This window comes from Primulina eburnea, chromosome 15 (genome assembly GCF_022965805.1).
Source record: "Primulina eburnea isolate SZY01 chromosome 15, ASM2296580v1, whole genome shotgun sequence".
In the NCBI taxonomy this organism is placed as follows: Eukaryota; Viridiplantae; Streptophyta; class Magnoliopsida; order Lamiales; family Gesneriaceae; genus Primulina; species Primulina eburnea.
The window spans coordinates 27,724,514-27,795,095 of NC_133115.1; the positions used below are offsets into that span (position 1 = coordinate 27,724,514).

Sequence of the window (70,582 nt, forward strand, 5' to 3'; positions counted from 1 at the left end):
AATGGGTGGTTGAGTGGTCCATCTTTCTACTAGTTATGGAATTGTCTTTTGTTGGTGGTTCATTCTCCACTAGTAAAGCGGTTGGATCACATGTCTACTTGTTTTTGTGTGGTCCTTCACCACTTGATCATGTTTCTGCAAGATGTTATTAATCCAATCTAGGTTTGAAGCCCTTGCCAAACTCTGGCTCTTTTTGGTTCGGCCATTCTGGGAGATTTTTGCTGGCCATCTTCCCACATGATCTGTGTTACAAAATTTCCGACGGGTTTCTTTACTCTCCGGCAGCTTGTAATACCACAGAAGATTTCTTTTCTTTTCAAATAAGTCTTCTGCAAAACTTGTTGTTTTTCCTGTCATAGTGTTTAACATGAATGATCCATTAACAGAATTATGATAAAACTTAATTTTGTCCATCTCCGCTATACAGACACATAGACAACATGTTTTTCTGGTAGAGATATCATCTTCAGTTATTGAAGCAACAAGAGGTGTTTCTTTTGTTGGAGGATCCTTGATAAATTTTTGAACTTTAGGTTGATAAAGTGAAAGGCTTCGTGTAAGTTTTTTTCTGCTGGTTCTGGTGCTGTACTGAAAAAGTATAACTCCAGAATGTCTCCTTTGGATAAATAGTCGTTTTGAAGCATTTCAAGGTGTTCTCTCAAATGCCTCTGCATTTTTATGATGGCATCGATATCATCGATGTCCATCTCTTGTAAAAAAATTTGCAAGAATATTTTCATGATATTTAATTATCACAATACCAAAAATATAATTTTGACATAAACCTTGTCATATCAATAATCTAGCTTTCTCAGGTATAGATATATTTTATTTTTTAAGAAAGCTTGTACCCGTGTTTTATCAACTTTTATAGTAAATTTATTTGCCAGTGAAAATAATGACTATTTTTCAAAAGCCCTTTTTACTGCATAAAATTCATTTTTTCGCTGATATGTTATCTTAGACTTTTGCTTCTAAGAATAGTCCATTGCAATACCTTCATGGTTGTTCTCCTTCTGGTGTGAGCTTTGTTAAAAGTGCTGCTCACCAATGACCACTGATATCTATGTATAATATCAGATCGTCTTCATCCTGAGTAATAGCCATTTTGGGAAGATTTTTGCATATCTCTTTTAGTTGGCTAAGTCTTTCTGTATGTTCTTCCGTCCATATAAATTTTGCATCTTTTTTCAGCAATGGACTAAATACTTTTCTATGTTTTGCTAAGTTTTTAATGAACATTTCAGCAAAATTAACAACTCCTAAAAAAATTTTAATTTGTCTCTGTTCTTTTAGCTTGTTTAGAAACTTTTGCACTTTTTTTACTATATCTTCTTGCAAAATTATATCAGATTCATCGATTTTTATTCCGAGGATTTCAATCTTTCTTGTGGCAACAACTGTTTTCTATTCAGATAAAACCAATCATTCTTTCCTACAAACTTTAGTGAAAATATCTAAATACTTGATATGTTCTTCCATATTTTTAAGATGTTATTAAAACATCATCAATATAGACAAATATAAATTTGAAATAGTATTTAAATATATTATCCATTTTTGTTTGAAATATCGAGAAAGAATTAGATAATCTCATGGGTAAGACTTCCCAAATATAGTGTCTTTGTAGTATGGAGAAAGCTGTAAATTTCTTTCTTTTTGCATCTGAATCTGATAAAATCCAGACTTGCAATTAAATTTAAAGAATATTTTAGTGTTGCATATGCAATTAATTAAATGTTCTCTACTCAGTATGAAATACCCACCAACCTCCATAATTTTTTTAATTTCTTGGTAATTAATAACTAATCTGGGTTTGTTCAATTTCATCTCACATGATTTCTTACAAGATATCCTAGACTGCTGTATGGTGAAATTCCTGATTTCATTAAACCAAGGTCCAGATGTTCCTTGATAATAATCTGCCCAGATGTTCCTTGATAATAATCTGCATATCCCTTTTATCAACTATGTTCATCGGGATTGGCTTACATATGATAAAAAAAAACTCATATTCCTTGTCTTCCTTAATTTTTAGGCTGGCTTGGAGTTGGTTCTTATTCCATCATGCCAAAGGATCTTCATTTTAATTTTCTTTGATCTTTTTCTTGACATCTTCTATGGATATTTTTTATTCAAACTCTACCTCATTCTGGTGTAGAGATATATTGAGGAATTCTATTTCTTCGGCTTCGAGGTCCTTATCTGCTCTTAGTTGGAGCATTGTTTTCCCAAACCTTCTAGAATCCTTCATTTTTGAGTTCAGAAGTTTTCCTTCATCACTGTATTTGTTGCGAAACTGAATTGACAATTTCTATAAATTATGTCTCTCTTAGTCTCTGGACTATAAATTTATGATCATATTGTGAACACTAATCTTCTAGTCTTATTTTCTTGTGTATATGATTTAAACATTTGTAGGAAATTGTTTTCGAACAGAATGTCAGCTCTTGTATTATGAAAATAAATCGGTGTTGTTTTTACCTTATACCAAAATTTTTTGTCCAGTACCTCTAATTAATATTTATGTTATCTTAATCCCTTTCATAAGATTAAAATTCGTTTAGAGAAATCGCGTCCAACAATATGAAGTAATTCTTCTTCCGATTTTCTTGGAAAAATCTTTTTTTTGTTGTACAAATTCCAGCTCCTGAATCAATATGAGCAGCAAAATAGTTTGCCTTATATTGTTCATATAACATCCCTACTAAGATTTATATCGAGAATGAGCTTGTGGTCATTGGATTTTCCACATTCTATCATATGCCATGAACTTCATTCCATTTTCTAGACGTTTCCAAAGTTTAAGCTCTTCAAGAAACTCTATCCCAAGAACCAATTTATCTGGTTCTTTTCCGCGGATTCCCTTGATATGAACTTCCAATTCTCCGATGTTAATAATTCCTTGGTAAGTTCCTATTATAAATTGTTTCTAAATAGTATATGGTATTACAAAGAAATTAATTCCTTTGTTTCGTAATGTTAAATACTATGTTGACTTCCTTCCACCATTCTGGACATTTAAGCTTTCTTATTTTTGAAAAGCTTTTTCGTAGTTGTTGGTTTCTAGACAGGGTTTTCCTCACCTCTGTTGGTTGTTGGAAGAACATTTTCTTTACAACACAAAAGAGTACATTTGTTAATACCTCTTAATCTTTTGTAATTCTTTTGCAATGCTGCCATATGATATCATTCTGTCAATTTTTATTTGAAACAAGAGGCGCTTTGTGCCAACGTATTTGGATTGCCAGAGACATATTCTCTTATTAGCATTTTTATTCAGGGACTTGGTATTTTGGCGAAGAAAAGTTGATTTGCTAGATTTTATTCGACCCCTGAATTTCATCTGTATTTAGTGAATAACATAATATATCTATCCACTAAACATATGTCATGTAATTCTAAACTATACAGAGCTTGAGTGTATTTCTTTCTCTTCTCCGTGTCTTGACTATTAAAATAGTCTACCCCTATAAATTGTGCTTTAAATAGGATATGCATTCTTCCATCTCACTAAGATATTATGTAACTCTGACTGACTCTTTGGTTTCCACAGAAGTCATGTCATATCAATGCAATTTTAACTGATCTCATAAGACTCATTTCTAAAAATTTAATGAATCATTTTCTGATGTGATTTTCATAGCTGATGTTCAATCATCTATGAGATCTTCTCTGTTTTTAAAGTCCAGTACATCAAGGTTAAGCATAACGACATAAGAATGTATATGTTCTAAAACATATTTCCCGTAAGGTATTTAGTACAAGGGAATTTGATTTCTCCTTGTCTTTGTTCTGTCCTTGTTCTTGTTGGGTGTGGGTGTTATTCTCCACAAATATGAAAATCTGGTTAGGTTTCTCTCATATTTATATTCTGAGATCCCACATTTTTCTGTTGGTGGTTCCTGAGAAGATGACCATGTTATGGTGGGTGATTCTCCCCAGATGTGTTCATCTTTAGATCTACGACCTTGAGGTTCACAAAAGATTTTGTAAGGTCTTGTAGATCCTCTAATCCAATACTCTATAAAGTTGTCATCAGATTAATTTATTTTTTGAGACAATTCGATCATTTTTTCTTCATCAGTTAAAGGTTTTGGAAATACTTTGGTATTCCTTCTTTGGTGTAAGAAGGGTTCAGTATCGAAGGATGGTGGTAACTTTGTTTCTGAAGTTATTTTGCTAGAACTTGGTTGTTGTTCTAGAGTTTGAATTATTGTTTGAATCTCTTTTAATATTCCAAGAATTTCTTCTTGTTTATCAAATATCTTCTCCTTATTTGTGGTACATAATACAACATATTACCATAATTTTGTAATGTCTTTTGAATTTCTCTAAGGTCTCGAGAAAATTTATAGAAATCTGGTACTATTTCTAAGAACCTATTATTTTGAATCATAAGTTTACCTTAGGACTCTTATAAGTTCCACTTTGTTCTTGATATAACTTTCGTTAAATCTTATTGTTTCAAATATTCCAAAGTTTTGAAATAAATCATGTAAATAATTAATCTCAAACCTGGGTTTGGATCCATGTTATTTGCTCTTCCTCAAACATTTAATTATACAATAATAATAAATTTGTATGTTTGAAATAATTTAACCTAGGTTCTGATACCATTTTAGATTCAGAAAAATCAATCATTATAATTAACACATATAAGGGTATTTTTGCCATTTTATTATTTTAGGAAGTTTAAACAAAATTTTCGGGTGTAGAGAGTTAAGATAAATTTATGTATGAGTTTAGAAATTTATCTCCAATTTACCCTATTTTTTATATAATCAAGTATCACAATTTTTTTGTAAAAAAAAACCTGATTTCAATTCTAATAAAAATGAAAATTTTGAATTCAAACATGTGTGTGTTTATATATATATATATATATATATATATATATATATATATATATATATATATATATATACACATATATACATACATATATATATATATTACTTTTTTATGCTAAGAATATTACTTTTTATTGTGAATATCGGTAGGATTGACCGTCTCACCGATAAAAATTCGTAAAGCCGTCTCACAAGATACCTACTCTTATATAAATTAGGGCAATACCAAATTCTTTTTTTTTTTTTTGGGAATTGAGATGCCATAGTTTTTTATGTATATATGTATTTTATGTTTTAGAAATAAAAACTAATTTAGTTAAAATTTTGATTTGTAATTTTTTTTCCTTATATTATATATATTAAATAGATTGTTCTTTAAAAAGGTATTAGTATCTAAATAATTTTAAATAATAAATATATAATATAGAAAATAATTATATATTTTTATTTATCTAAAATTTTTCTGTATATACAAATATTTTTCTCATTGTGTAAATAGAAAAATAATCAATTAAAAAATTATTGTGATAAAAAGAAAAAAAATTAATTATGTACATTTTACTGAATTTTTAAATTTCAGTAAAAATGTTAATTTGACTTGAAAATTAATTTTCAAAAATATATTTTATTGACATATAACAATTATACCATTAATAAAATTCCATACATCAATTTGTCATTTATTCAATAGTTTGGTATCAAATTACTTTTTGCTCTCATAATATTCTTATTTTATAAAAATAATTATTATACTATCTTACATCTTAAAATAAATTTTAACGACAAAAATTTTAATAACTTTATGAAAAATGTTAATTTTTTTAATTCAATTTCTATTTTTTCGATATCATCACTTTGTTGTCCCCATTATTGTTCGCTTGATTAAAATTAAATTGATTCAGATCGAAAAATATTGATTCATAATCGAATTTATCGAATTTGAGTCGAACTCGAGCGCAAATCATATTGGTCATAGTTTGCGACTTAATCAAGAGCCTTGATAATTTATTCATATAATATAAATATTAATTAAATAAATAGATTTCGAGTCTTTCGAGTATTTATTTTCGAGCAACGATTCGTATAGCTCTCGAATATGTTCGAATTTTTTCGAGCCAAACTCGACCCCAATGCTTCGAACCAACTCGAGCTATTATAAATTTTTTAACCATGAACACATTTATTTTCAAACTTTAAATTTTTCATTAAATTCAGCTCGATTCGATTAGTTCAGACAAAGTTTAAACCTCAACAACAATCCCAAATTCCCAATGTCATATCGGGCTTTGTCTTTTGGGCAATTAAGGTGGATGCAATATTGGGCCAAATTTCTTGAAAATCTATTAATCAAACTGTCCGAAAAACTAATAACAAACACGACCTTCTTTAAAAAGAAATGTAATGATTAAGAAAGAATAGAAAATTAAATAATTTAAATCGAGTGATTATTAACATGCAAAACAAAATATATAAATTATTAATAATGAATAAAAAAGTATTACATTGTGTTTACGTTAACATGTTTAATCTGGATTGATCAATTTGAGATTTTGATGAAGTGGGAGATATTTTTCTCCTACGTCGAATAAGATTGGTTTTCAAATTAACGAATTTTGGACGATTGTATGATTTGGACAAAAAAAATATTTCTTTGTTTAGGACACCATATTCATGTTTTTGTCATTTTTGGTAACATATTTTTTAGAAATAAATGGACGGACGAAATCTAAATTCGATTTGATTTGATTTGTGTATTCGTTATGTGTGAGTATCTTTCAATTTATTTAGTTACATGATTGCAATTTTTTGGAAATATTTCCCTGTTTTTAATATTATGAGTCTGTAATATACATACCAGCATGGTTTCAATGTATAAGACAATATATTGAAATAAAATTCATCGCGAATTTTTTTAGATGTTATAGTATTATATGTCAAGTTAATCTTGTCATGAAATCAGTTTTTTCGTGTCCAAAAAAGCAACGAAAATTTAAAAAATTTATTTTACATTCAAATAATGTCTTTGGACATTCGTATGATTTAAACAAAATTTAATCATTCATAGGATGTTCATTAACATACTGTTGGGTGCAATAATTGTCCTTGCTTGGTAGAGCGATCGAACCGTGGTGCTTGAGCTGCTGTGCGGTTTAAAAGATTTGAGTTGCACCATTACTACTAGCTATAGTTTTTGATAAAGCGGTAAGCACTCGGTCCTACAATTGATATCAGAGTCAGGGTCATGGGTTCGATTCCCATTGATTGCAAGGAGTGCAATTATTGGGAGGGAGATTGTTGGGTGCAATAATTATCCTTGCTTGGTAGAGCGATCGAACCGTGGTGCTTGAGCTGCTGTGCGGTTTAAAATATTTGAGTTGAACCATTACTACTAGCTATAGCTTTTGGTAAAGAGGTAAGTACTCGGTCCTATACATACCTTTGTTGACTTAATCACGTGGCACCAACTATTGTGAGATTGGCATAAATAGCTTTTAATTTGTAGTATTCCTTACGAACAATCTTCTTGAGATCTTCTTTCTCCAATCGAGTCCATGATTGGAATATTTGTTCATATTCTAAATTGCGCTAGAAATTTTAGAGAAATTTAACGTTTGAGAGGAAGAAGAAAAAAAAAACAAAAGGCGGCAGGGGCGGATTTAGTGTAGGGCGAACGGGGGCCACGGCCCCCCCAAAAAATTTAAAAAAAGTTTTTAGTATATATTAATTTTTTTTAAACTAAATATATAAACAGATATATATACATATGGCCCCCCCAAAATGAACGATACGTCCATGTATCTCAGTGGCTAAAGCCAATTATAACGTTTGATCCGCCCGAGTTCGAAACCTGAAGAAACCTTTTTTTTTGTTTAGCGACGGTTGTGACGAAAACTGTCGCAAAATTTGCGACGGTTTTTTAAAAACCGTCGCCATATAGCGACGGTAGTTGAAAAACCGTCGCAAAATAAACTAAGCGACCCCCCCAGTTCCCACATCCTAGATCCGCCCCTGAAAGGCGGCTCAAATCCTAAACTTGTTGAAGGTGGTTGAAAATTTTGGAGAGAATGGAATTTTCGAAAATTGCGTATCATATGGAAGCTAGAGTTTGTGGCCTCCATTCTTAATATTGAACAATTAACCTAATTTTTTTAATTATAGATTTAGGTTTCTTAATTAATATTAATTAACATAGTTAATTAATTTGACTAGTCCAACTAGTTTAATTAATTAATATGTCTAAATCCATTAAGAACTTTAATTAATTAGCTTGTTGGAATTGTACTCCTATAAGCTCATTACGCATACCCACATTACATTTTATTAAATTTTTTATAAACTCAACTTTTGAGTTTAATAATTTAAACTCTCAATTTTTATAAATTCCACTCCTTGAATATATTCTCCAAATTTTAATTATCATAAATTCAACTCCTTGAATTTACTATCACATAAGTTTATATAAATTCAACTGTTTGAATTTATTCTCTCAAAAGGAACAAATGATACAGTGATTGTGTGATCCTCAATGACTCGTGGATACAGTCAGTCATGGGTTTACAGCTCTTTGTGATTCAGGACATTCTTTTATTCGGCCTTACTTTAATTTGCCTGATTCCATGCACCAACATTTGATCATGAGAATGTCGGAAATCATTTTCTAATTAAATTCATAGAATCATGGTAAGAGCATCTAGTATCATCGCCTCATGATTCCCTGTGTATCACTGTTAGTACCTGGAAGAACCGATCGATTATGAATAACGTATAGTGTGGTCCCTTCATCTCATATATCCCGATCGAATATGCAATCATTGGTTCATCGAGGGTTTCATATTAGATTCAATATCTATGTGATACAATTATGAAATATTCATAATGTCATCGCATGCACAACTAGAGAACTATTTCCTCAATGATCTCACTCCAGTCAGATATTTAATGCGCCGATATTTCATTATATCACATAGGATATCCACACTAGTATGTGAGAGGTGAATTCCTACATTGCATTGGCTCCTACACATGTTGCAATTGCACCCAATCTCGCCATCTTGTAACCCTAGCGGAGTTGGTAAACGAGTCAAAGCACAATCCTAGTGTGTAGAGCTTCAGTGTTGTCCTAGGTCGTAAATATTAATGATGTACAATCACAACCACATATTTTTCCTCTCGATGAATGATAATCGCTTCCAAAGTTCGAAAGAGAGTTGTTTGGTACGATCATCATATGATTACCCATCTGTATGATTAAACATCCATATTCCATTACCATGAAACACGATACACAACATCACAAATGTTACTCTCAAGTTCAAGCGGCCTTTATCCTTATTTTTAGGCAGCTGAATCGGATCGGAACGATTTAGAATATAAAATGTTTACAAATGAGTTTCAAGATCGAATTACGATTCATTTGTATTATAGTACAATCAAGATTTTTATCTATGTCGATTTCATGAGTATACAGAAAAAACAAAAATGAAACCATGAAATGTAAATTCTATTAAAATAAAGACTGTTAATTAGAAATGAGTCAATAAATTCTTTAGTCAACCTTTGACTTACAACATATCTACTTAAACAAATCTTTCTTACTATACATTTTCACTACATTATATTTGATGGTCATCTTTACTTTTATTTCAAATTCATAACATTTATTATTAGAAAATTACAAAAAATAAAAAGGAAAAAATGTATTTAAAATCCATAATATCAATGAAATGAAAACAAATCAAGTGTGTCACTTGGGATGAAATGAGTTAGATTCAGGTATTGACGTGAATCTTGATACGAATAAATAGCAAACACGATTAAAAGTAAATCGCACCCTCTATTCAATTACGATAAAAAGATTCGTGTGTTTTCTCGATCTTTTGAATCAAGTATTGTGTGATATTCACCTCTAAACTAGCAAGAGTTTAGCAACAAATAAACACGAGGATAAACAATCGAAAACTATACGAACCTTCGAAGAACTTTGCCTACGACAATCCGCACAAGCAACGATCGACAAACGCCACAAAGTTAAAAACTTTGATAAGTTTGATTTTGATTTAACAAAGCTTGGCTTTGAAACGTTGAGAGAAAATTCTCAAAGGGTTTGATAAACTCAAAATATTATGTGTATTGTGTCCTAAAAATTCGTTCAACATAGTCTATATATCAAAAGATATCAAGAAATATAGTTTCCTAACAAAACAAAACTCTAAATAAGGTAATTTTTCTCGGTCAAAACTCTAGGACACGGACCCCGTGTGTGCCTCCGTGTCCGGGTCCGTGTACACTCGGGTAACAACTTCAGCTGGAACAAGGGACACGGACCCCGTGCTCACCTCCGTGTACGGGTTCGTGTAGACACTGTCTTCGCCAAAAACATAGGGCACGGACCCCGTGCTCGCATCCGTCTAAAGGTCCGTGTAGGCACTGGTCTCGCGCATCTCAGGATGTAAAGGGCACGGACCCTGTGTGCAGGTCCGTGTGCTGGTCCGTGCAGACTCGGCCGATGAGAATAATGTCTGAATGAGAATAATGTTTGAATCATGTTACTTTGGACTTCCAACATACTCCCATGCATCACGACCCCTTCATCATTTTGCTCCTCGCACGTAAATCCATCTTCTTTGCTCATACTCCCGTGCAAGGCTACCACAATCGCATCATCCTCCCCTTCTTGAAAAGGATTTGTCCTCAAATCTTGCCCCCTTGCAAAAAAACGAAGCAAGTTAGTAACAACAAGGAGGATATTATCAACATACTTACCTTTAAGCGCAAGTTTGTAGATGCCATTGCCCACACGCGCCATCAACACCTTGATCCCTAACTCCATGGCAGCATTCACTATCAACTCACCAACATCAACATATACCAAATAATAAATGACATAAAATGATAGAATACTGTTAAGTATCACAAAAATCAAGTTCCTCCCCTTCTTAGACCTAGTCAACACAAAAATGAAACCCATACACGTGTATGACCATAGCTCACTAGGAATAAGAAAGTCTTCAAGCAACTTATAGAAATCAAGCTCAGGTGCCCTATCCCTATAGGCAGTGCATTCCTTGCTATTCCATTTAACATACCTCTTCATATGCAACCAACATAGAAATCCATGAATTTTGGCAATGATGAAATCACAACAATACGCCTCACTAACGATTATTTCATAGAATGAGCATAACATGAACAATTTAATCTCCTTAAAATTATATTCATCATGAACAAAGAAATTATTATATTCATTTAACTCACCACATGAATTTAATTCTAATGCACATAGGTCATTGTCATGACAAAGTGTCAATTGGACAAACTTTGAACACTCAAAATCAATAACATTCGAATCTAATTCATGCAATACATCTCCCTCCTCATTTCTATGACACTTAGGCAACAAGATTAAATCACATTCATATCTTCTAAACATCACATTTTCAAGTTGCTCCCATAATTCTTGAAGACAAGACAACAATGAATTAAGGTAAAGAAGAAAATCATACCTCATAGTTGTTGTAGTGGCAACTAACCTTATCTCGCCGTGATTGCACTTGCATTCTCTAGGCTCAAACTTTTGGGTTCTCCCTTCGACAAGACTCACTTGTCTCCTTGTCATGATAACTCCAAGATCCTGCAAATAAGAAATAGCAATGCTCGGGATTGAACCGGCGATTTCATCACAATATGGGTAAACCACTTTGTACAAAGGTACATGTAATGGTTTATGTAATAATAAACAACTCTCAACCTCACTCTTTTCACTCCTTTGGGCCATCAAATGATTTCTCCTTCCTTTTTCTTTGGCCTCTTTTTCTCTCTCTTTTTTCTTTTCTATGGTCATCTCACTATTTTGTTCGCTCTTTCTTTCGACCATATATTTTTCTTTTTCTTTTTCTAAGGCCATCTCACTCTTTTCGACACTCTCTTTTTCGGCCTCATCTCTTTGTTTCTTTTTCAATTGATCTTCAAGTATTTGTTTTGGTGACAAAGGTAGTAATACAATTGGTTCTTTGTTTAGGACAAATGAGTACCTATTCTTGAAACCATCATGCGTTACCTTCCTATCAAATTGCCAAGGCCTACCCAACAAGATATGACAATCATGCATAGGCGCCACGTCACACAAAACCTCATCCACATACTTCCCAATAGAAAAGGACACTAGAACTTGCTTATTTACTTTCACCTCCGCACAATCATTCAACCATTGAAGTCTATATGGTTGAGGGTGCTTTAGAGTAGGCAAACTCAACTTCTCCACCATCTCACAACTAGCTACGTTGGTGCAACTTCCCCCATCTATAATAACGTTGCAAACCTTTTCGTTCACAAAGCACCTAGTATGGAACAAGTTCCCCCTTTGATTGGTCTCCTCCTCCTCGACTTGGCCAATCATGATACGCCTAGTCACTAACGATTCTCCTACAACCGCCTCATATCCCTCATCGGGATCCTCCAATCCAGGCATATCATCATCACTACCCTCGCTTTGGGACTCATACTCACCACAAGCATTCAAAACCATCACTCTCTTATTAGGACAATCACTAGCAATATGACCCAACCCTTGACATCTAAAGCATTTAGTATCCCTAGAACGATTAGAAGGAGTTTCAGATTTACCTTGGACTCCTTGCTTAGGCGCCTCTTGCTTAGTGTCAAATCTTGGCTTGGACTCCACTTTATTCTCCTCACGCTTCACAACATTGGATTGCCAAGAAGATGATGCACCTCCGGTTTGATTGGTGCGGCCAACTCCTCGCCTCTTGAGTTGTTGCTCCACTTTTATGGCCATTTGCACCATCTCGTCTAGATCTAAGTAGTGCCGAAGCTCCACTTGATCTTGGATCTCCCTGTTCAAACCACAAAGAAAACGAGCCATAGTTGCTTTTTGCCCTAATCATGAGTACTTCCATCTCCTTATAGTAGTCCTCAACACTCTTCAACCCTTGCCTCAAAGTTTGTAGCCTCTTAAACATCTCCCTGTAATAGTGGTTAGGCACAAACCTCTTCCTCATTACACTCTTCATCTCATCCCAAGATTCAATAGGTCTCTCATTATACTTTCTTTTAGTGGTCACTAATTGATCCCACCAATGAGAGCATAGTCTAAGAATTCAACCACCGCCAACCTCACATTCTTTTGTTCGGAGTAGTGGTGACATGCAAATACGAACTCTACCCTCTTTTCCCATTCTAGGTACGCCTCTGGGTCCGATTTCCCATGGAATGAAGGGATTTTCATCTTAATGCTACCCATGTGACCATCTTCCCTAGTCTCCTCATATCTACCCCGCATGGCTTCCCTTCTTCCTCTACCAAATCCTCTATCTCTTCCATTCCTACCCCAATTCTCATTTTGACTCTCATCGCCTCCTCCTAGATCATACTCCTCGTCATCTCTACCCAAATCCTTAGGCTTAGGTTTACCCCCACTAACACTAACCTCAAGTTTACCCAACCTCTCATGCAACGACTCCATTTGGGTCGTCATCGCCCTACTAAAATCCCCAAACAACGCCTCCATTTGGGCCTTAGACACCCCCGAATTCGAACTATCTCCTACCTCCCTCTCCATTTAATTTCAAATTTGTACCTGCAAGAAAAGGTTAGTAGAAATAAAATAATCCTCACCCAAATGCTCACGGTCACTCCAAAGAAATTCTCTCGTTTTTTTTTTCCTCACAATTTGGTTTGCTCACAACAAATACTCACCGTTCACTCCAAAGAAAAGTCACTCGCACTCAAGTGTACCACTCGAATTTTGAAAGCTCTATTGGAAGTGCTCAAGCTTTGTATTGCGGATATATCAAACAATCAAGGTTCAAACTTGTGAACAAATGCGACCGACTCACTTGGACTGTGTAGACAAGAAATTCGAATATAGGAAAAAAAAAATTTTTTTTTGACTGCGAGAGGCAATTGAATATGACTCTCTAAAGGGAATAGAACAATATATCAAAAAGAAATAATGGTGAATTTTTGGAACTTTTTTTTTTTTTTTGCTTGAGTACTACTCGAAAATCCCAAAAAAAAATCACCAACAAATTTCGAGAATCACAGATTCACGAAAAAATTTACGAAGAACGATAGAACAAAACAGATCTGAAAATAACGAAGAAATAATACAGATCTGCAATTTAAAAACAAGATAACTAACTTGAATTCAATAAACCTAAAGCTCTGATACCAAATGACGTGAATCTTGATACGAATAAATAGCAAACACGATTAAAAGTAAATCGCACCCTCTATTCAATTACGATAAAAAGATTCGTGTGTTTTCCCGATCTTTTGAATCAAGTATTGTGTGATATTCACCTCTAAACTAGCAAGAGTTTAGCAACAAATAAACACGAGGATAAACAATCGAAAACTATACGAACCTTCGAAGAACTTTGCCTACGACAATCCGCACAAGCAACGATCGACAAACGCCACAAAGTTAAAAACTTTGATAAGTTTGATTTTGATTTAACAAAGCTTGGCTTTGAAACGTTGAGAGAAAATTCTCAAAGGGTTTGATAAACTCAAAATATTATGTGTATTGTGTCCTAAAAATTCGTTCAACATAGTCTATATATCAAAAGATATCAAGAAATCTAGTTTCCTAACAAAACAAAACTCTAAATAAGGTAATTTTTCTCGGTCAAAACTCTAGGACACGGACCCCGTGTGTGCCTCCGTGTCCGGGTCCGTGTATACTCGGGTAACAACTTCAGCTGGAACAAGGGACACGGACCCCGTGCTCACCTCCGTGTACGGGTTCGTGTAGACACTGTCTTCGCCAAAAACATAGGGCACGGACCCCGTGCTCGCATCCGTCTAAAGGTCCGTGTAGGCACTGGTCTCGCACATCTCAGGATGTAAAGGGCACGGACCCCGTGTGCAGGTCCGTGTGCTGGTCCGTGCAGACTCGGCCGATGAGAATAATGTTTGAATGAGAATAATGTTTGAATCATGTTACTTTGGACTTCCAACATACTCCCATGCATCACGACCCCTTCATCATTTTGCTCCTCGCACGTAAATCCATCTTCTTTGCTCATACTCCCGTGCAAGGCTACCACGATCGCATCAGGTATGATTTCACTTCCTCCGTCCACATCCCATTTATTATATTCACCTAAATATTCATCCCCATATCCGCCCAGTTTCAATTTACATCTTTATTCATATATCCGTCGAAGGATCGAATATCTATATCATATCCAAATACCATAGTTCTACTTACAACTTCCTTTTTTCGAATTTGAATTATTTCGATAAATCTACACATATTTACCGAATTATTAAGAGAAGAATAAGGAAAAAATTTAAAGATAAAAAGTTAGGAAATTAAACATTACAGAAGAAATAACAAAATATTAGAAATAATTTATCTCAACCATATTATCCTACAATGTTAAAATATTTCTATTACTCTGGGTTTTGGAGATTGACAAAGTAACAACATTGAGTTGTTTCAGAATTGACAGGATCGGTTGGGGGATCATCGTTGATCTACAATAACTCGGTTCTTGATATATTAAACACTGATGAATTAAATCCAGTTTGATTTTCAAACCAAGTGGAAGATACTCAAAATAATCCTTCGTCGAAATCGATTAAATATTTTGTAAAGAATTTAAAATATATTAAAGTTTGATGAGAAAAAATATTTTGGTTGAAGCATTTTATCAAACACTTGGTATGAAATATTTTGATATTTGAAGAACACATTAAATGCTTCAACAATGCATCTTTAAAACAATAGAAATGATAAATAAATGCAACAAATAAATAGACACAAATTTGTTTATGGATGTTTGGAAACTTCAAATGCTCCTACGTCATCCATTCTTCCATTGGAAATGATCAATTAGAAGATTTTGATTTATACAACTCTTTGTACAAACCCACTCAGCTTAGAACTTACATTACTGCCTAACTGAACTCCTAGAACTCAACTAGAATGAAGGCAGCAACTCTCAGCCAGCACTTGTTTAACGTCTTTGTGAAAAGACTACATACACAAGTTTAACGTTTTTGTGCAAGAATCACGCAACTAATCTTTGAAGTTGAACTCTCTTGTATATATGTGAGTGATGAATTTGTCTTCTACAGTATACATCTCAAATGTATCCTCACATAATGGCTGGTGCTATCAACTAGCTGGTTTCTTCATGTTAACTGCCTATACTTTGAATTCTCTTCAAAATCTCTTGTTTGATCTGCAATATGTTGTATTTATAGGTCCCAACACTGATATATACGTTAGACACAAGAATATGACCGTTTGGAAAGTTTCTGTACTGTTTCTGAAATTACAACTGTCAAATTTGCCTTGCTAGACAATTTCCCAAGCCTAAACTGGTCAGTTGGTTAACTGTTAAACTTTGGTCAACTGCTCAACTGGTTCAACAGTTCAACTGGTCAGCAGCTCAACTGGTTCAGTTTCGGTTTTTGTATGCTCAACTGGTCCAGTTCAGTTTTGGTCTGCTCAACGGGTCAACTGGTTCAGTTCAACGAACAAAACTAATGAGCTATGCTGAAATCAGCCTTATTGATTTCAGCCTGTGTAGAACCAGTAGAGTCATCGTCATTTATCAACATCTTAAGCTTCGATTCAGACTTTGACTTCTGAAGTTGATTTATATATAATCATCTTATCTTTCCAAATCATATTGAATTGCTTCATTCCAATAAGAGCGCTGAGAGATATTAACAAAATAATGCAACTACTCATACCCAACTGATTGATATTTTCCTGCAATCAGTACGGTCATTCAGCAATCGATTAGACCTAGATAACGTCCGATTTTTCCCAACCGATGTGAAATACGACTTGTTCCAAATTGAGTTTTTTGATTAGGTAAGTTCGCAAATTGTCATTTGAATCATCCAGCTGATAGATATTATCAAAATATCAAAGCTCGCTAGAAATTCAGTTTGGCGAAATTCAGTTTCAGTTTCCTTCTTGTGTTTGTAACTTCACACGTGCATAAATATGTTAGAAATACAATAACAAGTTTGTTAGTATCAAATTCAAGATTGCAAACGTGAAATGTTCCGACAAGAATCCAGCCGCTTATTATATGTAATTCAGGTTTTCCAATCGTTGGATCAAGTCTGACCGCTCAAAGAACTCAAGTTGCAGAGCATTTGTCTTTTGATCGGACCATGTATTAAATGTAGTGTACAAACATACCCTTTTATAGTCCAACCATATTGTGAACTCATGCCGTTTCTATAAAAACATTATGGTATAGTACCCTACCAACTCCGAATGACCAAATGTTTCCCAAAGTTTTCAAAGTCAATAACTTTTAAAAGGCCATATAAGATAAAGCTAGACAAATCAGAAGGACATTAAATGATATTTATTGCAGCATATGATACTGATAGCGACAGGGCCATTTTGTCGAGAACAAGTAACAAATGATAATTGAAAAATATTATCTGGCCGTTGAAGCATTTCAAATATACTCAAGATTGAAGAATCAATTAGTTGAACCACGATTATAAGCTTACATATTTTAAGTCTGCATTTTTTTAATATTTTTTAGCACACTTAAAGCGATCATACTTCAAGTTACTCAATTAGCACACACGTATAAAAATATATAAGATATTCAATGATCACTTTGTGATAACCTGAGCAACTCAAGCCGTTCAAACTAACTGTTGGTTTTTGTATTATTTTCTGGTGATTGATGATATGGAAGATGAATTAAATCAGTTCAAGAGGAACAACTTATGGTATTTGGTACCTAGTCCTATTCATCAGTCAATAATTGATAATAGATGTGTATTTAAGAATAAAATTAAATTAAAATGATATAATGATTATAAATAAAACAAGATTAGTAGCACAAAGATTAGACAAAAGAAAGTAAATTATTTTGATGAAACTTTTGCTCCAGTAGCTCTTTAAAAGTCTTTAAAACATTTTTTGTTTATCTTGCTTACAAAAAATTTAAGGTCTTTCATATGGATTTCAAGAGTGCCTTTCTGAATGGTTTATGATAAGAGGAGATATATGTTGAACAAACTCTAGGTTTTCTAGATCATGCTCTACCGAACCATGAATTTAAATTCCATAAAATCTAGTATGGTTTGAAACAATCACCAAGGGCATGGTATGATACTTTGTCTCAATTTTTTTATTGATCATGAATTCACTATCGGATCGGTAGATAAAAATTTTTTAAAATTTGTTAAAATTGATCATATTCTGCTTGCACAAATTTATGTAGAATATCGTTTTTGGATTAAATAACTCAAAATTGTGCGAGAAATTTTTCAAGTCAATGCATGATAAATTCAAGATGAGTTTGATGGGAGAACTGACATTTTTCTTAGGATTACAAGTCAGAAAGATGGATCTAGATTTTTTTATCAATCATGTAAATTACACCAATGAGCTTCTGAAAAAGTTTGGAATGGAAACATGTTTTTCAGTAACGACCACGATGAGTTCATCAAATAAGCTTGAAAAATATAAAGGAAAGATCTCGGTAGAGGTACAATGTATCGAGGTCTTGAAGGATCCCTACTTTATTTAACTACCAATAGATCTGATATAATGTTTTGGGTATGTATTTGTGCTCTCTTTCAATCTGATCCTAAACAGTCTCATTTTCTTGCTGCTAGAAGAATTCTGAAATATTTAAAAGGACCCTAGAATGTCGGATGTGGTATCCAAATGATTCCACATTTAATTTAATTAGGTATTCAGATGCTGACTGTGAGAACCTGAAATTCCAGCAGCAACTCATATTTCAGAAGCTGATATTTTTCCAGCAGACGTGTATTTTCCAGCAGACAGAATCCAGCAGCAGAAGAGCGAGAAATCAGCAGACATATTCCAGCAGCAACTCATATTTCAGAAGCTGGTATTTTTCCAGCAGACATGTATTTTCCAGCAGACAGAATCCAGCAGCAGAAGAGCGAGAAAGCAGCAGACAGTTACTGATTCAGCTTAGACTTGTAACTGAAGCATTAACACGGAATAAAGGCTGTTAATGGCAGATTATGGTCATTAATTGGGAGGCTAACAGTCAGAATTTGGCCTATAAATAACACTCTCAAACCTCTGAATTGGGTTACACAAATCTTGAGACTATCACTTGAATTTTCGAGCTAAAGGAATACTTATTTTCGAGCAGTAGAATCCAGTAGAAAGAGCAACCAGAATTCCAGTAGACTTCAACCGAAATTCTAGCAAATTATGTAAGTGGCTTATGTATAAATATCTTGAAATCCGTTTGATAATTCTTTTTTAAAGTTTAGTTTCTGTATGATTTCTGATATATGATTTTTGAAGCACTGAAACTCCCTAGTGAACTAATTGTAGGAATATATATTCTGAACATTTTTGAATTCTGATTTTGATTCTGATTCTGGCCTCACCTCTTAGAGGAGAGAACATATAGGGGACTGATATCATTTTAGCCATGAAATTCACTAACGTGTTCAGTGCTTACTAATTCTGATTTCTGTTCTGAAACCTGTAAATTCTGAATTCTGTTACGAAAATACGAGTTCTCTGTATATTATTATATTACTGTTTCTGTTGAAAACGATTTCGAAAACTGGGAGTTATTCCCACCCCTGCTTACTGAGTGACAACCATATCACTCACCCAATAAACCCATCTCAGATAAAAGCGAGGAGGAAAAGTTAGAGGAAGAAGAACAGATTCAATTCTGGGGCTGGTGAAAAAGACAGTTGTTTATTAATTCTGGTTTATGTTTATTCCGCTGCATCTATTAAGATACTGTAATATTTGATTTTACATTTCCGCTGTAAAACATTAGTGATTCGAGTTGTATCAGACAATGAATTATTTCGTATTGTGAATAAAAGACTGGTTTCTGAATTTTGTACTTCTGAGGCTTGTTGTTTTCGAATGTAAATTTGAGAGCAACGCCGGTGTCAACCAACCCCCGTCTCGGGGCGTGACACTGACTATTCATGGTGTAAATTAGATAGGAAACACACAAGTTGTTCATGACAATTTCTCGATGATCGACAGATATCGTGGTTCAGTAAGAAGCAGACTTCCATCTTTATATCAACAGCATATACCGAATATTTGGCTGCTAGAAGTTGTTGTTCACAGTTGTGGATTCAACATCAGTTACAAGATTTTGGAATCCAAGCTTTTGAATCACCAATTTTCTATGACAAGACAAATGCAATAGCGATAATATATAATCCAGTGTTACACTCTAAAACCAAGCACATTGATATCATGCATCACTTTATCAGAGATCACGCCATGAAGAAAGATATTAGATTGGAATATGCGTCTACTGAAAAACAATTTGTTGATATCCACTAAAACTCTTTCTGATGCTAAGTTTTCTTATTTCGTAAATACTGGGATTGTACATATACTCTTTCACTGCCGTGTTTGTCTCATCTAGCTATACATATATTCTTATTTATCGTTTTCATCAGCAATCTTTTCATATTTTTACTCTAAAAAATCTCTGAAATATTTGTAAAATTTGAATTATTTATGTCCAAATATTTTTGAATTGCAGAACTGGCAGCCTAAAAATGAATGCTTATCAATTCAAATTTGAATTTGTTTTATGGCATTGAGTATACTTCATTGGTTGCGATGTTCAAATCACTAGACTGGACTTTGAATATTTCTAAGCTTATATGTGATCTTATATGAATACACTTTGTTGGAATTTTATGCCAACACCTCAGTTGCATGTGCTAAAATCTTTTGTTCTCTAGGTGGCAAGAATAATGTTGTCGATGAAGCGATGTTTTCTTCTACTTTCAACCTATCAACCCAAGGACTCTCCGACATATCTCAACTATTTCCATTTGTTATTTCTCAAAAGAAACTGAAGTTTTATGATTCCGATAGTTTCATTTCCGTCTCATGCAAGAAGAAATAAATGAAGATGTAATTTCAAGTTTTGCTCTACTGGTCAATTATAGATTTTTCGATGCCAGCACTACAGAGAATTTTTTATGATAGCTGTTTTCATTGCATGAGTCAAAGTTAAATGGTCCTATATTTTTTCACTATTCTTGTGGACATAATCAATAAGTGATCTACAGGATTTGTTATTCAGCTCAGCAAAAATTTTAATATTTTGGTGCATCTTTTTCTATTGCTCAAGATTTGACCAAGAAAATATGCTTGATGCAACAAACTTTTTGGCCCTTCACACCAAGGTTTTTGTCGTTCAAGTTGTCACCCTCAAGTACGAACGTGATGAAGCTCAAGCATCTGCCACCAAAAAGAATCCATAGAGGAAGTTGATTTTAGAGAGTGCCTCTGAACAGACTGCCTCTGAAAGATATGTTGTTTACCTATTTCTAACTGATGAAGAAGGAGCTTAGAATCATCAAGGTTAAGGTTTCCAAGAAAACAACATATGTTGATGAAATCTTCTCCAAACCATATGCAACACTCTCCTTCTATTGTTATACCGATCATACAAGTTGTTGCTCATATTGAAACTCAGCTAGCACAACATGTCTCTATTATTCCTCCTGATTCTGGTTCATTATCTCATACTTTATTTGCTCCCAGACCAAAAGGGTCGTTATTCAGGACCCTTTTCCAGAAACTACCAGGTCTGGTTGGATATTCCCTTTGTTACTGGAAAAGAGAAAGGCAAAAGCTTGTTGACCCTATTGATCTGCAAATGGAAGAGATTGATGCATTCACTGGTCAGGAGATCGTTACTTTGACGAATGAGTACAAATGCGTACAGTAACAAGATTTGTCGTCTTTGAGAAGAATCAAAAGAAGTTAAGCAAGGTCGTGAAGCTTGAGGCCATGGTTTTTTACAAAGCCATGACATCGAGAAAATACATTCCATCCTAGATCAAAGTGTCCAAGCTTATTGAAACTCCCACTGCGCTAAAGGCCAACTATGACCATCAGGGTTCAATTGCTTATCATGATGTTGGATTCATTTAGCAGCTCAACAATGACTTATCTACTCTAGTGATGAGAATTTCCATCGTGAAAGTTGAATTTGAAGCCATTGTTTAGAAAGAAACCAGCCAAGTAAGCTGCTACTGAAAAGTCAGTACAGGAAAGTGCAAAGTCTCTTCAAAGAAATAATACATCTAGTACTCTTGATCCTTCTCTAATCATTGTTATCAATGTTGTTCAATCTCAACAGTCATCCTCTCTGCTCTCCACCAGAAATTTAGATTTATCAGTATTGGATGATGTGGTCAATTCCATTGCTTAGGTCGCCTTATATATCGATGATGTAATGGCTACTCAAGCCACTGAAGACCAATTTTCAGTACCATCTCTTATTAAAGTTCAACAATCTACGGATCTCATTCTGTTAGATATCATCCTATTAAATACCATTGATGTGTAAGTTGTTCTAGTGGCAGCTCTGTCCACTACTGCTAAAGTACCAATTGTCGATCATGCAATGGATGAGGATACCACAGAAACCATTCAAACATTGACTATTTGCTATGGTGTTCCTCAGCCCAACTCTGAACTTGCCTTGATTGTTCCGGATGTTGGTATGTCTGCTGATCCTAACTCTCTCTTTATTCATGCCGATGAACAGCAGAAGCACGATCTGATCCAAGCATAGAAAGGTTTTCTTGATCAGAAGCAGTATCTCATGAATCTGACTCTCTCTCTCTCTCTCATGTAGAAGCCAAACTTGATGATATCGAAGCATCGTGGCAAACTTTAGAACTGGTGATCAAGCTCACCAAATTCGGTGTCAATGACACTCAAACCGAACTTGACAACATTAAAACCAAGGTGGTAGATTAAATGGAAAGAATATAAAATGAGCTAATCTCTTTTCAACGATCTTTATTTCATTTCAAGGGTAGTTTACTAGAATCTCATGCTACTGTTGTTGTTAAGCATAACACCAATGCCGAAAGTCAACAACAGAGATATAAAGGACTTTCATATAAGACTAATAATGTGTAGACATCCCTTACTGCTCTGATTTCGGAACTATTTAAATACATTAAGGATGTTGATGTCAAAAATCATAAATAAATGCCTGAAAGTTCAAATGATGCCTGAGATATCCACCATAATCCAGACCCTATACATTGTTTTTTAGCTTATTTGTACTTATTCAGTTTCAATAATCTATAAAATTATGCATTTTAATTACATCTTTTGCTGAATTTTCCCATCATAAAAAGGAGAAATTTTTCGGCATTTATAAGTTTTGGTGATGTATCTTTTAGTGTTGTATAAGGCAGAATCATTAACATTCACTAACAGCATAGTTTCAGTAATCCGCATCCAGCAGACCTTCTGTGTAATTCTCAAAATAACAAAGTAAGAACATAATATTTGTTGAATGATCAGACTTTCTCACGGTATACTGAGTTGTACAAACATCAAAATCTCAATATCATATTTTCTTCTTTTTCTGTGAAGATATTGGATAAACAAATCTACTTATCCAAATAATGTTTGGAGAATACAAACAAAAATATTCTCGTCGTTGAATGTTAGTGTCACACACATTAATTTATGTATACTATTTTTGGAATATGACGAATAATACGTGGCATCCAGTACTTTTTTGTTTTGGATCCTGATAGGACTGAATTATAGCCTTTCAAAATCCAAACGTTGGAAATCATTTATAAAAAGTCATCTCAAAATTCACCAAACTCTCTATATGCTTAATTACTCAACTATCTGTTATTCAAAGTATCTAAAGCTTTGCTGATAAATACTAAAGCACATGCATAAAGTAATATCATACTCATTCAGAGATCATTTTTGCTAAAATTATACTCGCATATGTTTTAAAGTTTATATTGTAAATTTGTGTGAGTTTTTGTAACTGATAGAAAGATTCTTTATGTTTAGAAGTAGACCAAAATTTTTTTTAGAAGTTGTTGCTAAGAGTTTCAATAAGCAGTATGTAAATCCTATTGAAGTTGGTGTTTGCAGAAATTATAAAATCAAAGTATTTTAGCGAATACCTCTTGAAAACTAAAGAAGATGAGACTTAGAATTATTCAACCATCAAACATATAGTGAAACGTCTACCGTTTTAAAGTGCGGAAATATTTTTTTTTAAAAAGCTCACATTTTCGAAAATAAACCTTTAAATATTTTGCATGCATGTGCTGAGAAATATAACATTTAACAATGAACTTAAATATTTGACAGTAACCATTGTGCAGTTTAAAATAATCAAACTCATCCCAAAATTTTACGCAAACATAAACGAATAAAATAAAAATTCTTAAAATCATCAATGTATAAAAATGTTCATATCCTCGCATATCTCATAAATCATAACGCGGAAAACATGCGGTCCTCGGATCGTGTCACCGCACCAGGTCTGCCTACTCAGAGTTCAGCACCTCTTGTCTCCTGCTCAAAAAGCTCACCTGCATCACACACGCCTAGTGAGTCTAAAGACTCAACACACATGTACCAGTAATAACAAGTACATATACGTAGCACACAGCAGTGAAAAATATCATACTCAACATAAATTTCATGAACTTAAAAGCGTAATGTAAACGTGTCATATAAAATCATGTCGTGTCAAATCATGTCCTGTCGTATCATCATATACGTGTCAAAATAGCCCATCAAATCAGCATAAACTTAAACATTTTCATTTAATAGAATTCAGTTCATTAGTTGTGACTTTCGTATCAGCTCTATCGTATCAGCTCTATTCGATGGATCCATCTATAAAACCGTGGTACCCGGCGGCAGGGGACATCAGCGACAGCATTACCCGCCCACTGAGCCCGGGCCTCAGCTCATCATATCTCATGTCATCGTATACATATACATCGTCAGTCACAACCAAATCACATCCTTCAAAAATATCATCATTTTCATAACTTAATAAAAACATGCATATGCGTAACTTTTCTTTTAAACCAAGCATGCGACGTATTTATCGTAATTGCGTAAAATCATAAAAACGATACATAAACATTTAAAATATCATATAATTGTGCTCAGGGCGCTACCAGGACCAAAATCTCACCTCGGGTGCAAAATGACCATTTTGCCCCTGGAAACCCGAAAATTATCGTTTCACCCCTGGACCTCTAAAATTGACCCGAATCTTACCAAACTCCTTAAAATGTCCCAAAACATATTTACAAGCATTCCTAGATGTAAACTTGAGCTCATTAATCGATTCGTTTTAAAACTTAGACTGGGGTCCCAGTTTTAACCCGAATCGACTCGAAACTTAACCGAAAATTTCCCAACTTTTAACCACACCTTATACACACTTAAATGACCCTAAAATTACCCAGACCAGACCTCTAACCCTCGGCCATGTCCCATTCGTTGCTGGAAAATTTTCCCCAACTCATGTTCGAGCTCCTATGCGTGGCAACTCCCAAGTTTTCGTCCTTAGCCTAACCCCAAGTGGTCCAGCCATGACACGACCTCATCCTCACCACTCTAAGACCCTACTGGACCCAAAGGACTCGCGGCTACTCACCCATGCAAGCCACAGCCTCCACCCCAAACGCCATCCTCACAAACGTTCCACTCGAGTCTCGTTCCTTCCCTCCCGATTGCCTGACCCTGAGGTTGGCTCCAGCGCACCTTGAGCCCTTCCAAGCCTTGTCTCAGACCCACCGGGATCTGGTCTAAGGCTCGGTTGGGTCCTGGTGTTGCTAGTAACCCTTGCGCGCTGAAGACCCCCAAGAACCGAACTACTTCCCTGAAGACACCTCTCGGTTTTGAATCCTGCGACTACCATTCACCCTTCTAAATCCTGAAACACCAACCCTGCACCCTTCTCGGCCCCTAAACGCTCACGATCGCAGCCCCCTTGCAAGACAATACACAAGACGTGAGTTTAAAATAACGAATGCATGATATGAACAAAAACAAAGGAAACTTCATGATGCCCTCTGGATCGAAATTCTTGTGCATGTAACACATATATCAGAAATATTTAGCATGTATGATGCAGAAACGAGAGTACACGGCATGCCTGGTGATTATTTTGTGAACAAATGCAAGAAAGATACACGTCCGAGGCGCTGGAAAGGCTTGAGCTCAAAGGAAATGGAGAAATCGGCTATTTGCTGAAGCAACCCACGGGGAGGTTAACTGATTGGAGGGGGTGGGCGGTGAGTGGAGTGTGATTTAGGTTTAGTGGGGAGTTTAGGGAATAATTAAGAGTTAATTAAATAGATAATAATTTAGCTAATTGGCCCCTTATTTTATTTACGAGTTTAAAAAAATGAATAAGCCTAATAAGTTCAAAAGTGGGTCTACTGAATCCAAACACACTCTCGAAAAATATTTCGTGTTGGAAAACTTTTGAAAATATTAGTCGAACCCTTAAAGAGTTCCCTGATTCGATAAAATTTGTGCACCGTTAAAATTAAAACCATGCGGATAAAAATACCCAATAAATACCAATTCTTGAAAAATACCTTTAAAACATCTTATATTAATTAATAAAAATTAAACTTGTAGTAAAAATAATTTTCTTGAAATCGTTCCTCGTTCGAGTGTGAAATGCATCTTAAAAATCATAGTGCATGAACTTTTTTTAAAATTTCATGAAATAAATCATATCATGCAATAATAATGCATAAGATGCATAAAAATAATTAAACACAATTTAATAAAATAAACATACATTTTATGCTTTAAAAGAATTTAATAAAAAAAACAAAGAAATTTAATAATTTACATGCATGTGGTTCATGTGGACCTTCAAATTTTCGAGACGTTACATATAGAAACAATAATTATGCTATATACTTTACACATTATATTATTTCTTGCTCACTGTCTGGAATCTATTTATTTTAGAGTTTGGTTCACGAAGTTCTGCTGGAATTATTCCGCACTTATATTTAAAGTTCCCTACTGAACTTTGAAGGTTGAGATACGGTTGCAACTGTTAACACCAGTTGAAATCACTATATTCAATTTATTGAAGATAAATTTGTTAGATGTTATTCAAATCTGTCTAAATACTTCTATTAATCTTAATAGATTTGGATACTGAGCGTGACAAAAAATGGTTAACCATAAGACTAAATTTTGTTTTTCTAAGAATCTCTTCATTGATGAATAGTAATAGATACAAATTGCATTTGACCCGGTCTCAGGAGCGGATTTAGTGTAGGGCGAACGGGGGCCAAGGCCCTCCCGAAAAAATTTAAAAAAAAAATTTCGTATATATTATTTTTTTTAAACTAAATATATAAACAGATATATATATACATGGCCCCCCCAAAATGAATGATACGTCCATGTATCTCAGTGGCTAAAGTCAATTATAACATTTGCTCCACCCGATTTCGAAACCTGATCCTTTTTTTTTTTTTTTTGCTTAGCGACGGTTGTGACGGAAACCGTCGCAAAATCCGCGACGGTTTCTTATAACCGTCGCCATATAGCGACGGTTTTCTCAAAAACCGTCGCAAAATAAACTAAACAGCCCCCCACTGTCGAAATCCTAGATCCGCCCCTGCCCGGTCTAGTTATATCGACACTCAATATGGAATAAAGATCTCATTCTTAAACCTGCATAAAAATCATCCTCAAATATAAGAAAAATGTTAAAAGTAAAAATTTACGGTAAAAAGTAAAAATCTCTAACTCACAAAATATATTAAACTACATGCTTTATAAAATTTTGTCTACTCAATTGTGTGTTTTCTTCACAAATTGAGAGACTTATTTATAGAATTTATTTAGAAATAAAAATGCATCATTACATATATCATCACACACTAATTTTCAATATTTACAATTCTTATTTCAACATTCAATAATTTAAACTCTTATTTTCAACACCCCCTTGTGATGATGATCATGATACAATGATTGTCTTCATTACGTGTTTTTTTAATGTCTCGTTAAAAAACTTATTAGAAAAAACTCATTTGGATAAAAACCATAGTAAGGGAAAAAGACTACAGTCACATAAACTCCCCCTCATGTTAACACGAACGATTTTCACAAATTTCATAGATTACGCATCCTAATATTATATATATGTTTTCTAAATATTGTCGTAGGAAGTGCTTTTGTGAAGAGATCTGATAAGTTTTCACTTGATTGAATTTAACGAATATCAATATCTTTATTCTTCTCAAGCTCTTGGGTGAATGCGAAGAACTTAGGGGGAATATGTTTAGTTTTGTATCTTTTTATATATCTTTCTTTTATTTGAACAACACATGCAACATTATCTTCATATAGTGCCATAGGCTTCTTGTCGAACAATAATCCGCATGAGTTTTGGATATGTTGGGTCATTGAATTTAGCCACACACATTCACAGCTTGCTTCATGTAGTGCAATAATCTCGACATGATTTGATGAAGTTGTTATGAGTGTTTGTTTCTGTGAAGGCCAAGAAATTGCAGTGCCTCCACGAGTAAATACATATCTGGTTTGGGAACGTGCCTTGTATGGATCAGATAAATATCCAGCGTCAACATAACCGATTATGCTTGATTGGTATATTTTAAATACAAAAGTCCCAAGTTTGTCGTTCCTCGTAGGCAACGGAATATGTGTTTAATTATGTTCCAACGTCTCTTTGTTGGATATGAGCTAAATCTCGACAATAAATTTACAGCAAAAGATATATCAGTTCTTGTACAATTCGCAAGATACATAAAGACACCAATAGGACTTAGATATAGTACTTCTGGACCAAGAATAACTTCATCGTCTTTATATCTTAATATTTCATTTTTCTCATTTCGCTTTCGAATAAAAACCCATTTGTACTCAACAGGTTTTAAACCTTCAGATGTAAGGACTATAGGTCAAAAAATGTTACGTTTATTTAGCGAATCCAATTCAATCTGGATGGCGTCTTTCCATTTTATCTAGTCCTGTCGATTTTTACATTTACCAAAATATTTCGGTTCATGATCTTCATTGTCATTTATGATGTCAAATGTCACATTGTAAGAAAATATCTCATCAATTTGTTTTATATCTTTTCGGTTCCATATTTTTAGTATTAGTGTAATTGATAGAGATTTCACGAGTCTCATCAGTTTGTGGTTCTAACATAACATTTTCATCATCATGTATTTCTGCCGGAATATCATTCTCTATTTTATAATCATCGTGTTTTTCTATGTTTTTTTTAGAGGATTTTTATCCTTGGAACCGATTGACCTTCCACACTTCAATTGTTTTATGACATCATTAGTTTCTTCAATTTTTTATTTGGAATTTCAATTCGAGCAGAGGCATTTATAACATGTACATATGATTTAGTTACCTCTTTTGTGTCTACAAATGCATCTGGTATTTGACTTATTATTCTTTGCAAATACACAATTTACTATACATCTTTTTCACATTGTTTAGTTTTTGGATTCAGATGTAACAATGATGATGTATACCATGTAGTTTCCTTTTCGATATGTTTTTTTCTTCCCCTAACATTGGGAATACTTCTTCATTAAAATGACAATCAGCAAAACGTTCTGTAAATGTGTCGCTTGTCTGAGGCTCAAGATATCGAATGATTAATGAGCTATGATAACCGATATAATTTTCGATCTTTCTTTGAAGTCTCATTTTTGTTCGTTGAGGCAGTGCAATAGGCACATATACCGTACATCCAAAAATTCTCAGATGAGAAATGCATGGTTCTTTACCAAAGGAAAGCTGCAATGGGGAGTATTTATTATATTGACTTGGTCTAATGTGAATTAATGAAGCAACATGTAATGCATAGAAACAGGGAGTTTTGTTTTCATAATCATTATCTAGCAATCAGTTGTAGACGTTTAATCAATTATTCAACTAATACATTTTGTGTATATACATGAGCAACATGATGATCAACATTGATTCTCATTGACATAGAATAATCATTGAAAGTTTAGGAAATAAATTCACCAGCATTATCAATTCTAGTTTTCTTGATTGTATGTCGAGAAATTGATTCTGCACTTTTATTATTTGAGCAAGTAATCTTGCAAATGCCACATTCCAATTTGATAATAAACATAAATGTGAACATCTGTTGGGGGAATCAATCAATACTATAAAATATCTAAATGGTCCACATGGTGGATGAATTGTCACACAAATATCACCCTGAATACGTTCAAGAAACATAGGTGATTCATTTTGGATTTTAGCTGGTGATGGTTTTATAATAAGTTTTCAAAGAGAACGTGCTTTGAATTGAAACTTATTATTTTGAAAGATCTTCTTATCTTTCAGTGGATGACCATGTGTATTTTCTATAATTCTTCGCATCATTGTTGAACCAGGATGTCCTAATCGATAATGCCAATTAATCAGTATTTGAGAATTATCAACTACCATGTTTGATTCAATTGAACTTATATGTGTATAATGCAATCCAGTATGGAGCATATGTAGTTTTTCAACTACATATTTCTTTCCTGATTTATATGTAGTAAGACACGTATATTTCTCATTTCTTTCTTTTATTGTCTGAGTATCATACCCATGGGAATATATGTCATTAAAATTCAAAAAATTTCTTTTCGATTGTGGTGAATACAAATCATCATTTATCAGAAAGTTTGTACTATTAGGTAACAAAAAATATGATTACCACAACTTTTATTCAAGTCTACAGGACCTGATATTGTATTCACCATTGTTTTTTTTTGTTTTAGTTCCAAGAAATATCTTTTATTTTGGAGAATAGTGTGCATAGTGCCACTATCAGATATGGAAACTTCCATGAGATTAGTTCTTTGTATAGCTTTGTTCATAGCAGTTTCCATATTTGACATTCAAAAAAAAAATATGCAATGACAAATATTACTGAAATACATATGTAATTTATTGAAAAATATAAGGCATATCATAATTATAAAATAAAAAATTAGCATATGCGCACATGAAAAAAAAAATATTTTATATTTCAATTCCACCAATATATTGATCATTTTCAGATAAATCATTCAGAAAATCTACAACATCAAACTGAGTTGAATCGTCAAACGTTCATTATGTTCAGTAAAGTTGGTCTCTTTTTCTTTTCTCTTTATTGAATCTTTATAGAGCTTACAAAGGTGCTCGGGGGCTCGACAAATACGTGACCAATGTCCTTGAGTGCCGCATCTAAAATAGAAACTTTCAAATTGTTTTGAGTGATTTTCATCAACACTTATGTTCTCATGATGTCTTTTTAGTGGGTGGTTCGTGACGCCCTTTTGAGATGAGTTAAAGAAGTAACTGTCTAGATTGTTTTTAAAACCACGGTCACGACCACGACCACTTCCATGTCCATGACCACTACCCGATTTCGACCTCAACCAAAACCTTGTCTTTGAATTTGATTTTGGTTTCCAAGTTTAAATTCATTGTTACTTACAACATTTACTTCTGAAATGTTGTTGATCCAGTGGGTCGGGACCGATGATTTCTCATTAGCAGCTCGTTGTTCTTTTCCGCCACAAGAAGACATACGATGAATTCAGAATATCTCGCAAATCCACGCACTCTATATTGTTGTTGTAGAGTTATATTTGATATGTGAAAAGTGAAAAATATTTTTTCAAATATTTTTGATTCCGTAATCTCATTTCCAAAAAATTTTAATTGCGAGATTATTCGATACATCGCCGAGGTGTAATCACTTATTTTCTTAAAAACTTGGTATCTAAATGTATTCCATTCATCACGGGTGGTCGAAAGTATAACTTCTTTTTATATGTTCAAATCTTTCCTTTAATCATTTCATAAAGCCATGTGATCTATTTAAATGAGATATTCATATTTTAATCATTCATCAAGATGTCGATGCAAAAATATCATAACTTTTGTTTTTTCTTGTGATGATGAGATATTGTTTTCTTTAATGGTCTCATTTAGATCCAATGATTCAAGATGCATTTCTACATCGAGAGTCAATGACATATAATTTTTTTTTCGTAATGTCGAGTGCAACAAATTCGAGCATTGCCAGATTTGACATGGTGGTACTATAAAAATAACAATGCATTTTATTAGTTAAGTTCTAAATCTATTAATATGACAATACAAAGTAACATATAAATTATAAGTACAAGGAATTTTAAAAATAAATAAAAACCGCAAGGCGAATATTTTCATATAAATACAAGACTAGTGAGTATAATAACAAAAATAATTATACAAAATAACCTTGAAAGAACCATCTTCTTTTTTTCGAAAATTTTGATGTAGAAATTTTTAGGGTGAAAGAGTAAGTTTGGAGTGATTGAATGTGTTTGTAAAATCATATTTATATAGTAAAAACAAGTTGTTTATGACCGTTACAAAATTTTAAAAAAATAAATGTATGTATATGTAAATTTTATGGTAATAATATAATGTATATAATGTTAATCAGGTTTAAATAATTATGTATATCAATCACATCACATTATTATAATGAGGTGTCAGTGACTCCTTTTATATAATATTGTGACATTATACAAATATATATAATTAATATATAGCACAATAAAAAAATATATAAACAGTGAAATAATCACATCATGTTATTATAATGAGGTGTCATAAACTCCTTTTATAAAATAACATGATATTATTCAAATATATATATATACAATAAATAAACAGTAACACAATAAAAATATATAAGCAGTGTAATAATATAATCAGATTACGTTATCATAATGAGGTACAATAGACTCTTTTTATATGATAACATGATATTATATATTAAATATATACACAATAAAAATAAATAGACAGTAAAATAAATATTCTTACTTTTGAATATTGTTATATTTTTCTTGTGTTTTGGAGCTTGGAAAAATATGGAAAACCGAACCTTCGAGCATCGTGCCGATAATATATTAAAAGTAAAAATGTATGGTAAAAAGTAAAAATTTCAAACTCATAAAATATATTTTGTTTATTCAATTGTGTGTATTTTCACAAATTTAGATATTTATTTATAAAATTTATTTGAAAATAATCCAAAAATAAATACATCATTACATACACTAATTTTCAATAATTTCAACTCTTATTTCAACATTCAATAATTTCAACTCTTATTTTTCAACCAATACAACAATTTTATTTTTCTGTATAATATAATATGATAAAAGAGTAGGTCTCTTGTGAGACAGTTTCACGAATTTTTATATGTGAGACGGGTCAATCATACCGATATTTACAATAAAAAATAATATTTTTAGCATAAAAAGTAATATTTTTGTATAAATGACCCAAATAAATATCCATCTCATAAATATGACATGTGAAACCGTGCTGCTTAAATTTTTACTATGTTAAAAAGACATGAGTTAGTCTCATGTGAGACCGTCTCACGGGTCATAATCCGTGAGACGGGTCAACTCTACACATATTCACAATAAAAAGTAATACTCTTAGCATAAAAAGTAATACTTTTTCATAGGGTGACCCAAATAAGAGATCCGTCTCACAAATATTATCCGTAAGACCGTCTCATACAAGTTTTTGTCAAAAACATACGTGTTCCTTAGGCCTTGGTTCTTCTAGTAGTTTCCATTTCAACAAGACATCCACCTTAAGTTAACTTACCCATCAAGAAAATTAATTAAAAACATCATCCAACACATCCGGCCGGTCATTCATTGGCCCACATAAATCAACGGCCACGATTTGACCTCCCTTTCCAACCCCACCTCGCACATAAAGGTCCCTTGACAGAATCCCCTCCACATTTCAAGATTCATTCGGTTCACTGTTGCTCGAATCCTCGACACACACTTTCGTATAAATCTATAGATTAACTTCGCTGTATCTATACCTCTGCTGATGGCCGATCATATCAAGGAAGAGGAGAAGGAGGGATCTTTTGTGGAAAAGATTGTCGAAAAATTCCACGGCGACGATTCTTCTTCGTCATCTGATTCTGAGTGTGAGAAGCCGGTGGCGTTTAACGATAAGGTGTACCGTCTCTTTGGGAGGGAGAAGCCTGTTCACAAAGTCTTTGGCGGCGGCAAACGTGAGTCAGAATAGTGAGGAAAAAGGAAAAATTTCATTTAAAGTTTTAGTTAGTTTTGCTCGTTTGTGTGGGTATAGATAGATATATGTATATTTTTGAAAAAATTGCTATATTATGCATTCTAAAAAATTGTAGAAACTTGTCAAATCTGGGTTTTGGGGTGACTTTAATTTCTGAAATATTGAACCTGTAAAGTTTGTGAAATATCTGGGTTCTTTCATTTTTGGGTGGTCTTTAATGTTGTGAAATTTTATATTTTTTATTCAAAAAACTTTTTTGTTGAAATTTTTTATTTTTATCAAGATTTTGAATTGATGACCGTGGTTGATGAGGGGAATTAAGCTTTTCAAGACCCTTTTTATGTTCGTTTTCATTTTGCAAACTTTGATTAGTTTTCATCTCTGCTTTTTTTTTTTGGGTTCTTGTTCCTGTAGTTGGATCCAGATCTAGTTTGTGAAATTGAAGAGATGGTGCTGATTAATTTTATAATTTCGTGTGTACGAATAAAGCCTTCAAGTGGAATTCCACTCGAGATTTTGAATGAACTCTAGGAACGTTACTCATTTAGATTTGATTGATCAGTTCAGATATTTGAAGCTAAACATGTAAAAAAAAAACGTTCTTGAAATATTAAGCTGAACTATGCATCTGAATTGAATCTTTAATGTTCTTGATTCTTAGCTGCTGACTTGTTCCTATGGAGGGACAAGAAACTCTCGGCGGGAGTGCTTGGTGGGGCGACTGCGATCTGGGTTTTGTTCGATGTCATTGAATACCATTTGCTCACATTGGTCTGCCACAGTTTGATTCTTGTATTGGCTCTCTTGTTCTTGTGGTCAAACGCTATCACTTTTATCAATAAGTAAGATGTCTATCTACTTGCTTTATATTCTTGCATAAATGGGATCTTAACGATTGGTGTTCTACTTCTTGTTTAGGTCTCCTCCACACATCCCAAAAATCGAGATTCCTGAAGATCGGATGACGCGAATCGCATCTGATCTGAGGGTCGAGATCAATCGGGCATTTGCTGTTCTCAGGGACATTGCGATGGGAAGGGATTTGAAGAAGTTTCTCTTGGTACGTCGTTCGTTCACTTGGAAATTGATTGGTTCCTGTGTATAGTGGCTTACAAAATAAATTCTTTTGTCGTTTTCCAAAATTCGATTTAGCTGTAAATGGATCTGTTACTGAAGATCTAGCCGCTGTCATTCCTTGCAAGTTTCTAAATATAGCTCGCATGATTAAAACAAATTTCAGTCTCTGGTTTCTTTTATCCTCTAAACTACAAGTGTATGGCAATGAGTGAAACGGAGTGGTACGATGTAGTTATTCATGTTGTATATCTTTGTTCCATTTTGAACTCAATTCTTCTACTTTGAATGCTGTTACTAAGCAGGTGATTGCTGGTTTGTGGGTAGCGTCATCCGTTGGAAGTTGCTGTGATTTCTTGACCCTACTATACATAAGTATTTCTCAAAATCAATATGATGTTAACTTAATTATCATTATTTATCAACTGATGATTTTCTAACTCAATCTTCGTTTTATAAATAGTTGTTGTGTCGATGTTCATTGTGCCTGTGTTTTACTGAGAAGTACGAACGCCAGGTGGACTCTTTCGCTGAGAAGGCAAACGCCGAGCTCAAGAGACTGTATGCAGTATTCGATGCTAAAGTTCTGAGCAAGATCCCAAGAGGGCCATTGAAAGACAAGAAAGCGGCTTGAGTTGAGTGAATGTCATTAACTTATTTTGTGTAGGTTTGACATGTTCATTTGCTTGGGTTTCGTGAGGGTGTCGATGATGTTTACATATGTTTGGATGATAATGCTATTACTTTCGTTTAGGATTCTAAGTTCCTTGTCAGAATGAAATTTGGAATGTTACACAGAATTGATATTCAACAGTGGGGTGAATTTCTGTGGTTGATTATACTTGGCATGGTTTATAGTTTTATTACATTTTGTTCATGTTTTTCATGTCGGTTTGATAATATTTGTGCGTTTAAATTTACATTATATGCCATTTTCCAACGAAATATTATTCACATGGTAAAAACGTTCGTGACAAAAGGAGGAAACTTCGCCAGCTTGGCTGGTTGTGGCATGATAATGTGCTGGTTTATTGATGTAAGTAACATCTAAATTTCTGGGTTTGTTGATCTGGGTTTGTTAAAGCATCAATCCCAAATCATGTTACGGATAAATATTCAATTATGTAACAGTATACGCAAATTTATACGGAAAACCCGTGATGCGAGCATCTACCTTCATACTGCATATTATGAAGGGCTAAATCATCTACATCGAAGTTTTATTTCATCATTTAAAAACTCTGTAGATCACGAGGACTTATTCATAGGTGCCGTTTCGATGAAACCGTCGGACCGTCTTATCGGAGTGGCTGGGTTTTGAGGATGAAAATGGTTTGTGAACTGTGGTGTATGCGTTTGCCGGGAGTCGAACCCGGGTCTATTGCTTGGAAGGCAATTAGCCTAACCGTTGGACTACAAACGCTTCGATGTAATAAGGTTTCACTATATTACTATTTTGTATTTTTAACTGTTGGATTAACTACGCTGGTTTGGGTGATGTCGCTAATTGAGAAGGATAATCTAAATCTAGTAATGATGTGTGTTCATACACAATAATGAATATATTGGAGCAAATAAGTAGAAAGCATTGTTTGTATGTTGTTGCGTTAACTCGAGGGTTTATCAAGCGTTAATCCAAAGGTCTACTTAGTATAAATTGAAAAATAACGACTGCGAGTTCTCAAATCATCAAAAAATAAAAAAAAAAAAACAAAGCGATGAAATTATGACAAGTACAGACAGTTACATATATATTGTACAAAAAAACTTCAATGAAACCGTGTTATTTGTTGTACAAGCCTCTTATCCGGCTCATAAAAAAAGTTAATTTTTATTTCAAAAGTATTATTTTTTTACTATAGATATGAACCAAATAAACATATATCACATGAGACCTACTCTATAATATGTAATTACTATATTATTAAACTTGAGGGACTTAACATAGCTAACTTTTGGTATTATAATAAATTTTTAAACTGCCAAAAAAAATACTCGTCTCAAATTATAAGAAATATTCCTTTTTATTCAATAAAAAATATGATAAAGACAAATTTCGTAATTTTAGTTTTCCTCGTAATTAACATAATCCACTTACAAAATTTGTAAAATTTCTAAAATATTTATTTAGTTTTATCTAGAATTTTGAATTTTTAAAGCATCATATCACTCCACGAAAAAAAAAAATTATAAGAAACCATAAAAAAAAAAAAAATCGAACATAATTTTATTTTTTTATACAAAAGTGCGAAGAGACACTAGCATATATTAATTGTTCTGGTAGGTTTTTGTTATTTTCATCAACACATCTCGCATGATTGTAAAAATCCACATATATAAGTTATATTTTTAAGCTGGAAAATTTGTAAAAGATAAAAGTAAAGAACACGAACATTTCATCACTAATAATTTAAGCTCAAAGTGCTATCTATCCAGTATACACTATTATAAGAGTATGTCTCTTGTGAGATGGTCTCACAAATCTTTATTTGTGAGACGAGACCCTATCAATATTCACAATAAAAAATAACACTCTTAACATAAAAAGTAATATTTTTTTATAGATGGCCCAAATAAGAGATATGTCTCACAAAATACGACCCGTGAGACCGTCTCACACAAGTTTTTGCCTTATTATAAAGCTTTCAACGATGAAACATCTTTACGAACTTGAGCTGATTTAATGGTTGCCATGCACCCTGGCAAGTGTTTTTGTAACATGGGGTAGGCATTATTCATGGCGAGCATAGATTCTCCAGTTTTTAGCAAATGGACCGAAACGAAGATTTAAACAGATTCTGATTACAACTCGTAATTTGATTAGATTAATGGAGAATAGGACTTTCCAACTGCTTAAAGTATATTTAGAGTTAATCGCAGATACTGTCTCGGTAAAATCCCAAAATTGCTAAAACCTCATTATTTAAAAAAATGATCCATTGACTCCCGTATTTTAAACCAAACATGATCTCATGTTTTCAAATCTTGAACGCACGCATCCTTGTTTGTATATGTTTTGAGCGATGTGTTCTCAAAATTTGAAAACAAAGGGAGAGTTAGATTTACTCCATTCAGATACAGTGAATGTAATGTACTAAAGATACACAGACACTCACACAGAATGTGAAAATAAGAATAGCAGAAGGCATAATTATAAAGTTCCAACAACGTGGCAAGCTCATGTTTTATTTCACAACAGCATCCATCTTTGATAGCACATGAGCCGGAAAAACGAGACTTAACAAAGATGAACTATTTACATGAAGAGAGGCACACATGAATTGTACAGATATCACATATTATTTTCCCTTATTCTCACACGAAGAGAGGGAGTTTTTATGATCAAAACACTAACAAACACAGAAAATACAACAATAAAATTACATGCCCAATATTGTGCTTGTTAAAATAATAGAAAACGGTGTAGGATAATCTTACATCCAGGTTTGATGTCTGATGGAAGATTTAGCTGGTTCTGATGGACCAGTTATGTCTCTGCTTCTAATAAAGTGGAAACCGAGATTGCTCGTATATGATGCCACTAGATTCCCTCCATGCACCCTTTCTTCTGCGGATGGGCTCGACAATTGGTAGCTTGCAACAGATGGAGGAGTTGACTGGAAATCAAAATAATTCCAACCACAGTTGGAAGTCAATATACTATTCTCCATCATTGTTATGTCAGCAGATGTATGCTCAATCATGACTCGTTTCAACTTAGCAGGATGATTGGCCTTAGAATCCTGAACAGTTCGTACAGTTGCACCACCACCATGAACCCTTTTGTCCTGAACCAGAGCATTGTGAGCTGCACATAATCCAGTCTTCCCCCTAATGAATGAGTCACAAGGAACTTCTCCATCCCCAAATTCAGAGTTAAGGTGGCCCCAGGAGCATCTCTTCCCTTCACCATGGGACTTGCAGAAATCAGTGCTGCCCTGAGCACTTTTTCCACAGCCCACAATTTTACATCTCTTGCCTCCACCATGACGGACACAAAAGTTGGTTCGTCCCCTGGCACTCCTTGTGCACTCAGTTACAGCACATCTCTTTCCACCTCCATGCGCAACACAGAAAAGAGTCCCTCCATGCACACTCTTTGGACAGGGTCCACCTCCTTGGAAGGAGCAACGTTTGCCTCCCCCATGACCCTTGCAGAAAGAGGTGCTTCCCTCTGCACCCTTGTCGCACCCTGGATGTGTGCAGCGTTTGCCACCACCATGTCCCTTGCAAAACAATGTGCTTCCTTGAGCACCTTTGTCACATTCAGGATGCTGACATCGGCGACCACCTCCATGTGAGATGCAGAGACCAGAAAGACCTTCTGCACTCTTTGTGCAATTCTCTTTCTGGCATCTCTTGCCACCACCATGCCGAATACACAATCCCGACTTTCCTCTAGCAGCTCTGGTGCAGTTATCATCAGTGCAACGCCGGCCACCGCCATGAGCGATGCAGAAATCAGTACGTCCTTCTGCACTCTTTGTACAACCTAAAAACTCACAGCGTCGACCACCACCATGAGCCTTGCAGAATGCAGTCCGGCCTTCAGCTCCCTTCCAGCAGTCAGGACGCTGACACCTGCGACCACCACCATGAGCAATACAATGACCAGAAGCACCTCTTGCTCCCTTCAAACATCCCTCAGCTTTACACTGTTTAGTAACGCTGTTACGCTGCTGTCGTGACTGTAAAATCCCGGAAGTACAGCTGACTGAACTTTTTGGTGCTGCCATTATACTCGAGGAAAGATCAGGAGATACCAGTTTTTGCTTCCTTCCCACCAGAGCCTGGTTCGGATAGTTAAGGTCTTCCATGTTCACCAACGACAGGAAAGGGGGAGTTCCTGTTGATCCTTCATCAGTGTTCAAATCTCCAGTACTGGCAAACATTTTAGTAACTTCCCTCGGGGCACTGAAGCTTGGTTGGGAAGCTGCAATATCAGACACAACTGCCAAGCTAGAAAGGCTCAACTGCAGATCAACATCGGGCAACACATCCAGGGACTTCAAATTATAGCTGCTTGATTTCTCAGGGCCTGATGATTTCTCGCCACCAAGATGAAGGGTGAAGTTCAAATCTAGCATCATCGATGATTCTTCTTCACTTTCCTTGGCTGATGACATTAGGGTGCATGCAGTAACTGTACTCTCCTTGCTGTCAGATGAGCTCGACGAATTGCAAAGGTTGAGATCTAGAGAAGCTTCAACTTGTTGATTAGCAAGACCATCCACTAAACTCCACTTTCGTTTGGCTCCTTTAACAGAAGCAAAGGGGCTTTCAAAACTAGGTGAAACTAGTTGTAATGTTATATCTGCCTCACACACAACCTCAGTTCCATCTCCTTTCATTTGAATGGAGTTAAGCAGATTCTTGAACGCAATTGGAGTGGGATTAGCAACAAAACTCAGATTGTGCGATCTGGAATCCATGAACAAGTGGCTAATGATGCAAGTCTCTTATAACAGTCAGCCAGACTTCCGGGGTTTAAGTTATTAGCTACAATCCTAGGGGGTCAGATGTCTCTAAAAGAGTACACCAATCCCCCACTCACAAATCCTGAAGTGTCACGTCGATCCATTGGAAGTTAAAGGTGGTCAGGAGTATCCCTAATTAGCAGTAGCGACACATGATACCTTCACAAGAATTCAAGTGTTCCAAAACAATCTGGCAGTAGACCATCCTGCGTAAGGGTAGAGACACAACATCAACCAAAAGAAAACACTAACCCTATGTTTGGAAACAAAGATTTGGAGGGATTTGTGAGGATTTGGATTTGTAAATCCTGATTTTAACCGTTTGGTTAGTTGGATTTTAAAAATGGAATTGAATATTAAGGGATTTAACAGGATTTGACTGAATTTCATTGTATATAAACAAATCTTTACAAAACTGGTAAGATTTGATGAGATTTGGATTTGAATAGACCTAAAAAAATATCCATGACAAGTTTTTTTAATTATCATCATTCTACCATCTTTATGTGTCATGGTTGGATTAAATGATATATTTATTTATTTTGCATATTTGATTCTTGCAATCTATTCTTATAGTTGTCATTAATATTGAACAATTTTTTATTCAATAATAATTTATTTTTTTATTTATAAATTAGGATATGGTTGAATATTTAATTTTGAAATAATGTATTTTGTAAAATTTAAATTTGAATATTTAGACGTCATGTTTGATTATTTTATTTTAATAATTCATTGTCTTAATTAACAATAGTTAATTAATTATATAAAAGTTTATGTAGTTTATATAACACAAATATATAATTGAAATGGTATAGATAAATATATATGACAAAATTAAATTTAATTTTTTAATAATGTGAATAATATGTTTTAAATTATTTATGTAAAAGATAATTAAAGTTATTTTAGTAAAATTTTAAATTTAAAATTCAAAAAAAAAATTTCAAACAAGAAATGAATTATAAATAAATTTTTAAATTTCAAACAAACACACAAATGGAATTCTAAATCCATGAATTTTCAAATCAAATTCCAAATCCAATTCTACTTCAAAATCAAAATCCAAACTTTTAAGCATCCAAACACACTGTGAAGCAAATTTAAATTTCACTTTCCAGCACATAATTTTATAAATCACCAACTACAACTAAAAGGAAGTCATTCCATTACACAAATTCCCAACAAAAGACTCAGCTTTAAAAAGATCTGCAAAGTTTGATGAGGATAAAATCATCAAGAACAACAAAGTTTTATAACTCGAAAATTTAGTGCTTATATTCTATAATCGGGTGGAAAAATTTAAAGGAGCCGGCGACAAAAGAGCGCCATCCGTCACTGTCGATCCTGCCAGTAGTTGGTACAAATTTAAGGTAAGAGAGAAAATCAAAACTTTTGACCACTGATAAATTTATCATTAAACTTCTTTCACAGTACAAGAAGTAGATTCACATCAATGGCTAAGGCATTGACATTTTACAGACGGGATATGCAAGAAATCAATTTTTTTTCAAAAACAATACACTTGAGGAAATTTGAGGCTAATGAGTAAAACAAAAGCATGCCAAAAAAAATCATACCATTACTCTTAGATCTCTTCCTCACACCTCAAACAAACAAACGGCAACTGTATAAAGTATAAACAGAACTAAAAAACAAAGCAATAACTCATATTCCCCGATCATTTTTTTCACTGTTTCCGAGTCTCTTTGTCAACAAGAAAACAAAGGAGAGAAACTATTCAGCTTAAATTAGGAAATCGATTATTCAAGAAATTAATAGGGAGATAAGAAACATGCCGAAAAAGAATACGCGGCCACACGCGTATCTACTGACTCCAACACACGTAGCACACAGCACTAGGTCTGATAAGAGTCACGCGAATATATAGCAGAAGAAATGACCAACAAAGTAAATATTGAGTGATCAAAATAATTTCTTGTTCTAAATTCAATAGACTGGCCCAAATAGTCAAAACAGAATCAGCTCAAATCACCCAAAAAAGAAAAATTTCCTGCACCAAAACTAAGAAATTACATGAACATAGCTTCAAAGCTCAATCTAAAAAAATTCATCTCAAAGAATTCGGAAGCTTATGATGATGAAGTCAAAAACACCTAATTCACGGGTGAATATCACTTTAATTCGATCAGCAATTCAACGCATCATCAAACACATCTAGCGGTAGATACGTACATGATTTAGAGAGACGGCGGCTGTAGCGGTGCGACCGTGAATCTAGGGCTTCGTGAGCGCCGCCAACTTACGAAAGTGCCCTGGGGAATTTATCGACCTCCGAGATAACGGATACTGACAAGAAAGCGCATGTTAACTACAAGAGCGTATGATAGCATATATATATTTTACTTTGCGTGGGGATACCGTTCGTCAAAATTCGACATCAAAATCTCAGATTTAGAAAATTATTATTATATAAATTATTTAAAAAATATTTTTGAATGTTAAATATTATGATTAGTTTTTGAGAAAAAAAAATACATTGTTGAGATTTTTTTTTTGCAGAAAATTCAGCAGGCGTTCTGAGCTATTCTGTAATGCCCGGAAATTTCATCCTAGTAATCTATAAGAGTAAGTCTCATGTGAGACCGTCTCACGGATCATAATCTGTGAGACGGGTCAACCCTACCCATATTCACAATAAAAAGTAATACTCTTAGCATAAAAAGTAATACTTTTTCATGGGTGACCCAAATAAGAGATCTGTCTCACAAATATGACCCGTGAGACCATCTCACACAAGTTTTTGTCAATCTATAATTATTGATATAAATTGATATGATTATGAAAGGATTAATCGGGACACGAAATAAGATTTCATTTGAAGGGTGCAATTTTTGGACAGAACTAGTGGCGCCCGAGCGGTAAGAAATGACCGCCCGAGCGCCAAAGTTCAATAGAACATGTCTTGGACAGAAGATGTGGCGCTCGGACGGTAGTTTTTGACCGCCCGAGCGCCAACGACGATTGTGGAGGACAGAACCTCCCGCGCCCGGGCGGTAAGTTTTAACCGCCCGAGCGCCGAGCAAGCGCCCGAGCGGTAAATTACCACCGCCCGAGAGCGACCGAAATTCTTGAAAAAGTGACGCGTATCACTAACCGAGCATCTGAATATATATATATATACGTATATCCTTCATTTTTTTGAAGATTCAGAAGGGAAAAACCGAGAAAAGGGTCAGGGGAAAGTTGTTGAAAATCCTTACGCCTTTTGTGTGAAATCCGTCCGTCCGAATTGTAATCTGACTTCAGTACTTTAATCCTATCGACGTAGGCTACAACTTGACGTAAGTTTTGCTACGTTTTGATATACTTTGAAATTATGATGTTGTCAGAATTGAATGGAATTCATATATGATGTTCTTGACATATTAGACATCGTAGAATCGAAGTCAGATTGAGAAACGGACTGATTATGGAATTGTTATGAATTTTTAGGGTATATTGATTTATACCAGACAGATTTGAATTGTGATTGAATTACAGATTGTAATGGATATGAGTTATGATTTGTAATTGATGTCTGTAGATTTGGTATTGACGGAGATACTGAGATTGTACCGTTATGCCGTTGATTTTGAATTAAATCCAGATTAATCAAGATTGTTAGTAATTCGAAAGGTATATTGATATGAGATTATTGGTATTGCCATTGTCATATTGAGGGATTGACAGAGTTTGGATTCCAGACCGAAACTGCAACGAAAGGTATAAGTCAATGTGTATTGGGACATCGACTCAAGTAGGATGTACTTGAGTTTCCCTAAATCACATACTTATTATTTGTTTATCATTGTATTTAATGATTTGATTTAAATGCTTGTTCTATGGAGTTATAGGAGCATGCATTAGACGAGTAATCTTGTGACAGAAGTACCTGATAGTGGCAGGTAACCACGGGTACATTGCACGATGTCACAAGATATGGTGATAGACCATAGTCTATGACGGATGCGTCTGGACACTGGATGTTTGGTTATATCGACTTGGATAGAACTGGAGTCTTTTCTATTACTGTTTGTCGATATAGGAATGCCACATCTGGACACCGGGATCCCTAGGCTAGGATTGAGTCTAGTCTGAATCGTGGAGTCACGAGTATTGTCGACAGATTGATATTGTTTACATTTCTGATTTTGATATGTATTACTATTATCTGTTTCATGCTTTGTATTGAACATATGACTGCATGTTCTTTGATTTATACTGGGATTTATTCTCACCGGAGTTATCCGGCTGTTGTCTTGTTTGTATGTGTACATGACAATAGGTGAGACAGGTTCAGGGTCCAGGAGATGAGGAGAGATCGTGATTAGAGTGGAGGCTCCGGACTTGGATTAGAAATAGGGTCGAACACTTGATATTAGATGTTTAAACCTTGGTTAAATAAATGGTTGTGATACAGGACTTGTACTTTTATTTTATACTGAGTTGTATCTTAGTTTGATTTCACTACGTTCCGCCTTTAAAAAAAAATTTAGACCATGTTTTATAATTGATTAATTAGTCCCAATGACGATTATGATTATGATTAGCGTCCGGGTCCCCACATATTCCGAGGGTTTTAAATTTGTTTGATTGGGTTGCATAGGATATGGTTAGGTGTTAACAAGCTATGGTTCAAGTCTGGTAAAGTATTGAGTCGATACGGGTTAAAACCGAGACATACGGTTAAGGTTTAAAATGAATTGGGAAATTAGTTGATGAGCTTAATTTTACGTCTAAAAAATGTTTATAGGTGTATTTTAAGATGTCATGTTAATTTTATGGATGAAAAGTTTATGTTTAAAATATGGGAAGAAAATATTAAGTTTTGAATTTATTTGGATTAAAAACGTTTCGTGGTTTAGTCATTAAGTTATTAAATCGAAAGGATTGGGTTAACGTCTAAAAAAATATTAGAAGTAAAATTTAAGCTTATATGATACCATGGGATAGGCTCGAGTCAATAAAATTAAGAAAAAGTCAAAATCGAAAAATTTTAAGTTTAGGAGCAAAACGGTCATTTTACACCTGGATATTACGAAAAGGATGGACAACTTTCTGAGAGATCATAACACATTTTAAATTATATTTTATAAAGTTTATGATGAAAATATGAAATTTTATTATTTATGATAAAACTGTATTATTTTTACTGTTAAAATGTTATTTTATGAATTTGAAAAAGAAACGATATTTTATGATTTAAAAAAGGATAAATAAAAATATTTTGAAGGATGTCAATTGACTCTGACAAAGATGATAGAAGATATGATTTTTGAAAATATCGTGAGGGAAAAAGTCCTAGAGGGAGCCCCTTTATGGGACAAGGCCCCAGAGGGAGTTCAATGATCGTACTTCCGTTTTACGTTGGTGCTTAGTGCCCCGTCCCCATGCACAATGTTATTTGTTTGTGTACCCATAATGGTAGTGAACAATTAATGATTTGTATGGTTCATTTAATTGTTTTAAATAAAGTGTACTATTAGGGACATCATCTTATAGATAATACAAATTAAACGGATGTCACTAGTGTAGTGTGAAAGATTATCGTAAAAGACTAATTTTCTAACTGCTGCTTGTGTTTTGTACACTTCATTTTCAGTTCGCTCTACTGATTTTTTTCTTAAGGCGTGTTTTGATTCTTCTTCAACAATGCAATACCAAAAACTATTGTTCAGATTTTCCTTAAGATGCACAATGCTTCTGGTTTTTCTTAATCATCTCAATACCAAAAACTTTAGTTCTGGTTTTTTTTTAAAGTTTTTCCTTAAGCAGCACATCATCACAATTAAAAATATCTTTATCAAACTGTTAATAATAAAAATAAAAAAATATATCTAAAAATCATATATTATTTTATTTATAAAAATTTTAAACAATAAATAAATATTTTTCAAAAATTAATTTCTTTTTCTTTTTGTCATTTATTAGATAAAAAATTTTGATTATAGTTTTTAATTATTTTGTTAAAAAATGTTAGAAGATATTTATATGAAATTTAAATTAAGATAAATAATAATTATAATATTAATAATAGTAATAAGTTATGGGGAATTAATAAAACCAAAATTATATTTTATTTAATATGATATATAATATTGTTAATTAAATATATAAAAATAACACAAAACTCAAAATTATAATCAAAATTAAATGAAATGATACAATCAATGTAGATATTTAAATATAATTTATATTTTCAAGAGACATTAAACTCAAATTTGATTTAAAAAAAATTTAAAAGACTTGACATTTGAAAGATCGGTTCTAACATCTGTGAGGGTGCTTCAAACACAATATTCTCCATAAGTTTCAATAGCTCGTGTTATAAAAATGTAGACACCGATGAATTAGATCGATTTTGGTTTTAAACCAGCGAAAAATACTTGAAATAATCTTTCGTCAAGAAAGCTGACTAATTTGAAAGTCTTTTAACTTGTGTAAACTGAATAACTGAAATAAGAGGGATCCGTTCTTGCATGTATCATTTCAGTTATAGTAAGAATTGAACTGATAACATATCGAACTGATCAAATCAGTTTGAAAAAAATAGTTAAACAGTTAAGTACACAAGATTCGTTTATGGATGTTCGGAGACTTCAACTGCTCCTAGTCACCCCTTCTACCACATTGGGTAGGATCCATTAGAAAATTTTGATTTATACAACATCTTGTACAAACCCACTCAGCTTAGTACTTACACCACTGCCTAACTGAACTCTTAACTTAGATTGAAGGCAGCACTTTTCAGCCAACATTGTTTAATGTCTATGTGTTAAAGACTACATATAAAAGTTTAACGTCTTTGTGCAAGACTGACTCAACTTATCAATAAGCTGTACTCCCTGTATATGTGAGTGATTGTGTGTGAGTGTGTGAGAACTGATCTACGAACACAACACGAAAGTGTTCTCATATACTGATAGAATTGTGCTTCTAATCTAAGCTGATAATACGTTGAAGTATTCCCTCAAATCTGGGCTGATTGCTTCTTGTAAGCTGGCATACAATGAATACGCCCTTATATTCTTCTTATTATTTACACACACTTATTTATTGATTGTCTTGATATTGTATTTATAGGCTTTGAGTCCGTACATCAAGACTCATCAAATATGTTCGTTGCAGTTGAATCCATTCTTCGATATTTATGACTTGTCTTTTCTGACAGTCATTCTGAAACGTATTGACTTTAAATTATGCTGCAACGTCCATTATTGTTCTTTGACTGAACAATTGCTTTATTTAAATGTGCTCGGCTGGATTCCACTTAGATAAGCTTGTCGTGTTCTGCAAACTGATTTGCGCTTAACTGATGTTATGAACTGGTCTTGAACTGATATGGTGAAATCATTTGGCTCGTCTGCTGAATTGATTTCACTGATTCAGTTGAACTGCTTTTGAAAGTCTTCTTACATCCATATTTTATTTTTATTTCTTGAATTTTTACTTTATCACTTTATTTTTTTTATCTTTAGTTTATCACATTTTTTGATATCCAATTTAAAATACGATCATGTTGTTACATCAGCCCCACCCAATCAAATTGACCAATCGATCGGTTGGTAAAAACGTACCAATGGTAGATGGTAGATGATGATGCTTAAATGGCTGCCATCCAGAATTTAATACGTTACGGGACTCACGAAAATTAATGGCGATGAAATGCAAAACCTGTCCCGGTTCCTCGTCTAAGCTTCATCGGCTTCCAGTTCCAGCCGACAATTAACGAATGAAAAGCATGGGTATTTACAGATTAACAAACTTGGTATCTCTTCTATTTCTTGGACTTGCTTTCCTGTTGTATTACAGGTATCCTCCTGCTATTAGTTCGTGTGAAGATTGCCCAAAATCCATCTACGAGTTCACCGTCAAGGTGGGTTTTTTTTGTGCACTAGAGTTTATTTCAAGATTCTGTTTGTTTATTGGGTAATGGATCTTTTATTTTTCTGGGATCTATGATTTCTTCTCAGTTGAATGATGCGTAAGACTCATCCACCTAATTTTATTTGTTGCTACTTGGGTTCTTTCTTCTAGGTGTATCCAATGCTGAATGTACTTTTCGCTATTCTGTAAATGATAACGTTTTAAGCATATATTTGCAATTTCTATAAGAAAATGTAGACAAATATGAAGCTATCGGCTGAGTTTTCTGGAGAGCAAATCCATCTTATTTGATCACTTCAAGACTGTAGAAGATATGCAGATTGATATCACACGCATAAGAACAATGAACACAAGAGTTTGTACGTGGCTCGGCCAAATCAGAGCCAACATCCACGGAGACACTATTATTGATCAATATACAGAGATACAATAAAACAATTCATCAATGAACTCACTCAGATTTCTTCCAGAAATACTCTTTTGAATTCGCTCAGTTGTTTTCTATCTCACGCTGATTCACTCTCATCAATAATCAGATTGTAGCTTCTTTTGTTATGCATGTACTGCCCTTCTCCAGCCTTTATATATTCAGATTCCTCAAGATGAGTTGCTACCTGCACTCCCAGTTGCACAATCAGTGACACACTAGCTTGTTATCAGTTTCAAGAACCAACTCCAACTGCCGCTTTTATATTCTTGATTGATGACCGAGTGCAATCTTTATCTAGTGTAGATGACTTGGCACTTAGAGTTACAATTATCCACCTTGCCATTTATCTACCTTTCGATAATATTGTCTCTCTCGCCTCATTTCATCTATGGTTCTGCATCGTTTGTCGTCCTATCAAGTTTTAAACAGTAATCAAACTTGTTGCTTTGGAGGACTTTAGTACATACATCAATCGGATTATGTGTAGAGTTGATTTTCTTCACATGTACAACCCCTGAATCGATGATGTCCCAAACGAAATGGACTTTAACATCTACGTGTTTGGACCTCTAATGAAATACTAGATGTTTAGTTAAGTGGATCAATGACTGTCTTGTTTTTTTGCTAAATGTGTTTAAAATATTTACAAGAATGAATATTTAATTTTAAACTATTTTTAAGAGATGTTTTATTTGTTATAGATTTGGTTAAAAATATTGTTTCAATTTCCATGCTTCACAAAGATGGATTTTCTTGTTATCTTGCTAAAGATGTTTAAAATATTTACAAGAATGAATGTTTAATTCGAACGAGCGAATAGAAAACGATCTCCACAACTTGAAAATAAAAGATATTTCACCTAACATTGTCCAAGTTAACACGATTTCAATAACATACAAAAGAAAACATGATAGCATAAACCAATCAAAGTTATGACACGCTAGGCTAGGACATATTCCAAAGAAAGATGCACAAGCTAGTGGGAGAGGGTATTTTCATAAACTATCTTGAGACATATGAGTCATATCTAAAAGGAAAATGACCAAAGCCTTTTCCTAGGTGGTGCTTTCTCTTGGAAGAGTTTAAAGCAAGACACCACAGTGGATTCAACCACTGAGATCGAATATATAGCTGCATCAGCTGCAACGAATGAGGCTATTTGGATGAGGAATTTCGTCCAAGAGTCGAGCGTTATTCCAAATAGAGTTGATCCAGTCCCGGTGTACTGCGGCAACAATAGTGCCGTTGTGCAAGCAAAAGAGTCAAGGTCTCATCGGCGATCCCAACATATACCGAGCAAGTTCCACATCATCATGGAGATTGTGGGAAGAATAGATATATCGGTATAGAGAGTCGTTTCTGCAGATAACTTTGTTGATACACTGACGAAGCCCCTGCCAAAATCACTGTTTGAAAAACATCGTGAAGCAATGAGTTTGAAATCTATCGGTAGTTGGCTATGTTCAGGTGGGACGATATATGAGTAGGTGCCCGTAAAGTCAACTTAAGGCTTGAACGTTATTGACTCTTGTGTGATAAAAAATCTTTATTTAATAATATTTTACGACTTAATACATTCTAGCATTTGCTTTATCTGTATACACTGGCAAATTGCATACATAAAGATTTTGAATATAATATAGTACAATGAGGTCGTACTTGTCACGTTGATCAAGAAACACGTTTTAGTTACCTTATATTCTAAACTCATTCATAATCGATTCAGCTGTCTAAAATAAGAATAAAAGTCGTTCGAGTTCGAGTTCGAGACTAGCATATGTAATATTATACGCCACGTTTCATTGGTATGAACATGAAGATGTCAAATCATAAATATGGGTGATTATATGATGAGTCACTAAGCAACTCTCTCTCTCAAACTTTCCAAGTGTATATTTATATGCAACTCTCGATACACCAATGGTTGCAAATTCGATTAATATGCATAAATTGAAGGGATTTTACAATATACCACTTCAAGACTATAGAAGATATGCAGATTGACATCACATACATAAGAACAATGAACACGAGATTTTACGTGGTTCAGCCAAATCAAAGCCTACATCCATTGAGACACTATTATTGATCAAGATACAAAGATACAATACAAAAATTCCTCAATGAACTCACTCATTTTCTTCCACAAATAGTCTACTGAATTCACTCATTTCTTTTCTATCTCACACCGATTCACTCTCATCAATAATCAGATTGTAGCTTCTCTTGTTATGCATGTCCTGCCCTTCTCCAGCCACCATGGTTTGCAGAAACGGTATCTGGCCGTTCCGGAACGGGAACGAAGCCTACCTTGACGAAGTTCCGGGGTTTGAACGTTGATGCTTTGGATCGTTGTTACGTAGATAGAAAACGCCGTGTTATCGGTGGAGCGGCACGGATCGACGAAACGACATAAAAATGGAACGTTAAAAATAAAAAAACAAAAACGATATTCAAGTCCTCGACCCCGAGCTCGACCCACCTCGGGGTCGAGTTCTTTCTTTGGGTCGAGCTAGATTGGGTCGAGTTCTTCACAACTTTTATAAAGAGCTCGACCCAAGAGATCTTTCAATTTTTTTTTTAACCCAAGAGCTCTTTACAACTGGGTCGAGCGAGTGGGTCAAGCTCGACCCAAACTCTTCGGTCGAGTTGAAGAGCTCGACCCACTCTTCTGGGTCGAGTTGGTTGATCTAGATACAAAATATCTTTTCAAATAATGTCTCATAGTGAATCTACATCTGCGAGATATCTTTTCAAATAATGTACATTGCATTGCTGTAAAATAGTTTATTATTTGATTTGAAAGCACCGTGTAAAGCTTAAATTTACCATTTTCTTGATTTGCATATCACACACGTATCCATACTCAATTTTGTAGCTTGAATTATGCCGTACTCAGAATTATAAAGTATGGATATATTGTGTTTTCTTTTGAAGTAATACATTATATTTCTTTATCTTTGTATTTTTAATTTCGAAGTTGTTGAAATTTGATAAATATTTGGGCTTTTGGTGTTTTATTTGAATTTTTTAATTTTGTATAAGTCAATATAAGTATTCTAAATCTTTGCGTGGTGTTTTCTAGAATTCTGGAGATTATAAAGTTAATATTTGCGTTGAAAGACACGAAATTTTATAAGTAACAATATCTTCTTTCTTCAAATTAAATTTTTTTCAAAAGTTTAATTGATAATAACCCAAAACTTTCTTAATAGTATATTTCAATTTTGAGAAGGTCGTGAAAATTTCGATATATAACATAGATATGATTTGTGATTCAATAAGGTGTGAATAAAAATTTAAAAATTATATTTACTATCTTGTTTTCATCAAATAATCTATTTAAATGATATTTATTTTGATTTACATATTTTTAAATATTTTTTAAAAAATTTCAATTTATATTAATTTTTAAAAAATATTCGCGTCGTGGCCGTTCCGTGAAATGTCATGACAACCAGAACGGTGACTTCGCGACGGTCTCCGTGACCGCAATTGCGAACCATGCCAGCCACTAAATATTAAGACTCCTCGAGATGACTTGCTACCTGCACTTCCAGTTGCACAATCAGTGACACACTACTAGCTTGTTATCGGTTTCAATAACCAACTCCAACTGACACTTTTATATTCTTGATGATCAAGTGCAATCTTGATCTGGTGTTGATGACTTGGCACTTAGAGTTACAGAAAACAAAGATAAACTGTCACTGGCATTGGGAATTCTGGTTGTTTTCTGTGGATACTTTATTTAGCTGATCAAGATAGAATGATTTCGAATGACTTTGATGTAGAATTACTTACGTTATATGGTCGTGTTGCTGCTTAATGAATAAAATTACAGGACATTCATGGAAATGATGTGCCTTTGAGCAATTACAAAGGGAAGGTGCTCCTCATAGTAAATGTTGCTTCAAAATGGTAAGCCTAAGACTTCTCGTGCCTTCAACTTTTTTCCCCTGAATTCTTTTAATGCTGTTCTGCTCATGTTCTTGATGGGCTTTAATTTGTTCTCTCTCCTTTTCTGAATTGTGCGGAATCTTGAAATTCAACTCAGTAACAAGGTAGGTTATTCTTATGCCTTTGGTCTATATGAATGGACCGAGTGTTATGTTCTTTCACTTAGCCAAAAGTGCGCTACAACAAAGGCCTATTGACTTCCGACTGCAAATTAGTGGAATCTGTTAACTTTATTATAGTTCCAACACGTACGGATCTGAAATTCGTTGCTTATTATCTATATGTGGCACATATATTTTCGCCTTTCCGGTGATTTTCTTGGAAAAATATGGATCTAACATGACTTGATTAATGTTATTCAACTTTTTATCACTTGTTTTTCAGGTCAGGAACTACTTAAGTTCTGGTGTATTACTAAATTTATTGGCAACTTTCTGTGAAAGAAATACTTCGTTTTTTGAAATCAAGTATTGCGGTAGCCTTAATATTCTGAAGTTGAAGCTAAAACCTTGGCACATTTCCTCTCTCACAGTGGCTTGACTCAGTCGAATTACAGGGATCTGAATATTTTATATGACAAGTACAAGCATCAAGGTTTGTCTGATACTTATGTATGTTATTGTCTCTTGGGGTTGTCTTTAAGTGTTTTTGTGTTTTCGCCGCAGGCTTCGAAATATTAGCATTTCCTTGCAATCAGTTTGCCTGGCAAGAACCAGGTACTAGTGAAGAAATTCAAGAAGCTGTATGCACCAGGTTTAAAGCTGAATTCCCAATATTTGAAAAGGTATTTGTTTTTAAGGTAGCCGGTTGTCACATATTATCGTCATTTCAATTTGATATAGTATCTTACTCTCCGACTTTCTTAACCGACTAACAAATTATCCAGTATCTAACTCTTCATTTTATGAAAAGTCAATATTGTCAGTCGATCCATTGCTTTGCCTAAAAAGGGGAAAATATCCTTGCATTTGTATTGTGGCTAATTCAATTTTTCTCGAGGTCTAAGACCACCGAATCTGAAGCAGCACAAGACCAAAATAACAATCTTATGTTGTCTTTTTACATTGAGTGGAACTTCTCTTAACATTGTTGGGAAAAGATAGTTTTAAGTTTCAACGTATCATTATTTATGCTTTCTGATGTCTGCGTTTTTTCTCCTTACTCGTGTAAAATGCATGTCGAAACTTGTGACAAAATTTTACTTCGTTAACATCTCAGATAGATGTCAATGGAAAAAATGCAGCACCCCTTTACAAATTCTTGAAGTCACAAAAAGGCGGATTATTGGTCGACACTATAAAGTGGAATTTTACGAAGTTTTTGGTTAACAAAGAAGGAAAAGTAGTTCAGAGATATGCCCCGACAACACCACCTCTCGAGATTGAGGTAGTTCAATATGTTCATCCTTTGTTTAGTCATAAGTTCTGTAACCGCATATCGATTTTCATATGTTCGAAATTTTCTTGAGCAGAACGACATACAAAGTCTTTTGGATTGATCTGGAATATCCAGGTTTGCTAAACTCTTATTCCGATTGTTTCTTTATATGTTTACTTCATATACATCAGAATTCGTGTGTAACCTACTTTTAAACAAGTAGATGTTCAAGAAACTGGGATTAGCCCTCATGTCTCTCAGAATAACAATTTTGGTGTTGTTTCATGAATCATGAGATTTGTTTAATTCACTTTATAATAATGAGTTAGTCGATTCAAGCTCATCAACCCCAAATTAAAGAAGTTTAAGCTCACTAGCTCACGCTTTGGACGGTTGATTCTGTTTGGTAAATATGTCCGAGCAGTTCGATATGTGAGCTACGGCTTATAAATGTGTATGAGTTTCATGATAACTATGCTACCATACACTTGTACACACTACAAAATGAGTACCTAATCTCTGTTATATAATGTACACATCATACATGTGGTTTTACATTCGATCACCATATGGAGGTTATTTTTTAAATATGTCTCTGTGGAGGGTTATTTAAACAAAAAATCCCCTGTATATGTTGTCAAAAAAATCTCCAGCTCTGAGAAACTTGATCTCGATCGAGTTCGTTTATAAGCCGACTTGATGTTGCCACGAGTCTTATCTTTCTGCCATAATAGTGATTCAAGGTCCACAAATTCTTTATATTTGTATACACCTTTTAGAGCCAGATAATTTTCTATTTATGATGGGGGCAATACTCTGTAGGAAAATTAAATTTTTATAAAATTTGTGATTAGAAATTCATTATTTACATTTACTCAGCTGATGCAAACAAGGATTTGATGTGATAAAGCCCAGCACTGATTCACTTGGGAGCATTTAAGCGTCTGGTGTATTGTTTGGTAGTTGAATTGGCTTGGCTATCAGATTTCTATCCATTTTCAGTGCATTTGTATCCAGTCATGTTAAAAAAATTTGTTATTATTTTAAATATATTATAGAGAATTTCAAACTCATCTCCTTTGAATTTTAATAGTAATTATCAAGTATTTCTAATGTATCTTAACAGTGGTATCATTTGAAATTCATTATTGAAAAATAATTCTTTCCATCCAAATAATTTAAATTTTGAATTTTTAAAAATATTTTCTCATATATTCAAGGATTTTATGGATGAAGACCGTGTTCTACTATTTTATCATAATTTTGTGCATTAAATAATTGTTTTTTAGATAATATTGATAATTGGATTTTACATGCAATCTTGCATCCTCTACAAATTCGAATGCTTTCAAACTATTTGTATGACCACTTCAAAATTGGAACATTCTCCTTGATTTTTTTTATTTATGCTTATTTATATGATAATTTATCCAACAAAAATAGAAAACTGATCACAAAATTAGGAAATTTATTTTATAATTAATTAAATTAATATTTTTTTGATAACCATATCAAAAAATTTGCAATTTTTGTTTTAAAATAAAAGAAACCAATAGCCCCATAAAACAATAAACAATAAAAATTGTTGGGATATCGATAAGAGCTTAGAGATGGTGTATGAACTCTTTTTAGATATTTTGTATTTGTAAAATTTGAACTCACTTTAATAGTTATTATTGTTAAAACTATTTCTTGAATTGCTAGACTTAAATGGACCACTAAAATGAATTTGAGCGTGGAACGATTCGACTAAACTAGTAATATAACATATATTAAATGCAAGAAATCAATTATCACAAATGTTAGATAAAATAAACAGAGAGATTGAGTTAATGCACAAGTAAAAGGGACTAGATTTTGGGTTTTTTTTCAAAAAATAATTTAATTTTTAAAATTAATTTCAAAAATAATTTTAAAAAAAAGGTATGCAAAAATACCCCAATCCGCGCTTCGGAAGCAACGTCCGCGCGACGGAATATTTAGCGACGGAATATATATCAAAATCGTCCCTTAAATTGAATCAGCGACAGTTTGCTAATTTTAGCGACGGTTTATTAACTGTCGCTAAAATGGAATCAACCGTCGTTATTCCGAAATTTTGTATATTCATTAACGTCGTACATTGCACGCTACAGATAATTGTATTAACGGTGTGCATATGCACGCCGCAGATAATAGTATTAACAGCGTGCACATGTATGCCGCAGATGATCTTGAACTTTCAACGGCTTGCATCTTTGCAGCATGCAATGTGCGCTGCGGAAAAAGAATTTGCGCGCTGTGAAAAACCATTTTTGTTGTAGTGAAGACAGAAAAAAAACAGACAAAAATTCTTCACGAAATAAGTTTTTTCAGGAACCTCTACTATTCAACCTGGTGTTTTCAGTGATTCAAGGATGACTGACTTTTTGTCTGTTTTTTTCTATTTCGAATAGTAGAGGTTCCTGAAAAAACCAGGTTGAATAGTAGAGGTTCCTGAAAAAACTCATTTCGTCATGAATTTTTGTTTGTTTTTTTCTATGTCTTCACTACAACAAAAATGGTTTTTCGCAGCGCGCAAATTAATTTTCCGCAGCGCACGTTGCATGCTGCAAAGATGCAAAGCCGTTGAAAGTTCAAGATTATCCGCGGCGTACATGTGCACGCTGTTAATACTATTATCCGCGACGTGCGTTAATACAATTATCTGTAGCGTGCTAATGAATATACCAAAATTTCGGCATAGCGACGGTTTTTGACCCGTCGCTAAAATTAGCGACGGATTATAACCGTCGCTGTTTCCATTTTAGCGACGATTAATAAACTGTCGCTAAATGTTAGAAAATGTTAAGCGAGTAATTTGAACAACAGTTTGTCACAGATAAGGGAGGAAACAGAAAGACGTATTCAATTTTGTGAAGGCAGAGAGAAGAGGGCAAATTGAAATTGTTCAAAATTCAATTTATTTGGTATAAAGACCCTCGCAGCAACGGTAACAAAAAAGATTTGTGATTCCGGAACGTTGCACAGTAACGGTAAAAAAGTTTTCGGAGTCAGCGGTTATTATTTTCGAAATATATCTTGCTTAACCACAATTTTACCCCTCATAACAAATGGTAAAGGACAATTCCAGTTACAACAATTTCAAAGAACAACCAAATCAACCCCACATCGAGTACACCCCATATCCATAAGAAGTCACTTCTTTTTCAACCTGGTCAAATAAGGTACTTATCAACCATCATGAGTCAACACGGATATGTCACTGTATATGATGAATTCACGAAAAAAAAATCAATATGCATGACCTACATATGCCTCTAATATGATGATTTTTCAAAATTTCAGGTAGTGCATAACTTTGTGCGGTGTCTAAACTTGGTGTTGGCAACACCACTGAGTTTCATTCAATCTTCCATAAAGTTTTCTTTTGATTCAGAAATGGCAGCTTCCACACTAGAAGAACGGTCTTCAAAGGACTTCTCTTGGTAGCCTTTTCCATTACTATTTTTTACTTAGAAGTGGTAGCTCTCACACTAGAAGAACGGTCTTCAATGGACTCCTCTAGGTAGCTTTTTCCATTTTTCTTCTAAACATTTTTTTTTCTTTTCTGTTTTTCTCCTTATGCTCACATTTTCCAAGTCACTTTTTCACATTGGACAAGATCACTACTTCCATGAATATCCTCAACTACTTGATGGCTTGGATTGAGCATAACTTATTCATCAACATTTGATATGAAGTATGAATACTCAGAAGGTACCTTTCAGAAATTTGTCTTTACTGTTCAGTCATTGCACGAAAAAAAAAAAAGGATGATTATGAATATGCAGTATGCCTAAACATCCTAATAATAGTCATGCACAAACGAATGTTGTCTCTGGTGTTGGCAACACCACTGACAACACAGACCAAATGTTTTTAAAGTACACACATGCTGAGAGATTTCCGAAAATTGGAAAATCTCTCAAAATCCAATGGTTTCGTGAAGATATAGGCCAACTGATTTTCAGTCCTGACAAACTCCAGTCGAATAATACCTTTTTCAACCAAGTCTCGAATAAAATTATGTCTTATATCTATGTGTTTAGTTCGAAAATGTTGAACAGATTTCTTTGAAATGTCTATGGCACTAGAGTTATCACAATACACAATCATTATGTCACTATAGAACCCATAATCATTAATCATTTGATTCATCCACATAAGTTGAGAACAGCAACTGGCAACTGCCACATATTCAGATTCAGCCGTAGACAGGGAGATACAGTTTTGTTTCTTGCTAGCCCATGATACAAGATTAATTCCTAAATAAAAACACCCTCCCGAGGTGCTTTTTCTATCGTCTAAATCACCAGCCCAGTCAGAGTCAGAGAAACCTACCAGGTTTGTGTTTGTGTCATGAGTGTACCACAAGCCAAATTCTAGCGTACCTGCAATGTATCTTAGTATACGTTTCACAGCTTTTAGGTGCGAAATTTTCGGATCTGCTTGGTACCTAGCACATAAGCACACACTGAACATAATATCGGGCCTAGTAGCAGTTAAGTACAGAAGACTCCCAATGACGCTACGATACATGGTGTTGTCAATACCTTCGGCAACACCATCCTTAGACAACTTTTCACTCGACCCCATAGGAGTTCTCACATGTTTTAAGCTGTCGGTAGAGAACTTTTTGATCAAATTTTTTGCATACTTGGACTGACACAAGAATATACCATCATGCAATTGCTTAACTTGTAATCTAAGAAAGAAATTTAGTTCTCCTACCATGCTCATTTCGAATTGAGACGACATGCAGTCCACAAACTTATTCACAAGTATTTGAGCTGACGCACCGAAAAAAATATCATCAACATATACTTGACAGATCAAAATATCATTATTTAGTTTTTGAATGAAGAGGGTTTTGTCAACCTCACCTCGTTTGAACCCCAAGTTTATCAAATAGTCATCTAACCTGTCGTACCAAGCCCGTGGAGCATGTTTCAGTCCATACAGGGCTTTTTTTAGTTTGTAGACATGGTCCACATGGTGAGGGTATTCAAATCCCTTCGGTTGGCAAACATATGCTTCCTCATTTAAAATGCCATTCAAGAAAGCACTTTTCACATCCATTTGATACAATTTAATATGCATATGACATGCAACAGCAAGTAACAATCGGACAGACTCTATTCGTGCTACAGGTGCGAAGGTTTCATCAAAATCCACCCCTCAACCTGTGTATACCCTTGAGCTACCAATCGAGCCTTATTTCGAATAATGTTACCAGATTCATCTGTTTTATTTTTAAATATCCATTTTGATCCAATAATATTGAAGTTCGAAGGTCTGAGAACTTAGTCTCACACATCATTGCGGACAAATTGTTCTAGTTCCACATGCATGACATTGACCCAAAATTCATATTTTAATGCATCATTAAAGGTTTTGGGTTCAATCAAAGATATAAAGCAAGAGTGACCTACTTGTGAAAACGTGGAGCTCATGCATACCAACCCGATCATTTTTCGGTAGTCAACCTTCTCCTTTGTCCTTGTCTATATATCTTCATACACTTCGCCAATGATTTGTAATGATGGGCGATTCTTTTGAATTTTACTGGGAATCTCGTTCCCTCTGTTAATTAGTTCATCATCATCGTCATCATCAATATCTTCATTTTCCATGACTTCAGTTCTGTTAGGAGTCGGTGTTGTCCCTGGTGTTGTTTCACTGGTCCCAACACCATTTTCAACACCAGTACTGGTCATTTGCTCTTCTATTTCCAGCAGTCATTCGGTGTCATCCTCCTTTGTTTTTCGTGTTAGACCTGCAAGATCATCAAAAACAACATTAATAGATTCAATGGTTGTTCTTGTTCTTAAATTAAACACATGATAAGCCCGACCATTCATTGAATATCCGAGAAGTAAGCACTTATCACTTTTGGAGTCGAATTTTGCAAGATGTTCTCGATCATTTAGAACGTGGCAAACACATCCGAAAACATGAAAGTATTTGAGATTTGGTTTCCTCTCCATGATAATTTCATAGGAGGTCATGGTGGAGTCACTCCTTAGAAACACACGATTGGAAATGTGACAAGTTGTGTTAAAGGCTTCGGCCCAAAACCTTTTTGACACATTCTTTGAACTTAGCATGACCCGTGCCATTTCTTGAAGAGTTCGATTCTTCCTTTTGGCTATTCCATTTTATTGAGTAGTTTTAGGGGCAGAAAATTCATTAGAGATTCCTTTCTTTTCGCATATGGAAGTAAAAAGAGAATTTTCAAACTCTTTTCCATGATCAGTCCGTATTTTAACTACCCTCACATCATGCAAATTAGTTATTCCGACATGCAATTTCTTGAAGACATCAAAAGTATCTGATTTTTCTCTTATAAAGCTTACCCAAGTGAAACGAGAAAAATCATCAACACAAACAAATGAGTATTTCTTACCACCCAAGCTTTCAACATCCATTGGACCCATTAGATCCATGTGCAGAAGTTCAAGACGCCGTGTTATCCCAAAGTGTTGCAACACTGGGTGTGCAACACGGGTTTGTTTACCTTTTTGACACGGTCCACAGACATATGTATTACCTGAGCTCAGATTGGGTAAACCTCTCACAACATCAAACTTACACGAATTCTTCAAGGTTTTGAAACTCACATGTCCCAATTTTTGGTGTCATAGGTCCAGATCACTCACCGTAGCACTTCGGCACTTATCACCTTCTCCCATCAGATAACAATTGTCAGCAGATCGAGTACCTGGCATTACACAAACATTGGCATCATTAAGAACTCACAGTTATTTTTGTTGAACTTAACATGTAAATCATCGTCACAAAGTTGACTTATTCTTATCAAGTTCGAATTAAGTCCTTCAACGTGCAAAACATTATGAAGTTCAAGAATGCCATCAACATTCAGTGTTATTTTCCCTACTATTCTTCCTTTGGCACCACCACCATAGGTCACACGCCCAGTTTTTACTTCAACATAATTTGTGAGGTGTTCTTTAGATCCGGTCATGTAGCGTGAGCACCCACTGTGAAAGTACCATGCACCTGCAATGTTAGTTTTCAGAGAAGTATATACGACATTGCATCGAATAACAGTTTTGGGTACCCATATTTTCCTTGTGTAGATTTCTTGACTGAGGTGTTGGGCTTGGTGTTGTGCAACACTTTGTGCAACACCCCATTTGATTGTCAATTCAATAGTCGTCTCTGAGTTTGTAGCAGAAAGGCTTGATGTGCCCAGCCTTGTGACAGTAGTTACAGATGAAGTGACGCTTTCAGTGCTTCGGTTGAGAGGTTGGCACAGTCTTCTGGACTTGATGCTTCTTTGATGAATGGAGAACTTTTGAAGGTGAGAACACTGAACTTGGTGTTTTCAGCTTCTGTTCAGTGGTCATTTTTAAAATTGGAACATTTTTCATGGGTGGAATTAAAATTGAGTGGACAGAGTAGTCTTCTACACATTTCACAAATACTGTATTCTTTGAACCAGCACTGGATGACTCACCGTGTTCATATATACTTTCAACATATCCAAGACCGGTTTTTCCGTCCTTTCCCATTGTTAGCATTGCATCAAGTTTGGATGAGCTTGAATTGAATTTAGCAAGTGTCTTCGATGCATTCTCAAGATCATCCTTGACTTTACATAGTTCAAGATCCTTCTTACTCAGCAAGACTTCAAGGCAAGACAGACTATTTTTTAGATCAGTGTTTTCTTTTGAAAGCATTGTATTTGTCTTATTCCTCTGGAGCCAATCCCCATATATTTCTTCGTACATCATCTGCACAATCTCAATAGTGAGTTATTCTCGATCAAATTCTTGGATTTCTTCAACTTCAGGGAGACTCTCCATTGATTTGACATTAAGACACAGTGATTTTGACACAGTGTTGCGACCTGGTGTGGCAACACCAAAAGGATTGACCTGCAGTTTGCATATATATTTCTGAATGACAGACAGTGAAGTGCAGTCATCTCCTTCCTTCAAGTAGCGTTCTTCATCGGAGTCATCGTCACTTAAGGAGACTGCCATGTTTTATTTTTGCGGAGTCGGTTTGCACATTCATTTGCATAATGGCCAAATCCAGAGCATTCTCGACATTGGACTGAGTCAAGTTTGTTTGTTTTTGTTCGACCTGATAAATCATTTCTTGATCTGAAATTTCCTTGGGTTGGGGCGGTTATTTTATTTCTTTCAAAAGGAACAAACTGTGGTCTTGATGTTGGTACAATCTTCTTCTTCTCTCTCATTCTTTTAGGTAGTCGCCGAACTTCTTTGTGATTAAGGAGATTGATTCCTCACCAAGATAAGGGTCCTTTGCCTCTTGAATTGGGCTATTCACAGAATCATCAATGGTTTGTAAAGCAATAGCCTTCCCAGTATTTTTTTTCTGTAGGTCTAGATTCATCTCAAATGTTCTGAGAGAGCTAATTAGATCTTTCAAATTTAAGTGTAGAGGTTTCCTTGGATTCGTCAATAGCACAGATTTTGATATTAAAACGCTCAGGAAGGGATCTCAGGACCTTGCTAACCAGTCTTTCATTTGACATAGGATCACCGAGACTAAATGCCTCATTTGCAATATCACGCAGTCTACGATCATACTCTACAATAGTCTCGTTCTCCTCCATCCTTAGGCTTTGAAATTTAGAGGTTAACATCCTGAGTTTGGTTCTGCGAACACTTTCAGACCCTTCACAGTGCTTTTGAAGTATATCTCATTCTTCTTTGGCAGATATGCAGTTGGTAATTAGACTAAAAATATTGACGTCAACATAGGTGAATATAGCATTTAGTGCCTTCGAATTAAAGTTCGAGGTTTGAACTTCATCATTTGTCCATGTATTCTCTGGTTACTTCTGCTATCACCATCATTGTCCACTGTCCTCGGTGGAGACCAATTATCTAAGACTTGTTGCCAAGCCCTTTCTTCGATGGATTTGATGTACATTCTCATCTTAACTTTCCAGAGGGCATAGCTTGAACCATCCAAGACTGGTGGTCTAAAAGCAGTGTTTGATGCTAGCAAATCCATCGGGTTATTAGTGTATTACCCTGTACGGACAGTAAAATCACAGAATCAATCACTTAGTGTGTCAAGCGTTGGCTCTTATACCACTTGAAATAATTGTTGCGCATAAACGTACAAAGAGTAAATATATTAAGACTAAATTATCAGAATTCTGTGTTGTGTCCGGTGTTTTCAACACTGTACACAACACGGCAGCGAAAATTTATTATTTAACACAAGTATAACTTTATTAAATAAACACTTGGATTAAATTTTGCACAAGTACAAAGACTTGTGCAAAGCCTCATGGCAAAACATTTCACTAGAAAAATTATGTAAATATTTTACACCCAAAAGCTAATACTAGTGAAAGTAACAAAACTGAATTTCTCGACACTCCAAGAAATTAACATGCATCAAACACACAACTTAAATACTAGATGCATGAAACAAAACACGTGTTTCTTAAACCAAACGAAGTCCACTCTTCGATCAACACGCTGCGTCAGTGTTGTTCTTGAGTGTTGGCAACACCGATCAACAACACAGTCACAAGGTAGATGGAACACCCTTGCTCCTTGTGCCAATCTTTAAGAAACTGAGAATTCTTCAGCAAAGCTCCTGCAGCCGTCCCTGTATATTCCAGCAATTTTCTCTACAACTTATTTTATGATTGACCCACTTTTTTTATAGTCCCTCTTTCACCTAGATCTTCATAGATCTTTCTCACCTATAAACAAGGAAACTAGAGTTCAATAGGAATCAAACTCTAATTCAAAGTAAATACCGTATTTCTTATAGATAAGTTTCCAACTTAATTAAATCATTCATAAAAATAGGATTCAGTATATCTTGGAAAAAAATCCATTAAATTTGTCTAGAAGTGAAAAATCGAAATAATATCTTAAATGAATTCGGAATACAATATTCCTTTTAGCTTCCATTGTTGCTTCGAAGATACAAATTTGGTGTTGTGTACCCGCTTCCCAACATAAATATTTCAAGTGGACATCTTTGAACTTAGCATTAAAATTTGAGCATAATTATCTAAAAAAACGATGCACATCAAGTGGAGGTCAAAAATATGATATATTTTGAACTACTCTCACAATTCCCTTATTTTTGTCATAAATTAGACACACACCATTTGCTCCACAAATAACATATCAGCCGAGATTCTCCAAGAACCATTTCCACGAGTCAGTTGTCTCTTCATCAACAATGGAGAAAGCTAGTGATGGAACTTGATTGTTCGCATCCAAGGTAAAACCAATCAACATTTTGTGTACAGATGTGTACCATCGACATTAATGATTTTGCGACAGTGTCGATACCCATTTATGCACGGCTTGAAAGCCCCAAAAATATAGTTCAATGTTTTTACCGCTCAGTTGTTCGATCTCAGATGGTTCCATTCCACAATTGTTCCTAACTTCTATTTGGACATAACACCCATATATTTTGGAAGTAATTGCACAAAGCTCTCCTATGTAACATAAACAATCTCCATCGCATGTTGCTACTTATTGCGTATTCAAATTTATCTTTCACTTGCTCGATTATATACTTAATCTCAAACGCAGTATCACATCATACAATGCCCAACAGTGTATTTGACACCATCTCGTTACTCAAGTTGCGATGACCTATACCGACATTGGTAGAGATACATGTGTGTAGCCCACCATATTTTGTTAACTTCCAATAACCTGTCTTCGTCTTCAAAGAAGCTCGAAGACCCCATTAACGCCTGATAGTAAATGATGTGTTTTTGCACCGAAGTTTCCACAAAGTACGCGTGCTCTGAATAACACCTCACGTTTGACAAATCTAACCGAGTGATCTTTCATAGATGAGATCAAATCAATTTTATCCTTAAAAATCGTGTTTATAGATAGCTCTAGATTATAGAAGCTAGATCGCAAATCAGCAGGTACACCAATAGAAACAAGATGCTCCTCATAGAATACTTTATCAAAAAATTATGGCATCTCAGACGTTCCTGACATATATGCTACCAATTTTATCTATCACGTAACACAAGGTGGTTCACGAGATGACGTCCCCTCATAAGCAAATGCACTCATAGTCCCTTTTCTATCATCATTTATCTCATCTTCTTCATTATTTTCCTCTTCTGAAAACTCTCCATATGACATCTATGGTTCAATACGACTCCTAAAAGCATCATCGCTATTTTCGCCATCATCTAAAGAACGAGCATCCACATCAACAACATGTTCAGTTGGATCCCAACATGTTCCAACATTTTCGAGCCAAATTGCTGCTGTATTCGGCCAACATGTGGGATTTTCTTCGGACAGTCCTGTCATATATGATCCCACAATCACTTCCAGGCTCCAAATATATATTGTTTAATCCTTCAGTGGCCTGTGGAATATATGATTTCGGCTCATTAAAACTCATGTACGTAGAAGTACAAGATTGGTTTTGGAAATCAACTTCGGCGACATGTGGAATATATGATTCAAGTTCATGACCATTGAAATCTAGGTCCCTTGGCTCTATTTTCACATAAAAATGTAACATCTGAATATTTTGGCATTGCATTATAAAGTCTAAATTTTTTCATCAACAATATTGACATGTACTTCATTCCAGTATGTTTGTTCTGTGAATGAATATTCAGTTGACAATTTGATAGTAAACTTCATTGGATCAATGTTTAACTTTGTACACATAACTTGAATCAGCTCTAACAAATTAATAAATCATAATACTCGAATCAGTCTCACATGTAGGATACTATATTGGACCGATCCGTTATCAAGAATAACATTACCACCCAAATATAAGAGAACACCAATTTTATCCATAAAGTTTATTGGAAAAATCGGAATATAGTATAACGTGTTTAAATTCTTAGTGTGAAAAAAAGATGAAACTGGAACATAGAAATATAAAAACTTATGAAACTGATATGAAATGTGTGAAAGAAATAAGAATTTTATAGAAAAGACAAGTAAATTTTTAAAATTTTCAGAAAAAACCAAGAAAAGTGCAAAGTTAAAGCATGTAATTGAGGATATCTGATTTCCGAGAATCGTGCTACAACATCTGATGAATTTTTTTTTAATTAAATTCAGTTCATGCATCTAAAGAATGCACATTTTTTTGACAAAAGCGTCTGCATTAGTACATGGAAGGACCTGTTTTTTTTTGCTGGTGGACTTTGGCTGCTTCCGCTACTAGGAGGTGCCAAATTCTGAGTACTAGGCAAGGCTGGATGGACGCACACGACCCGAGGACTACACCTTTCCGCACATCACGTTTTTATGAGTTTTAGTGGACATGAACATTTTGATACGTTAATTTTGTTCTGGTAATGATTATCAGGGTGTTTACTTGAATTATTTTTACGTACGCATATTATGGTCGTGTCGGCAATTTTAAACTGCAATATTTTACTTGCCAGATATTTTTAAACTAAAGTATTTTATCGGGCGATTGGTTACGATTATTTTTAAAAGGCATATTTTTTCAATAGTCCTGCATGCATGCATTTAAATGAGATTTTCGTGTATTAACTTTCAAAAAAAAATTCTAGTAGTATTATAAAGTAGTAGACGTCACAAATTGAAACTCCTAGCACCAACTCAATACAAATAGCTAACTGAAGATTGTTGAATCCTGATTCAACAGTTACAACAACATTCTAACAAACAGCTTGAGAAAGTAATCTTGAGTGTTTGAGTAGCAGTGAAAGATCCTTGAAGATCTGGTTGAGCTTTAGTCGAGTGCTATGTTAGAAACTTGAATATTTACAGAGAAGTGCTCGAGTTCTTGATAGTAGAGAATGCTCGAGAGCTTGTTCGTAACTTGTTTCATGTGTTCGTAACCCTCAAATGAATGGGAGCATTCTTTTTTTACAGTTGAACTTCTTCCGAAATTCAATTCTTGTAGCGTTCAACTTTTTATTTTCTGATGCAAAAACAATTTGTCTCGGTCTTTTTTATCTTCCTAGCATGACACACTTAATGCACGTTGACATTATTCCAATATGGCAAGTAACAGAGTCCAATATGGAGCTTAGAGATCACTAGAGAAGTCCAGTTTAGTCTTCATGCAACTTGATATTCTCAGCTTGAATTATGGAAAAGTCTTGCTGGTCCTCTTAGTATAGCAGGTGGAGACCCATATACACGGTAAAACGTCGATCCGGGTGGGGTGGCACAAGTGGTCAAGATTCAATCATGGGAGGTGCAATTATTTTAAAAAATAAAATAAAATGGGCCAGAAATTTTCTGGGCCCTCTTGGATTGCCCGTGCAGGCAGTGCCTGCACGGGCAGCATCGAATTTCACATCTCCACCTCTCGCCTTCTATCTTTCATATTGAATTCAACTCGAAACTTCAAAAAACTTAGGCTTTATTTAGATGCAGTCTGATTGTTTCTACCAGGCGGTTCAGTTGGAATCTTGAGAAAAGAAGTGATTCAGGCTAGAGTCTGAGGCATCTAGGTCAAAACTTATAAAAATACCATCAACTATACTCTGTATCATGAAACACTCGAGATTTATTTTTTATTATCAAAATTAGGATTACTAATTTATTTGAAACGTATCACTTCCTTGCAAATACTTTTCAAAATTTCGGTTTTCATTCAATTCTCATTTCAAGCATTTTTCATCAACTTTGTTTTATTTTATGTTCTCGAAATTTTTAGGTGTTATTCTAAAATACAAAAATCATGTTGTGAATTTATTTCTTAAATTTCAATTTCATTTCCATTATATTCCTTGCTTTTAGTTCACATTATCATAGAAGATCATAACTAACGATCAAATTAGAGATTAACAATTTTTATTTTTAAAAGTTAGATTTTTAGTATTTTCACATAAATTGGTGTATCTACATTTCCATACTCATATATGTGTGCGTGCTATATATATTTCATTTACTTAAGACATGTGAAAAGATTATTTATTTTGATCAATTTAATAGATGGACAGAATGTCATTTCTTTCATTCAATAATTTTTTTAAGAATCCATTTTAGTAAATTCTAAAATAAGTAAATAATTTTTTAATCTTAATCAATAAATTAAAGATTTGAAAAATAATTAATTATGTTAAAAATCTAGAAAAACGAATTTTTTATATATTATATGCATGGTGGGTTACTAGTATATATAAAAAAAGGAAGATCAATGATAGGAAAAATTACTTTTCCACCGATTCAATTGAAAATACAAAAGCTTTAGAGCTTCTTCACGACAGCGCCATCCCTCATCATGGCAGCTCGCCGACTTCAGGCACGCTGTGTAGTATTACATCGCCAATATTATTTTCAAACACACGTTGTGCGGGTAAAATAGTGGATAAAATAAATCTTTCTATTTTTTATAATCTAAACTTATAAATCGAAATTTTTTACTAAAACACACACACACACACATATATATATATATATATATATATATATATATATATATTATTTAGAAAGAAATAAAAATAAAATAAAAATATTAGTGATTTATTGTTTTAAATAATTTCAAAATAATTACTAAACTTTACTCTTATAAAAAATTTCAAAATAATTACTAAACTTTACTCATATAAAAAAGGAGATGTATTTTGTAGAATTGAGCGACTGTAACTTTGTCAAAAACTATAGATTGTAGTAATAGTGTACTTCAATTTTTTAAACCGTACAACAACTTAAATATTACATTTTGATTGTTCTCTTCGGTCTAAAAATTATTACACCTAACAAAACTAACACAAGTATTTTAGGTAAAGCCTGAATAGATTCATCAAACACACCAAAATCATTTACCTTAAATCTCTCCATTAATAATATTAATAAGACAAAAATTTGTGTGAAACGGTCTCACGGATCGTATTTTGTGAGACTGATCTCTTAATTGAGTCATCAGTGAAAAATTATTACTTATACTAAGAGTATTATTTTTTATTATGAATATCGGTAGGATTAACATCTCTCACAGATAAAAATTCGTAAAACTGTATCACAATATTAATAAATAATAACAATGATTGTTGCTTTGATATATTTGTTCATTGGTCAAGTAGTGGGTAGGTGAGAAATGTACATAGGGGTCAATACTGTCGTCAGGGAGAATAAATGGGAGAGATCCTCTTTTAAGAAAAAGACACAATGAGTTCAATTTTTAAACGAACCACGCCGTTACATTAACAAACAAATAAATAATACAAAAAATTTCGATTGTCTTATGACATAACTTGTAATCAACCAGACTATGAAATAAATATTATTTTTTATATCATTATTTATATAAAAAAAGTTTTTAATTGCAAGTTTGCATGAGATCTACTCGATAAACAATGATCTTCTTAATTAATATTTCCATTAAAAAAGTTGTAGGAATTTCTTCCTAATCCGATAATCATCATTACTGATTTATCAAAAATTGGACAAAATCGATCCCTTATATCGATATATTTAAGTTGTTTTTCTCTTATTCCTTATCGATTTTCCGGCCCACGCTTTTATTTGTCGACCAAATTTATTGCATGTCGGCTAAATTATTCATAGATGTTGGGGGAAATTGGTTGGGCAGTGCAATGCTGAAAACGCGTTTTCACTCAGAGGTTCTATAAATAGAGCTCCATCCTTCATTCTGAAGTCATCACCTCTTCAAGTTTTTTCTCATCTTATCGCATTTAAATGCTTAGTTATATAATATTTGTGAGATATTTGTTCTCTTTTATTAATAGAATGTGTATTCTCTTTGGAAACACAGTGAGCGAGTTGTACACCATAAAATATTATAGTGGAAATTTTTTCATCTTGCCCGTGGTTTTTACTCTAATAATTTTTAGAGGTTTTCCACGTAAATCTAGGTGTCTAGTTTATTTTTTATTTTCATATTTATTATATCAAATTTCCGCACGTGAGACCAACATTATTGTGATCAATATGATTATAATTGAATATCATTTCGAAGTTAAGGAAAAATTATAATTTTTGCCACAAAGACTTGACGGGGTAAGGAAGAAGGGGGGGACAAGCACACTAACGCAGTACAACGAAGGGTTGTATGCTGCGTTCGGGAAGTTTTCGTTCAATAACTTTGAATTTTTTAATCCTTTGATTTTTTTTCATCCAAAGCTATTAAAATCATCGCGCATATTATTTATTTGACATTGACGTTCACTTAATGGTTCATTTGACGAGAATAAAGAATAAGTTATTCCACCCTTTTTACAAAAAGTTGAGGGAAGACGGTGATCGAGCTTTTCTTGCACTGAAAAGTCCTCAAAATAAATTTTAAACTTTGTTGCTCGAAACAATCAGAAGTGCATGAGTCAAGTTATACAATAGTCATGTACTGAGTGCAAGTATCATTCCCACAGAGACTGTGTACACGATTATCATTTTCAAAAATTTATTCTTGATTGAATGTAAACAATTATTTTATGTGAATTTATCTACTAAAATTTTAAAGATGATTATAATTAAGTAAAATAATAAAATCAAATCAATGAAAATCTAAAAATCAAATAAGAATGAATTTGTTGGGAATTTTAGCTTTCCTAGCCATAGTTTAT

At 34.1% G+C, this 70,582-nt stretch overlaps 2 protein-coding genes, 1 non-coding gene and 1 pseudogene across 4 annotated transcripts; 2 read left to right on the top strand and 2 right to left on the bottom strand.

Moving 5' to 3' along the window:
- The first annotated feature begins 33,405 nt into the window (after positions 1–33,405).
- LOC140814795 (reticulon-like protein B3) lies at positions 33,406–35,750 on the top strand (annotated as a pseudogene).
- Positions 35,751–36,235: 485 nt separating this feature from the next.
- On the bottom strand, positions 36,236–36,307 carry TRNAG-UCC (transfer RNA glycine (anticodon UCC)). The gene has a single exon. It is a non-coding gene; the product is annotated as a tRNA-Gly (tRNA).
- A 1,817-nt stretch (positions 36,308–38,124) lies between these two features.
- LOC140813493 (uncharacterized) lies at positions 38,125–40,316 on the bottom strand. The gene has a single exon (XM_073171982.1). It carries the CDS (start codon positions 40,314–40,316, stop codon positions 38,319–38,321), a length of 1,998 nt encoding a protein of 665 aa, XP_073028083.1. The 3' UTR covers positions 38,125–38,318.
- Positions 40,317–47,891: 7,575 nt separating this feature from the next.
- Positions 47,892–55,089, top strand: LOC140814350 (probable glutathione peroxidase 2). 2 transcript variants are annotated; one of them, XR_012114096.1, is made up of 7 exons: positions 47,892–48,240; positions 52,526–52,602; positions 53,174–53,235; positions 53,307–53,425; positions 53,860–54,027; positions 54,113–54,729; positions 54,800–55,089. XR_012114096.1 is itself a non-coding variant. In XM_073173299.1 (7 exons), the coding sequence occupies exons 1-6, from the start codon at positions 48,097–48,099 to the stop codon at positions 54,137–54,139; spliced, it is 597 nt and encodes a 198-aa protein (XP_073029400.1). In that variant the 5' UTR covers positions 47,892–48,096; the 3' UTR covers positions 54,140–54,153; positions 54,898–55,089. The 2 variants fall into 2 exon arrangements, 1 of the variants encoding a protein (XP_073029400.1); XM_073173299.1 differs by having other exon boundaries at positions 54,113–54,153; positions 54,898–55,089.
- Positions 55,090–70,582: the final 15,493 nt, after the last annotated feature.

Coding starts and splice junctions, on each gene's coding strand:
- LOC140813493 (XM_073171982.1), bottom strand. CDS start 40,316: ATGGATTCCAGATCGCACAATCTGAGTTTTGTTGCTAATCCCACTCCA.
- LOC140814350 (XM_073173299.1), top strand. CDS start 48,097: ATGAAAAGCATGGGTATTTACAGATTAACAAACTTGGTATCTCTTCTA. Junction 48,241..52,525: donor TCTACGAGTTCACCGTCAAG/GTGGGTTTTTTT, acceptor ATAAAATTACAG/GACATTCATGGAAATGATGT. Junction 52,603..53,173: donor GTAAATGTTGCTTCAAAATG/GTAAGCCTAAGA, acceptor CCTCTCTCACAG/TGGCTTGACTCAGTCGAATT.